Here is a 72,089-nt window from a genome sequence, read left to right as displayed (position 1 = left end):
TATAGTTTTGTAAAATGTTATGATTGGGGATTATATGGGCTTTCTTTTTCTGCTGTAACAAGGTAATTCAAATTCAGTGGCTAAATATGATTTATCTTGCCATAGGTATATATACATATGAGAAACACTCAAATTTAATCTCTATAAACACAATGATTGGTAGATTACTCACCTAATAATTTCAGGAATATACTCAGTACTCATTAAATATTACTGAATGCAAGAAGAGAGAATGCACACAGAAAACTTGACTGTAGTCACTAAACTTGGAAAGAATACCAGGTACAACACACTACCTACCTGTTCTCATAACAGCCCATGTTTTAAAAGAGCTCTTTGGATCAGCAACTATCACAGAAACATATTGCTCATGTGGCTGGTCTTTACTTCCCAGTCTCTCCCAGAGGATCAGGATATACTCTTAGTCTCATGTGCCTCTGGAAGTTGGAACTAATAAAACATGTCCCAAAGCTCCCATCATCAATTACATCATCAGACCATCCACTGGATCACTATGATAGATTCTCAATTCTTTTTTTTTATAAGAATACTATGCAAATGCATTTTTATTGCCATTATATGATTTTCATAAGACATGTGATTAAAAATCACCCTAGCTGACAAAATAATAAGATAATGTATTTGAAAGCATTCAACAAAACTTCATTTTCCTGTAGTGTTCACATTGTTAGATATTCTTTTTATTTTCAATATTAGTAAATTTTTTATTGAAGTATCATTGATATACAATCTTATATTGGTTTCAAATATACAACACAGTGGTTCAACAGTTACTTATATTATTAAATCCTCACCACGACTACTATGGGTACCATCTGTTATCATAGAAGGATGCTACAGAATCTTTGACTATATTTTCCATGCTGTCCTACCATCCCCATGACCAACTTATATTAAGATTGAGAATTTTTGTTTCCCTATGTCCCCCTGTCTCTTCCCACCCACACACTCTAACCCCTTCCCCATGGTAACCACTAGTTACTTCTCTATGTCTATGAGTCTATTGCTGTTTTATTCATTCTGTTTTATTTGTTTTTATATTCCACAAATAAGTGAAATAATATGGTGTATGTCTTTCTTGGCCTGGCTTATTTCACAGAGCATAATACTCTCTAGATCCATCCATGTTGTTTGTAAATGGCAGAATTTCTTTTTTTTTTTTAATGTCTGAATAATATTCCATTGCATATATATACCACCTCTTCTTTACCCATTCATCTATTGATAGACACTTAGGTTGCATCCATATCTTGGCCATTGCAGACTGTGCAGCGATAAACATAGGAGTGCATGTATCATTTCTGACCAGGGATTTTGTTTCCCTCTGGTAAATTACTAGGAGTGGAACTACTGGGTCAAATGGCATTTCTATTTTTAATTTTTTGAGGAAACTCCATACTGCTTTCCACAATGATTATATCAATTTACAGTACCACCAACTGTGTAGATGGATTTCCGTTTCTCCACTTCCTCTTCAACAGTTGTTATTTCTTGTCTTTTGGATACTGGCCATTCTAAATGATGTAAGGCGATATCTCAGGTGGCTTTGATTTGCATTTCCCTGATGATTAGAAATGTGGAGCAACTTTTCATGTGCCTGCTAGCCTTCTTTATTTCTTCTTTGGAGAAATGTCCATTCAGGTCCTCTGCCCATTTTTTGATTGGGTTATTTGTTTTTTGTTGTTGAGTTGTATGAGTTCCTTATATATTTTGGATGTTAACCTCTTATCAGATGAATTTATTACAAATATATTCCCCCAGACATAGGTTGCTTTTTTGTTCTGCTGATGGTGTCCTTTGTTGTACAGAAGCTATTTAGTTTGATGTATTCTCACTTGTTCATGTTTTATTTTGTTTCCCTAGCCTGAGAAGATGTGTCCAGTAAAAATTGCTCATACTTATATTCAAGAGATACTTACCTATGCTTTCTTCTAAGAGTTTTATGGTTTCGTGTCTTACATTCAGGTATTTGATCCTTCTAGAGTTTACATTTGTTTACAGAGTAAGACAGTAATCCACTTTCATTCTCCTTCATGTATCTATTTTTCCCAGCAAGAGTTATGAAGAGGCTGTCTTTTCCTCACTGGATATTCATGGTTTCTTTATCATGTATTAACTGACCATATATGTGTGGGTTTATATCTGGGCCTTCTATTCTGTTCCATTAATCTATAGGTATGTTCTTGTACCCGTTCCATGCTGTTTTGATTATGGTAGCTTTGTAGTATAGCTTGAAGCTGGGACATATAATACCTCCAATTTGTTCTTCTTTCTCAGTGATAGCTTCGGTTATTGAGATCTTTTGGAATTCTGTATGAATTTCAGGATTATTTTTTCTAGGTTCATTGAAAAATGCAGTTGGTATTTTGAAAAGGATTGCATTGAATGTGTAAATTGCTTTGTGCAAAATGGCCATTTTGATGATATTACTTCTTCCTATTGATGAGCATGAGATAGATTTCCATTTATTTCTGTTTTATTTCTCCATGAGTTGCTTGTTTTCAGAGCACAGGTCTTTCACCTACTGGATTGGTTTATTCCTAGGTATTTTATTCTTTTCATCAGGATGCAAGTGTAAATAGAATTGTTTTCCTGATTTCCTTTCTGCTGTTTTTGTTGTAGTATATAGGAATGCAAGAGATTTCTGGGTCTTAATTTTATCTCCTGAAACTCTGGTGAATTCAGTTATTAGTTCCAATACTATTTTGGTATAGTTTTTAGGATTTTCTATGTATGATATTATCTCATCTGCAAATAGTAACAATTTAAATTTTTCCTTACCAATTTAGATGCCTTTTATCTCTTTGTCTTGTCTGATGCCATGGATAGGACCTCTAGTACTATGTTGAATAAAAATGGTGAGAGTGGACATCCTTGTCTTATTCCTGATCTTAGAGGAAAAGCTTTCAGCTTCTTACCATTAAGTATGATATCAGCTATGGGTTTCTCATATATGGCCTTTTTACACTGAATTAAGTGCACTCTATACCCATTTTGTTGAGAGCTTTCTTCATAATGGATGTTGAATTTTGTTAAATGCTTTTCAGCCTCTATCAAGATCATCATGTGGTTTTTATCCTTTTTGTTGATGTGGTGTATGATATTGATTGATTATCCCTGAAATAAATCCCAGTTGGTTGTGATGGATGATCCTTTTGATGTATTTTTTGAATTCTGTTTGCTAATATTTTGTTGAGGATTTTTGCATCTATGTTCATCAGGGATATTGGTCTGGAATTTTCCTTTTTTGTAGTGTCTTTGTCTATTTTTGATATTAGAGTGATGCTGACCTCACAGAATGAGTTTGGAAGTATACCCTCTTCTACTTTTTGGCATACTTTAAGAAGGATTGGTATTAGCTTTTCTTTAAATGTTTGGTAGAATTCAGCTGTGAAGCCATCTGGTCCTGGTTTCGTTGCTGTGTATTGTTTTGACTACCAATTCAATTTCACTGCTATTAATTGGTCTGTTCAGAATTTCTGTTTCTTCCTTGGTCCATCTTGGAAGGTTGTATTTTTTAGAAACTTGTCCATTTCTTCTAGGTTGTCAAATGTATTCTCATATCATTATTCATACCATTCTCTAATAATTCTTTGTATTTCTGTGGTATCTGTTATGAATATTCTTTTAGTTTTTAATTCTATTTGTGTACTCTCTCTTTTTTGTCATAAGGCTAGGAGTCTTTCTATTTTATTTATTTTCTTAAAGAACAAGCTCTTGGTTTCATTCATTTTTTTCTATTATTTTTATATTTCTCTCTTTTATTTATTTCTGCTCTTATATTTATTATGTCCTTCCCTTCTACTAACTCTGGGTTTCATTTCATTTGTTCTTCTTTTTCTAGTTTCTTTAACTGTGAGTGTGTGCTGTTTCAGATTGTTCTTGTTTCTTGAGGTAGCCCTTTATTGCTATATACTTCCCTCTTAGAAATGCTTTTGCAGCATCCCACAAATTTGGACTGTTAAATTTTTTTCATTTATCTCCATACATTGCTTGATTTCTGTTTTAATTTGTTCATTGATCCAGTGATTACTTAGAAGCATGTTGTTTAACCTCCATGCTTTCATACACTTTTTAGTTTTCTTTGTGTAATTTATTTCTAGTTGAATACCACTGTAGTCTGAGATGTGTTTTGATACCATTTCAATCTTTTCTAATCTATTGAGGCTCTTTTAGTGGCCTAGTATGTGATCTCTTCTGGAGAACATTCCATGTACACCTGAGAAAAATATGTATCATGCTGTTTTTGTATGGAATGGTCTGTAGATATCTGTTATGTCCATCTAATCTAATGTATTGTTCAGGGCCTCTATTTCCTTATTTATTTTCTGTCTCTTTGATCTGTTGATGTGAGTGTTGTGTTAAAGTCTCCTAAAATGAGTGCATTGCATTCTGTTTCCCCCTTTAATTCTGTTAGTCTGTTTCACATATGCTGGTGCTCCTGTATTGGGTGCATATATATTTATAATGGTTATATCCTCTTGTTGGACTGAGCCCTTTATCATTATGTAATGTCCTTCTTTGTCTCTTCTTACTCTCTCTTTGGAAATCTATTATGTCTGGTATGAGTACTACTACTCCTATTTTTTTCTCCCTATTAGTCGCATGAAATATCTGTGTTTTAGGTCTGAAATGAGTCTCTTGCATGCAGTACATAGATGGATCTTGTTTCTTTATCCATTCTTCCACCCTATGTCTTTTGATTGGTGCATTCAGTCCATTTACGTTTAAGGCAATTATTGATAGGTATGTATTTATTGCCATTTTATTAATTGTTGTCTGGTTGTTTTATATCTTCTTGTTCTATTCTTGTTCTTTTATACTCTTATCTCTTTAATTCATGGTTTTCTTTAGTTTTGATATTGCTTCTTTTTTTTAATTTTCTGTGTATTTATTATAGTTTTTATATACATGGTTATGCTAAGGTTCAAGGATAGCTTCTTGACTATACAACTGTCTTATTAAGTTGATGACTGATAACACAATTTAAAGTAAGTCTTTTTTCTCTTCTTCCTCCTCCAGACTTTCTGAATTAGATGTTATACTCTGCACATTTTGTGTATTCCTTGACTGATCTTGTGTGTACTTGGCTTTACTACCTATGTTTTGCTTTAATTTCATAATTCCATGGTAAATAATTCTTCTACTACCATTACTTTGCATTTATTTTCACTAGTGAAAATGATTTAGATTTAGGAACATTTCTATTAACAGCAGTCCTTTTAACATATCCTGTAATGCTGCTTTAGTGTTTATAAATTCCTCGAGCCTTTATTTACCTGTGAAATATTTAATCTTCCTTCAAATCTGAATGATACTTATGCTGGATAGATGATTCTTGGATTAAGGTCCTTCTGTTTCAATACACTAAATATTTCATACCATTCCCTTCTTGCCTGTAAAGTTTCTGCTCAGACATCTGCTGAGTGGCTGATTAGGTTTCCCTTTTACATAACCTTTTCTCTCAATAGAGGCTCAATTCTTCAACCAAAATTGGATGTCAGTGATCAGTGATTGGCCAGATGGTTAATTTTATAGAAAATATTAGGCTAGACCATGCTGAAAGAAAATGTGGCCTCTCAAACAAAAGTTTAGAACAAAAATGATGTAGAAAAGAGAATATCCACTGAACAGAAAGACAAGGCTGTACAAAATATAGCAGGTTTTCTATGCATTAACAATTCCCCTCATTCCTTCCTAAAACAAATATGTGTGAGAATGGTGGTGAAACTGGATAAAGAGTCATCTCACTTCTCAGCTTCCATTTTAACCAGCATGGCATGTATCTTACTTTGTATTCCAAGGATATGGCCTTGGGTGAAGGTTCTGTATGTGTACTGAAGAATCGAACTTACCTAAAGGAAAGTGTGCCCCTTCCTTCAGCTACTGAGAGGTGATCTCCAAGCCCTGGAGCACCCTTCCAAATAGGAGTCTCTTTGTTACCTGGAGACCTGGGTACTGGACAGTCTAACAGTGTAATACATGATGGGAGAATTGGGACAGACTCTATCACTTCCAACCTCCAGAGGAACATGCCACTAACAATATACCCTGAGCCTCCCGGAGAGGAAGAGAATCATAGATCAGCCACATAAGCAATCCAATAGCCCTAAAAGGAATTTTGGACACCAAAGTCTCAGCTGAGCCCCCAGGTTGGCAATACTCCATGTGTACTGCCACGTGTGGAGCAGTGCAGTGCATTTACCCAACATGCATCAGTGAGAACAATGGAAGCTTCATGTTTGAAATCCTCACATGTTCACCCTTTGCATTTCTTCATTTGGCTACTTCTAATTTATATCTTTTGTTATAATAAAACTTAAGTGCCATGAGGGGGTTGAGAACCCTCTTTTGGTTTGCAGACAGTTCACCTCTCCTTATATCTTCGCATGGTGAAAAAAGAGCTAGAGCACTTTCTAGGCCTCTTTTATAAAGAATGAATCCAGTTTATTAGAGATGCACCCTCCTGACTTAGTCACTCCAGAGACCCCACCTAATACCACCACATTGGGACTTAGGATAGACTGTCAATAGGCGAAGTATGGGGAACACATACCATCGGTCCATAACATTGATTCATTTCAGTGAATTATCAAACCTGAGGATGATTGTGGTGAGACCCCCAAATCTGCAGCCAGCTAAAAATGAGGGTGACTCTGGGGATCCCTGAAATTTCAGCAGATATTCTGAAGGCACAGCAGTTCTATGGGTACTGTTCCCTCAGCTGCAGTGTCTGCTAAACTGTTTCAGGGGTTTTCCCAGGCAGCAGAGAGAAGGAACATGAAGTGTGGGCTGCAGGAACACAAAAGCAAGGAACAGGTGAATGACTTGGCTGATTTCTACCCTGAGAACTGGAATTCAACCCACAGGGGACTTTGATGAACTATGTAGAATGTCCCACAAAATTGTCCCTCTGAAGAACAAGAGATTGACACAATTATTCAGGTCTCCGCATTGCTCGAGGGCTCCCCAAGATCATCCAGGGCTTCTGAGATATTCCTGAGGCAGAGAAGCAGAGAGATTCCACAGGAAACCTGCCACTAGTTGCACAGACAATGCCGTCCACCTCACATGCACTAAGTCAGGTAGCTGGGGAGTTAGTGCAAAGCAGAGATTTCTGCTTCTGTATATAACACATTCCCAGCCAATAAGATGTAAGCAGGAGTTTGCTGGATTTAGAGAAAGCTTTTGTTTTCCTCATGAAGAACATATATGTGTTTGTCACCCTCCCCTTATGCACCTTTTTCTGTGTATGTGTACTTTGAAAAAGAATGTGATGTCTTGCACTGGTAGACATGTAAGACTGTGAGGCAACTAGCCTACGTGTAAGTCAAGCTAATCACAAAATACAAGTCATAAAGCCCAAATATTTTGATGAAGGAAAATGTCCATCTCAGTTTTTCTGAGCCAGTGTATATTTGGTTTTCCTCTACTATCAGGAACCCATCCTAACCTAGACACTGATCAGGTAATAAGTAATGTTGGATTCAATTCACCAACCTTTGACACCAATTCTCCTTTATGGGCGTGCTTGTTAATCAGAAAGCTTCAGACCTGGAATCCAGCCTTCTCCTTTCACTGGTTACCTTAAAGATGTAACCTAGCAGCTGTAGAGCCAAATACTTCTCAAAATCTCTTATCCCACACACTGTTAGGTGAAATAGTTTGAGGGAATAAATGGAACCAGAGAGATGCTCTCTTTATATATAACTGATTTCTAATTTGTTTAAATGTTACACTAATAGAAAACAAGAAAGAAGGAATCAAGAGTAAATTATTTCTTCAAATAGTCAAAGTTATAATAAAAAATGGTTTCAAATTAGCAACTCTGTTTATCACACTGGGAACATACGCCCTTAAATTTAGACTAGCTTCCCATCTCGCTTTGCTACATAGTCAAGTATTTTACCAGTTATGGTGACAATGTCAACTTTATAGACATAAAGGCATATTCTGAGGCATATTAAAAATTGTACAACCTGATTCATAACAAGAACACTTTTAAAAAGGAGTTTTTCTATAACAAGGCAACGCAACACACAGAGTTCCTAATGACAGTAAACATAAATTTAATTTATCCTTACCACAAAGTTTAACTGAACTGCATAGAAAAGAAATCCTGAACATTGTTTATTCCAATTCCTCCTCAGCCCTAGAAACTCAGATTCTCAATGGAGCAGCTATTGATCCCTTAGGCCCCGACTATAAACTCCCTAATTAGAAGGAACCACACAGAGAGACCTTGGTGGGTGATCAGCCTGCACCAGCTGGGCAAACAGAACCTGGAGACAAATCTGGTGTGAGTAAAGCAGATCCCATTTCTTCAAAAGCCTCCCAGTACCTTCCCAGCGTGTGTTGGAAATGGTGGAACAAAAGGGTTAGAACCAAGATTGTAGGGTGTTTCACACCAAGACCAGAGTGATCCCTTCATTCCTGGTGATGCCATGGAAATTTTAAAAATGAAACCTTATTACTCTATATTCTGTACCTGAAGATTCCGGTACCCCAAACACTATGCTAATGAAATCTTACGTGTGCTGTTTCTGCAACATTTTGCTCAGAACGACTTTCGGGTTTGTTTGTTTTTTTTTTTTTTTTTTTTGGATTATACTACAGCTTCACTGCTTTGATCTGCAGGAATCTGAAGGAATCTGGTATGTTCCTATTTGGGATTTTACTTTGTTTCTGCCAGGTTGCTAAGTTATTCACAAACCCGCACAATTTGCTGTGAATTTCTTATCTAGCAATACAAATTTAAACCCAAACCCATGTGAATCCAGGGAGGTCGTTACCAGTTCTTAGATGGAACATTTGTGTGCGTGTGTGCCAAAGTATAAGATGTTTTCTCTCAGGACACTTTTTCTGAGCCATTATTTATGAAATTGTATGTTTGAGTCCTTATGCTCTCAGCAGACTGAGAAGGTGTTTATTTTAACCTGGGGTCTGTGTCTCCCGTAGTGTCAGAAGCCCTCCAGCAGCCGCGCCGCCCCTCAGGGCCAGCGCTCTGGTTGGCCGGTTCCCTCTCCGGCCTCGGTGCCGGGCCCCTCCGTCCCCTGCTCAGGTGCTCTGTACGCCTCCTGAACGATCCTTGTCATACTTCACCCAGCAGGTTCTGGTGTTTTCTACCAACTAGTTTCTCATTATCTTTTGTATTCTACTGCATGAAGGGGAGATGAATGTGATTTTCAAAAGTAATTCTTCCCACCTTCTCACTGGTTTTGAATGATCCCCCCAAAGGGAAAAAATAACCACTCTTGATTTATACTCAAGAAAATGGGATTCAGATTCTGAAAACAATTACCAATGGAAAATCCTCAGAAACTATTTTGTTAAAAGCATTATCACTGGCATTAAATGATAAGGCAACCTAACAACAGTGAATATAACAATATTCATTTAAATGTAAAATTTCTGGGAAACATTTATCTTAATTTTGGGGGGATACTACATATAAAATTTGATCCTGTTATTTTGTATCCACACCCTCATATACAGTTGTCCTTTGACACTGTTATGTTATGATAGTTATGCTCCAAGAACTTCCTTAAATGTTTAACTTTAAGGCCCAGAAATTCAAACATTACAATCTTCTAGACAACCTATAGGGAGAATTTTTTAAATGCCATTGAAATTTATAAATTAAGCTTTCTTTTTTGCAGAATAATGTATTCTGAATGATACAAAGATTCACACTTACAAGACTCCATTCTTCCCTGAGAAGTCTCCAAATTACCATGTCTCCGGAGACTCAAGGTCCCTCAGGAACAGGCGAAGTGCGACTGCAGGTAGTGGAATATTTCCTGTGCAGTACTTAGATTAGCCTTTACCACAAAAGTTATGTTATATATCTGCATTTCAAATTTAATTGAGTGTGCTGTATACTATTTGGCAACCCTAACACGTGGCTTCCAAATACCTAAATTTCATATTGAAGATCAATATACAATCACTTTGGTTGGAGGTGGTGTATCTCTGCCCAGAAGAAAAGACAAGTGTATGGATGCAAGTCAACTTCTGCACATTCTGACATATGAGCAGTGCTCAGCAATGTGGAATAGTGTTTGAGAGTAAAGAGTCTAGAATAGGGGAGGTTGAGGGCTTGCAGTCCATGACAGACCATGGACGAAAACACCACAGCTGTACACCAAACCAGGTAAAGAGGGAGAAGGACTCAAAGTAGGAAACAAATTTACTATTTAAAGTAAGCCATTATTATCTATGAATAGATTGATTACATGATTTGTCCTGCTGCTAGGCTCTAACTTAAAAAAAAAACATACCCATGGTAAATGCAAGGCTGGATCTAAATGATAAATGGCTGAGAAACACTGCAGGCAGTTGAAAATGTATAAAGTCATATTTGAATATTGTATTAAGCCAATAGGGAACCTGTTCAAAATACTGGAAACCTGTAGGAAGCTATGTTTCTTAGAATCACACATACTTATAGTCATTGCTCTACTATGAAATCATTTTCAAACTGAGTCCATGGCACCTACCACTTTTGCTGTGGTAGTTATTTATCAAGCAAATAGAAGAATACTTGGAAAGCAGTAAACCCTGTGGTGAGTGTTTGTGATGAAAATGTAATTCAAACAGGCTGAAATATAAAACCCTTTTTCCTTCAAGAAGTCATAAATATCTCCCCCTTTTTTTTTCTGCTCCTACTCTTGGTCCTCTGTGGACTTCAGTAACCATGACAAAAGGAAACAGCACTGATGTGACAGAATTTTTTCTTCTGGGATTTGCCACCCAAGAAAAGTTTCGATATGTCCTCTTTGTTGTATTTCTAGTCATCTACGTGACCTCCGTGGTGGGTAATGTTGGAATGATCCTACTCATCAAGACAGATTCCAGACTTCAGACACCCATGTACTTTTTCCTACAACATCTGGCTTTTGTTGATATGTGCTATACCTCCGCTATCACTCCCAAGATGCTGCAAAACTTCGTAGTAGAAAATAAATCCATATCCTTCGAAGGCTGTGTAATGCAATTATTGATTTATGCAATATTTGCGACCACTGACCCTTATCTCCTGGCTGCCATGGCAGTGGACAGATATGTTGCCATCTGTAACCCACTTCACTACCCCATAATCATGTCCCGAAGAGTCTGCATCCAACTGGTATGTGGTTCCTATGTCATGGGCTCCATAAATGCTTCTGTGCACACAGGGTTTACATTTTCTCTGTACTTCTGTAAGTCCAATACCATCAATCACTTTTTCTGTGATGTTCCCCCAATTCTTGCCCTCTCGTGCTCCAACACTGACATCAACATCATCCTACTAACTGTCTTTGTGGGATTTAACTTGATGTTCACTGTGTTGGTCGTCATCTTTTCCTACATGTATATCCTCGCCACCATCCTGCAGATGTCTTCTGCCACAGGGAGGAGAAAAGCCTTCTCCACGTGTGCCTCCCACCTGACAGCCGTCACCATTTTCTGTGGAACCCTATGTTACATGTATGTGCAGCCTCATTCTGATAATTCTGAGGAGAACATGAAAGTGGCCTCCGTATTTTACAGTATTGTGATTCCGATGTTGAACCCGCTGATCTATAGTTTGAGAAATAAGGAGGTAAAGGAAGCCCTAAAATTAATGGGGAAAAAGTTCTTGTAAATTGGACCCAAATTGATAAAATTCAACACATCACCTCCTCCACTAGAGATTTTGACTACTCTTTATTGCTTCTGAAATTTAGAACATGGGCACACCTTAAACCAATGCTACCCCCTTTAAATGATGTACTCTTAGTATGCAGGAAATTTTGTAACATCTCATGGGACTAATTTTACTTGTAATGTAGTTTGAAAAATATCTAATTCTAGTTTTACTTTCTAACATCTAATTCTACCCATAAAGGCTTTATTGAGATTTTTAAAAATACTAACAAGTATGTATAGCTATCATAAGTTATTTAGTTCTTTCAAATGTATTTCAGAGACATACTGAAAGACTAGACAACTCTGTTTTGTATATAATCATTACTAAAACAGTAGTTCACTGTTTTCCATTCATTTTAACAAGGTCTGTAACTCTTCTACAAAGAGTCTTTTCATATGTTCTATTTCAATTATTGCATTAAACTGGGTGCAAAATAAATGTATGGCTTTGAAAAGCATTTATGACTCAGGTTCTACGTTCACATATTCCCATACTAGGTACATTCTCTAGCACTTCAAAACATTTCTGCTTTATGTAATGATATTACTTATCTTCATCATTCGTTACCCTCTTTATTCTGAATCCATCTCTTTATTGCATGATTTCTTGCAAAAGGTAAGGAAACTTCTGGAAATATTTTCTCTCTCTCCAACAGAAATAGAAAATCTAGATCCATCTAGAATATAGATAGATCTAAGAATCTAAATAATGATCACTCATTTATTGAAGACATAATAATTGTTTAAGTGCAGACAACTAACTTTAAAGTAAGAATACAGGGAAAAGTTGAACAGAGGCCAAGATCTCTTTTAATCAGAAACATAAACCATTGACAAAAAAGCTGGAATGGATAGACTGAGGGAAAGTGATGGAAACCCACTCATAAATCTAGAGACCATGGAAAATAGCAAAAAGAGCAAGTTTCACACCAAAATCACCAGACAGTCTAGTGGAATTCCCAGAAAATGTACAAAGTAAAAGCAAAAGGAATATTGGGTAGGTGACATGTTTTCAAATATGATATCCTGTATGAATTGTAATGGAGGAGGAAAAATTCACCTGAAGTCAGTATAGGAGGAGCAGACTCTCCCAGCGAAGAATCTGTCTTCATCAAGGAAGACCCTCAGTGGGAAGGGAGGTCCGAGTATCTTAAAGACCAGGACCAGGGGCAGTTGCTGAGCGGCCATTGGCAAAGGACACAGAGAGTGTCCTGAGGCCCTGGAGAGGAAAACAGAAGACCAGTGTACAGCATGGGACTAGTGTTAATATACTGTGTCACAACCAGAAATTTGCCAACAAGGTGACCTTAAGCATTGTCACCACAGAAAAAGAAAAAGAAATGATAATTATATCAGTTGATGGATATGCTAAGGAGGTTGATTATGGTGATCACTAAGCAATGTGTACCTTTATCAAATGATACACCTTAAATATGTATGGATCCCATCAATTATATCTCAGTAAAGCTGGGAGACAAGGATAAAACAAAGAAAAACTTGCTACATGTTGGGAAGTCTAAGGGGCCCCACCGGAAACAGGGTGCAAAGTGGAGAATCACATGGGACTCTGCATTCAGTACTGAGGTGGCAGGAATCCCAAAGGAAACAAGGTCTGTGACAGATCAGCAAGACCAATGCAATCCCTGAGGCATCTGTGAAGGAGGAGACAGTTGATCTGGGTTTGAATCAGGAATGATTAGCAATTGTTAGCACTTAACCAGGACAGGGCCTTCCTTTCTGATATTATATAGAGTATCAATGGCCCAATATTACACAACCACACATTATTTCATAAACCATCAGCCACACTTTAGGCTGTTTGGCCCAGCCAGGATTGAGAAGAAAAGGAAAATACACCCCCTATCTTGAGTGAATCAGTACCTTGAGCACCCATCCATCGATTTAGCTGCAATTTCAAACATTTACTGAGGACCAAGTACATTTACTGAAGGCCCCCTACAATCACTGGGGGCCCGTAATTCAATCACACAGTACCTCTAGTTGGAGACCAGGATGCACTTGAGTTACACAAAAAATAAAATAAAATACTCCTTTTCCAAAAAAAATAGGGAGGGATGTAGATACAGGACTTATTTACACACTAGCAGCCCAGGAGCCAGAGAGAAGGGACTGGAAGGATGCTGAAGGCCTGACAAGACAAAGACTAAGCAAATATCCATGAAGCAGAAACCCAACGCTCGACCATCAAGTGGAAACCCCCCTAAGAAGTAAAAGCACTCCAGAATAAAAATGAAGTCTTACTGAGTGCCAGAAGAGAGGACACACACAGAAAACTGGACTGTAGTCACTAAAATTATAAAGAATACCAGCTACAGCACACTACTAGTAACTGTTCTCATAACAGCCCATGTTTTAGAAGGGCTCTTTGGATTAGTAACTGTCACAAAAGTATTGCTCATGTGGCTGATCTTTACTTCCCAACCTCTCCCAAGGTTCAGAGGTTCAGGATGTACTGTTAGTCTCATGTGCCTGCTGGGGTTGGAACTGATAGGACACGTCCCAAAACTCCCATCATCCAATTACATTAGCCCATCCAGTGGCCTAAACACATCCAGGCAATCACTATGACAGAGTCTCAATTCCTTTTTTGTTTAAGAATACTATGCAAATGCATTTTTATTGCCATTATTTTATTTTCATAAGACATGCGGTTAGAAATCACCCTAGTTGACAATATAATGAGATAATATGTTTGAAAGCAGTTAATAAAACTTCATTTTCTCAGTGTTCACATTTGTGTTAGATATTCTTTTTATTTTCAATATTAGTGAATTTTTTATTGAAGTATCACTGATTTACAATCTTATATTGGTTTCAAGTATACAACACAGTGGTTCGTTACCCAACCCTCACCGCCACTAGTGCAGTCACTATCTGTCAACATGCAAAGACGCTACAGAATCATTGACTCTATTCTCCATGTTGTGCTACTGTCCCTGTGACCAACTTATGATTGAGAATTTTGTGCCCCTTTAGATACCTCAGCCTCCCAATACACCCACCCAACACCTCCTACATGGTAACGACTAGTCACTTCTCAGTGTCCTCGAGTCTACTGCTGTTTTCTTCATTCTGCTTTGCTTCGTTTTTATATTCCACAAATAAGTGAAATAACTGATTTTTGCCTTTCTCTGCCTGGATTATTTCACTGAGCATAATACTCGCTAGATCCGTCCATGTCATTGCAAATGGAAGGATTTCTTTTTATGGCTGAATAATATCCATTGTGTATATATATGTACCACCTCTTGTTTATCCACTCATCTATTGATGGACACAGGTTGGTTCCATACTTTGGCTATTGTAAAACAAAATGCAACAATACACATAGGGTGCATATGTCATTTTGAATGAAAAATTTTATTTTCTTAGGGCAAATTTCTAGGAGTGGAATTACTGGGTCAAATGGTATTTCTATTTTTAGTTTTTTGAGGAACCTCCATACTGCTTTCCACAGTTGTACCGATTTACATTCCCACCAATAGTATAGGAAGGTTCCCATTTCTTCACATCTTTGCCAACACTTGATATTTCTTGTCTTTCAGATAGTGGCCATTCTAACTGGTGTGATGTGATATCTCACTGTGGATTTTTGATTTGCATTTCCCTGATGATTAGAAATATGGAGCATCTTTTCATATGCCTACTAGCCATCTGTATTTCTTCTTTGGATAAATGCCTGTTCAGGGTCTCCACCCATTCTTTTAAATCAGGTTATTGGTTGTTTTGGTGTTGAGGCATTTGAATTCTTTATATATTTTTTAATCTAACCCCTTTCTCAGATGAATCAATTACAAATATATTCTCCCATAGTGTGGTATGCCTTTCTGTTCTGCTGTTGGTGTCCTTAGCTATACAGAAGCTTTTTAGTTGATGTAGTTCCACTTGTTCATTTTTATTTTTTTCCCTTGCCTAAGTAGATGTGTCCAGGAAAAATCTGCTCATACTTATGTTCAAGAGATTTTTGCCTATGTTTTCTTCTTAGAGTTTTATAGATTCATGGTTTACATTCATGTCTTTGATCCATTTTCAGTTTACTCCTGCATATGGAGTTAGACAGTAATCCATCTTTATTCTCTTGCATGTATCTGTCCTATTTTCCCAACACCAGTTATTGAAAAGGGTGTCTTTCTGCACTGTATATTCATGGCTCCTTTATCATATATTGATTGGCCATATTTGCATGGGTATATATCTAAGCTATTTATATTGTTCCATTGATTTATGGGTCTGCTCTTGTGCCAGTACCATACTATTTTTGTTACTGTAGCTATGAAGTATAGCTTGAAGTCAGGAAACTTAATACTCCTAGCTTTGGTCTTCTTTCTCAGGATGGCTTTAGCCATTGGGGTCTTTTGGATTTCCATGTGAATTTTACGATTATTTTCGCTAGGTCATTGACAACTGCTAATGATATTTTCATACAGATTGCACTGAATATGTATATTGCTTGGCAGTATGGCCATTTTTGACAGTATTAATTCTTCCTATCCATGAGCACTAGATAGAGTTGCATTTGTTTGTGTCTTTAATTTCTCTCACAACTTTTTATAGTTTTGAGAGTATAGATCTTTCACCTCTTTGGTTGGATTTATTCCTAGGTATTTTATACTTATTGATGCAATTGTAAATGGAACTGTTGCCCTGATTTCTCTTTCTCCTAGTTCATTGTTTGTAGGTAGAAATACAACATGTTTCTTTATATTGATTTGTATCCTGCAATTTTGTTGAATGCAGTTATTAGTTCTAATACTTCTTGGTGGAGTCTTTAGGGTTTTCTATACATAATATCATGTCATCTGTAAATAGTGACACAACTTTTTCCTTACATAATTGGATGCCTTTCATCTCTTTGTCTGATTACCATGGATAGAATCTCCAGTACTGTGTTGAGTAAAAGTGGAGAGAGTGGACATCTTTATCATATTCCTGATCTTAGAGGAAAAGATATCAGCTTTTCACTATTAAGTATGATATGAGCTCTGGCTTTGTCATATATGGCCTTTATTATGTTGGGTACATACCCTCTATACCCATTTTGCTGAGAGTTTTTATCATAAACTGATGTTGAATTTTGTCAAATGCCTTTTCAGCATCTATTGAGATGATCATGCTCTTGTTATCCTTTTTCTTAATGTGGTATATGATATTGATTGATTTATGAATATTATGTCATCTTACATCCCTGGAATTAATCCCAGTTGGTTGTGATGGATGATCCTTTTGATGTATTTTTGAATTCGGTTTGCTAATATTTTGTTGAGGATTTTTGCATCTATGTTCATCAGGAGTACTGGCCTGGAATTTTCTCTTTTTATAGTGTCTTTGTCTAGTTTTGGTATTAGAGTGATTCTGGCCCCACAGAATGAGTTTGGAGGTATTCCCTCTTCTACTTTTTGGAATACTTTAAGGATTGGTATTAGCTTTTCTTTAAATGTTTGGTAGAATTTAGCTGTGAAACCATCTGGTACTGGTTTTGTTTCTTAAGAGTGTTTTAATTACCAGTTCAATTTCATTGCTGGTAATTGATTTATTTAGATTTTCTGCTTCTTCTTGGGTCAGTTTGGAAGGTTGTATTTTTCTAGAAAATTGTCCATTTCTTCTAGATAGCCCAATTTATTGTCATATAATTAATTATTCATACTATTCTCAAATAATTCTTTGTATTTCTGTGGTATCTGTTGTGACTAGTTCTTCTAGTTTCTGATTTTGTTTATTTGTGTACTCTCTCATTTTTGTGATAAGTCTGGCTATGAGTTTATCCATGTTGTTTATTTTCTCAAAGAACCAGCTCCTGGTTTCATTGATTTTTTTACTGTTTTGTTATTCTCCTATGTATTTCTGCTCTGATCTTTATTATGTTCCTTCATACCTACTTTGGGCTTCATTTGTTCTTCTTTTTCTTGTTTCTTTGATTGTGAGTCTGGACTGTTTCTTTGGAATTGTTCACGTTTATTGAGGTAGGCTTGTCTTGCTACTTATTTTCCTCTTAGAACCACTTTTGCAGCATCTCGCAGATTTTGGACTGTTAAATTTTTGTTTTCATTTGTCTCCATATATTGCTTGATTTCTGTTTTAATTTTCTCATAGATTCATTCATTATTTAGAAGCATGTTGTTTAGCCTTGTGTGTTTATAGACTTTTTTGTTTTCTTTGTGTAATTTCTAGTTTAATACCATTGTGGTCAGAGAAGTTCCTAGATACAATTTCAAACATGTTGAGTTTAATGAGGCCGTCCCTTTGTGTGGCCCATGATTGATCTAATCTGGAGAATGTTCCATTTTTCCCTGAGACAAATGTGTATCCTGCTCCTTTTGTGTGGAATGTTCTGGAAGTATCTGTTATGTCCATCTAATGTATTCTTCAGTGCCTCTGTTTCCTTATCACTGTCTGTCTGTTTGATCTATTGATGCGACTGATGTGTTAAATTATCATAAAATAAAGGTGCTGCAATCTATCTACCCCTTTAGTTCTATTAGTATTCTTTTACATATTTAGATCTCCTAAGTTGGGTACATCAATATTTTTAATGGTGATAGCCTCTTGTTGGACTGGCCCTTTTATTTTATGTAATGTCCTTCTTTGTCTCTTGTTGCTCTCTCTGTTTCAAAATCTATTTTGTCTGATATAAGTACTGCTACTCCTGCTTTTTTCTCCCTATTATTTGCATGAAATATCTTTTTCAATCCCTTCACTTTTAGTCAATTTTTGGGTCTGAAATGAGTCTCTTGGAGGCACCACATAGATGGGTCTTGTTTCTTTATCTGTCCTGCCACTCTATGTTTTTGATTGATTTATTTTGTCCAGTTACATTTAGGGTGATTATTGATAGGTGTGTACTAATTGCCATTTTGTTAATTTTTTTATAGTTGTTTGTACATCTCCTCTCTGTTCCTTTTTTCCTCCATCATACTCTTCTCTTGTTATTTGATGAATTTCTTTGGTGTTGTGATTATATTTTTTGTTCTTTCTTTCCTTTTTTGTGTATCTATTGTAGACTTCAGTTTTGTGGCTACCAAAGGTTCAAGAATAGCTTCCTTACTATCTAACAGTCTATCTTAAATTGCTGATTACTCTATTTCAAACACAATCTAGAAGTACATTTTTCTTCTTATTATTATTATTCCTCCACAGTTTATATATCAGGTGTCATATTCTGCATTTTTTGTGTATCCCTTGACTGATTTTGTGAGTAGTTGATTTAATTTTGTACTTTCTTGGTAATTCATTGATGTACTGTGGGTTTATTTTCACTGGTGACTGCTATTTAGCCTGAGGAACATTTGCTTCTACAGCAGTCCTTTAACATCTCCTGTAGGGCTCACTTATGGGTGGTGAATTCCTTCAACTTTGGTTTCCCTGAAAATTGTTTAATCTCTGCTTCAAATTTAAATGACTATCTTGCTGGGTAGAGGATTCTTCATTGGAGGTCTTTCTGTTTCATTACATTAAATATATCATGGCCCACCCTTCTGGCCTGTAACATTTCTGCTGAGAAGTCTGCTGACAGCCTGATGAGAATTCCTTTAAAAACATATTTTTTCTGGGCGGAGCCAGGATGGCGGCGTGAGTAGAGCAGTGGAAATCTCCTCCCAAAAACACATAGAGCTATGAAAATATACCAAAGAAAAATCTTCCTAAAATAGAGACCACAGGACACAGGACAACATCCAGACCACATCCACACCTGCAAGAACCCAGCGCCTTGCGAAGGGGGTAAGATACAAGCCCCGGCCCGGCGGGACCCGAGCGCCCCTCCCCCCGGCTCCCGGCGGGCGGAAAGAAACTGGTGCGGTTTTTTTTGGCGAGTGCTGTTTGGAAGCCTTAAAGGGACGGGCCCCCGTTGCTAGGGAGGCAGGGTGGCGGGACCGGTGAGCAGGTGCCTGGGACTGGCACCTGAGGACAAAGAATATCCCGCGTTTCTCCCTGCGGGACCGGCGGGCGGTTGCCTGAGACCGGTGCCTGAGGACGGAGGAAATCGCGCGTTTTTCCCCTTTTTTTTTCTCTTTTTGGCGAGCACTTTTTGGAAGCCTTAAAGGGACAGGGACCCCGGTGCTAGGGAGGCAGGGTGGCGAGACTGGTGAGCGGGTGCCTGGGACCAGCGCCTGAGGACAAAGAATATCCCGCGTTTCTCCCTGCGGGACCGGGGGGCGGGTGCCTGAGACCGGCACTTGAGGACAGAGGAAATCGCGCGTTTTTCCCCTTTTTTTTTCTCTTTTTTGTGAGTGCTTTTTGGAAGCCTAAAAGGGACAGGGACCCCGGTGCTAGGGAGGCAGGGTGGCGGGACTGGTGAGCGGGTGCCTGGGACCAGCGCCTGAGGACAAAGAATATCCCACGTTTTTCCCTGCAGGACCGGGGGGCGGGTGCCTGAGACCGGCACTTGAGGACAGAGGAAATCGCGCATTTTTCCCCTTTTTTTTTTCTCTTTTTTGCGAGTGCTTTTTGGAAGCCTAAAAGGGACAGGGACCCCGGTGCTAGGGAGGCAGGGCGGTGGGACTGGTGAGCAGGTGCCTGGGACCGGAGCCTGAGGACAAAGAATATCACGCGTTTTTCCCTGTGGGACCGGTGGGCGGGTGCCTGAGACCAGCACCTGAGGACGGAGGAAATCACGTGTTTTTCCCCTTTTTTTCTCTCTTTTTGGCGAGTGCTTTTTGGAAGCCTTAAAGGGACAGGGACCCTGGTGCTAGGGAGGCAGGGCGGCGGGACTGGTGAGCGGGTGCCTGGGACCAGCACCTGAGGACAAAGAATATCAAGCGTTCCTTCCCTGCGAGACCGGTGGGTGGGAGCTTTTTGGAAGCCTTGAAAGGACAGGGACCCTGGTGCTAGGGAGACAGGGCAGCAGGACCAGTGAGCGGGTGCCTGGGACCGGCACCTGAGGACAAAAAAAAAAAAAAAAAATCGCGTGTTTTTTCCTTTTGTTTTCCTTTCTGTTCCCTCTCTCATTGTTGCTGTTGTTGTTTTGGTTTGGAGAGTGCTTTTTGGAAGTCTTAAAGGGGCAGGACAGGTCACTTAGACCAGAGGCAGGGAATCTGGGGATCTCTGGGCACTCTAACCCCCTGGGCAGCAGGGAGCACAGAGGCCCCTTACGGAGATAAATAGCCTCCCAGCCGCTCCCCCTCCAATGGGGCTCCACCATTTTGGAGGAACAGCCCCAGCCAGGCCAAGCCCACAGCAACAGCGGAGATAAACCCCAAAGCAACTGGGCAGGAAGCAGAAGCCCTGTCTGCGCACAGCTCCCCAGCACAAGCCACTAGAGGTCGCTATTCTCCCAGGAAAAGGCCACAAACCAACAAGAAGGGAAGCTCTTCCAGCAGTCACTCGTACCAGCTCTGCAAACTATCTCTATCACCATGAAAAGGCAAAACTACAGGCAGACAAAGATCACAGAGACAACACCTGAGAGGGAGACAGACATAACCAGTCCTCCTGAAAAAGAATTCAAAATAAAAATCATGAACATGCTGACAGAGATGCAGAGAAAAATGCAAGAGCAATGGGATGAGATGCAGAGAAAAATGCAAGAGCAGTGGGATGAGATGCAGAGAAAAATGCAAGAGCAGTGGGATGAAGTCCGGAAGGAGATCACAGATGTCAGGAAGGAGATCACAGAAGTGAAACAATCCCTGGAAGGATTTATAAGCAGAATGGATAAGATGCAAGAGGCCATTGAAGGAATAGAAGCCAGAGAACAGGAACGTATAGAAGCTGACATAGAGAGAGATAAAAGGATCTCTAGGAATGAAACAACACTAAGAGAAATATGTGACCAATACAAAAGGAATAATATTCGTATTATAGGGATACCAGAAGAGGAAGAAAGAGGAAAAGGGATAGAAAGTCTCTTTGAAGAAATAATTGCTGAAAACTTCCCCAAACTGGGGGAGGAAATAATCGAACAGACCATGGAATTACACAGAACTCCCAACAGAAAGGATCCAAGGAGGACAACACCAAGACACATAGTAATTAAAATGGCAAGGATCAAGGACAAGGAAAGAGTTTTAAAGGCAGCTAGAGAGAAAAAGGTCACCTATAAAGGAAAACCCATCAGGCTAACATCAGACTTCTCGACAGAAACTCTACAGGCCAGAAGAGAATGGCATGATATACTTAATGCAATGAAACAGAAGGGCCTTGAACCAAGGATACTGTATCCAGCACGACTATCATTTAAATATGATGGTGGGATTAAACAATTCCCAGACAAGCAAAAGCTGAGGGAATTTGCTTCCCACAAACCACCTCTACAGGGCATCCTACAGGGACTGCTCTAGAAGGGAGCACCCCTAAAAAGAGCACAGAACAAAACACACAACATATGAAGAATGGAGGAGGAGGAATAAGAAGGGAGAGAAGAATCTCCAGACAGTGTATATAACAGCTGAGTAAGCGAGCTAAGTTAGGCAGTAAGATACTAAAGAAGCTAACCTTGAACCTTTGGTAACCACGAATCTAAAGCCTGCAATGGCAATAAGTACATATCTCTCAATAGTCACCCTAAATGTAAATGGACTTAATGCACCAATCAAAAGACATAGAGTAATAGAATGGATAAAAAAGCAAGACCCATCTATATGCTGCTTACAAGAAACTCACCTTAAACCCAAAGATAAGCATAGACTAAAAGTCAAGGGATGGAAAAACATATTTCAGGCAAACAACAGTGAGAAGAAAGCAGGGGTTGCAGTACTAATATCAGACAAAATAGACTTCAAAACAAAGAAAGTAACAAGAGATAAAGAAGGATACTACATAATGATAAAGGGCTCAGTCCAACAAGAGGATATAACCATTCTAAATATATATGCACCCAATACAGGAGCACCAGCATATGTGAAGCAAATACTAACAGAACTAAAGAGGGAAATAGACTGCAATGCATTCATTGTAGGAGACTTCAACACACCACTCACCCCAAAGGATAGATCCACCGGGCAGAAAATAAATAAAGACACACAGGCACTGAACAACACACTAGAACAGATGGACCTAATAGACATCTATAGAACTCTACATCCAAAAGCAACAGGATATACATTCTTCTCAAGTGCACATGGAACATTCTCCAGAATAGACCACATACTAGCTCACAAAAAGAGCCTCAGTAAATTCCAAAATATTGAAATTCTACCAACCAATTTTTCAGACCACAAAGGTATGAAAGTAGAAATAAATTCTACAAAGAGAACAAAAAGGCTCACAAACACATGGAGGCTTAACAACATGCTACTAAATAATCAATGGATCAATGAACAAATCAAAATAGAGATCAAGGAATATATAGAAACAAATGACAACAACAACACTAAGCCCCAACTTCTGTGGGATGCAGCGAAAGCAGTCTTAAGAGGAAAGTATATAGCAATCCAGGCATACTTGAAGAAGGAAGAACAATCCCAAATGAATAGTCTAACATCACAATTATTAAAACTGGAAAAAGAAGAACAAAGGAGGCCTAAAGTCAGCAGAAGGAGGGACATAATAAAGATCAGAGAAGAAATAAACAAAATTGAGAAGAATAAAACAATAGCAAAAATCAACGAAACCAAGAGCTGGTTCTTTGAGAAAATAAACAAAATAGATAAGCCTCTAGCCCAACTTATTAAGAGAAAAAGAGAATCAACACAAATCAACATAATCAGAAATGAGAATGGAAAAATCACGACAGACTCCACAGAAATACAAAGAATTATTAAAGACTACTATGAAAACCTATATGCCAACAAGCTGGAAAACCTAGAAGAAATGGACAACTTCCTAGAAAAATACAACCTCCCAAGACTGACCAAGGAAGAAACACAAAAGTTAAACAAACCAATTACAAGCAATGAAATTGAAACAGTAATCAAAAAACTACCCAAGAACAAAACCCCGGGGCCGGACGGATTTACCTCGGAATTTTATCAGACACACAGAGAAGATATAATACCCATTCTCCTTAAAGTGTTCCACAAAATAGAAGAAGAGGGAATACTCCCAAACTCATTCTATGAGGCCAACATCACCCTAATACCAAAACCAGGCAAAGACCCCACCAAAAAAGAAAATTACAGACCAATATCCCTGATGAATGTAGATGCAAAAATACTCAATAAAATATTAGCAAACAGAATTCAACAGTATATCAAAAGGATCATACACCATGACCAAGTGGGGTTCATCCCAGGGATGCAAGGATGGTACAACATTTAAAAATCCATCAACATCATCCACCACATCAACAAAAAGAAAGACAAAAACCACATGATCATCTCCATAGATGCTGAAAAAGCATTTGACAAAATTCAACATCCATTCATGATAAAAACTCTCAGCAAAATGGGAATAGAGGGCAAGTACCTCAACATAATAAAGGCCATATATGATAAACCCACAGCCAGCATTATACTGAACAGCGAGAAGCTGAAAGCATTTCCTCTGAGATCGGGAACCAGACAGGGATGCCCACTCTCCCCACTGCTATTTAACATAGTACTGGAGGTCCTAGCCATGGCAATTAGACAAAACAAAGAAATACAAGGAATCCAGATTGGTAAAGAAGAAGTTAAACTCTCACTATTTGCAGATGATATGATACTGTACATAAAAAACCATAAAGACTCCACTCCAAAACTACTAGAACTGATATCGGAATACAGCAAAGTTGCAGGATACAAAATTAACACACAGAAATCTGTAGCTTTCCTATACACTAACAACAAATCAATAGAAAGAGAAATCAGGAAAACAATTCCATTCACCATTGCATCAAAAAGAATAAAATACCTAGGAATAAACCTAACCAAAGAAGTGAAACACTTAAACTCTGAAAACTACAAGTCACTCTTAAGAGAAATTAAAGGGGACACTAATAAATGGAAACTCATCCCATGCTCATGGCTAGGAAGAATTAATATCGTCAAAATGGCCATCCTGCCCAAAGCAATATACAGATTTGATGCAATCCCTCTCAAATTACCAGCAACATTCTTCAATGAATTGGAACAAATAATTCAAAAATTCATATGGAAACACCAAAGACCCCGAATAGCTAAAGCAATCCTGAAAAAGAAGAATAAAGTAGGGGGGATCTCACTCCCCAACTTCAAGCTCTACTACAAAGCCATAGTAATCAAGACAATTTGGTACTGGCACAAGAACAGAGCCACAGACCAGTGGAACAGATTAGAGACCCCAGAAATTAACCCAAACATATATGGTCAATTAATACTTGATAAAGGAGCCATGGACATACAATGGCAAAATGACAGTCTCTTCAACAGATGGTGCTGGCAAAACTGGACAGCTACATGTAGGAGAATGAAACTGGACCATTGTCTAACCCCATATACAAAGGTAAACTCAAAATGAATCAAAGACCTGAATGTAAGTCATGAAACCATTAAACTCTTGGAAAAAAACATAGGCAAAAACCTCTTAGACATAAACATGAGTGATCTCTTCTTGAACATATCTCCCCGGGCAAGGAAAACAACAGCAAAAATGAGCAAGTGGGACTACATTAAGCTGAAAAGCTTCTGTACAGAGAAAGACACCATCAATAGAACAAAAAGGAACCCTACAGTATGGGAGAATATATTTGAAAATGACAGATCCGATAAAGGCTTGAAGTCCAGAATATATAAAGAGCTCACACGCCTCAACAAACAAAAAACAAATAACCCAATTAAAAAATGGGCAGAGGAACTGAACAGACAGTTCTCCAAAAAAGAAATACAGATGGCCAAGAGACACATGAAAAGATGCTCCACATCGCTAATTATCAGAGAAATGCAAATTAAAACTACAATGAGGTATCACCTCACACCAGTAAGGATAGCTGCCATCCAAAAGACAAACAACAACAAATGTTGGCGAGGCTGTGGAGAAAGGGGAACCCTCCTACACTGCTGATGGGAATGTAAATTAGTTCAACCATTGTGGAAAGCAGTATGGAGGTGCATCAAAATGCTCAAAACAGACCTACCATTTGACCCAGGAATTCCACTCCTAGGAATTTACCCTAAGAACGCAGCAATCAAGTTTGAGAAAGACAGATGCACTCCTATGTTTATCGCAGCACTATTTACAATAGCCAAGAATTGGAAGCAACCTAAATGTCCATCGGTAGATGAATGGATAAAGAAGATGTGGTACATATACACAATGGAATACTACTCAGCCATAAGAAGTGGAAAAATCCAACCATTTGCAGCAACATGGATGGAGCTGGAGAGTATTATGCTCAGTGAAATAAGCCAAGCAGAGAAAGAGAAATACCAAATGATTTCACTCATCTGAGGAGTATAGGAACAAAGGAAAAACTGAAGGAACAAAACAGCAGTGGAATTACAGAACCCAAAAATGGACTAACAGGTACCAAAGGGAAAGGAACTGGGGAGGATGGGTGGGCAGGGAGGGATAAGGGGGGGGAAGAAGAAGGGGGGTATTAAGATTAGCATGCATGGGGGGGAGGGAGAAAGGGGAGGGTGGGCTGCACAACACAGAGAGGACAAGTAGTGATTCTACAACATTTGGCTAAGCTGATGGACAGTAACTGTAATGTGGTTGTTAGGAGGGACCTGATATAGGGGAGAGCATAGTAAACATAGTATTCTTCATGTAAGTGTAGATTAAAAATTAAAAAAAAAAAAAGAAAGGAAAGGAAGAAAGAAAGAAAGAAAGAAAGAAAGGAAGGAAGGAAGGAAGGAAGGAAGGAAGGAAGGAAGGAAGGAAGGAAGGAAGGAAGGAAGGAAGGAAGGAAGGAAAGAAGGAAGGAAGGAAAGAAGGAAGGAAGGAAGGAAGGAAGGAAGGAAGGAAGGAAGGAAGGAAGGAAGGAAGAAAGAAAGAAAGAAAGAAAGAAAGAAAGAAAGAAAGAAAGAAAGAAAGAAAGAAAGAAAGAAAGAAAGAAAGAAAAGGGGGATTACTCCTTAACAGGATAAAACTATTGGTAAATCAAAGATCAACGCATGCTTTAAATATCCTTAATGTTGATCACTTAAAGGGTGTCAGATGATCAGCTATGGAGGTACTCTTTTCTGATAATATTCCTTTCTCTTAATTAAAAAAAAAAAAAGCAGTTACTGTGTGCTGACCTCCAGTGAGTTCTGCACAGTAGTATAGAGGGCATGTCAAAGTGTGGGCAAAGGGTCTTGTTTGTTTCTATGCAGAAGATCAAGGCCTAGCTTGGATACCCAGAAAATGAACTAAGATACGATATGAGGAGGAGCTTCCGGCATCAGCACTCTCTGGAGGACTTGTGCCGGGGGATGATCATCAAAAAGCCTCCACAGGGATCCGGACGATGCTGCGGTTGTGGCTGCATCCAGCCCACCGTCTCCTGGACTTGCCATAGGAATGAGGAGGGAGATGTCTAGGCTGGCATGTGCATACAGTGAGACAACGAATTTGACTGGATCTGTACTGTTGGAACTCAACCAGGAGTTGGGAGGGGTGCAAGGTGTAGCACTCCAAAATCTCATGACTATAGACTATCTATGGTTAAAAGAACATATGGGATGTGAACAGATCCCAGAAATGGGCTGCTTTAATTTGTCTGATGGTTCAAGTACAGTTGGACAATATCCATCATATCATAGAAAATTTTTCACAAATGCCTAGGGTGCCTAAATGGTTTTCTTGGCTTCACTGGAGATGGATGGTAATTATAGATTTGCTTTGTTTATGTCACCGTATTCCTATTATGTTAATATGTGTGTGCAAATTAGTTAGTAGTTTAAAACCTATACATACTTAAGGTACTATACAAGAAGATATGTCAAAGAAATAATCAATCCTCCCATGTTTCCTTCATATGCTACATCTATAGCTTTTCTTCTTCCTTCCTAATTACAACCCTTAAATAGAATTCATGCCTCATTTCGAATTTACCGAGTATCATAATTCCTCCAGGTGGTAAAGATACCTCGAGACAAGTGCTGGGCATAGAAGCCACAGGGCATAAATCTGCAAAGAAGTATAAAGCTAACCTTTGCAAACAATATGGCTTCTCTCTCACTTACCAACTTTACATTTCCCTGTATGGCCCCGGAAGATGACTGGTTAGCCAGAGACGGGTAAGATTCCTCAAGGGAGGAACAACCTAAGACAGGCACAGTCGCAGGGGGGCCATCAGGTGAGAATTTGGGGATCCACAGAGGTGAGGCCCAGAACCTCACCCCCCCTGCTTTGAGAGAAATCTTCTGCATCCGTGGATGTCTTGCTGCCCTTGTCTAGCCTGGATTAATACTTAGTCCATAGGCACCCACCTGATCATCTACATTTGCCCTCTTACAGCACTAAACTATGTTTTCTACCTTTATCTTGCATCTACCTACCACTTCAGCATTTTATTAAAAATAAAAATAATAATAATAATAGGAGAAATGTGGGATCAACATATAAATCAAGTACAAAAATCAAACGAATATTCATATTTGACCTGATTGTTTATAGGTCATAATGCATGATCAAAACTGAAAGTTTCTGTGATGAATGCCCTTGTACGGTTCACCATGTAAGAATTCATTCACCATGTAAGAACTTGTTTGTTATGCTTCAGAAGATTGGAGACTGACGAGAATTAGGCTTGAGATGGATTAATGATTGTACATTGAGCATTGACCCCCCTATACTGAATTTTATTGTTGTTAACAACCATTTGATCAATAAATATGAGAGATGCCCTCTCAAAAAAAAAAAAAAAAACATATTTTTTCTCTCTCTGAATTTTTACAATACTGTCTTCTCATCTTTGATCTTTGCCATTTTAATTATTACACTTTTTGGTGTTGCCTTCCTGGAGCTCCTTTTGTTAGGTGCTCTCTGAACTTCCATGACCTGAGTGTCTACTTCCTCCCCCAGACTGGTTAACTTTTCAATAACTATTTCCTCAAAGAGACTTTCTGTCCCTTAGTCTCCCTCTTCTCTTTTTGATACACCTATTATGTAAATACTGTTCCATTTAGATTGGTCACACAGCTCTCATTATTTTTTCATACCTGGAGATCCTTTTTTCTCTGTTTTTCTGCTTTATTGTTTTCTTGTTCCCTAATTTTCATTCCATTTACAGCTTCTTCAACCTGTGATAATCTGCTATTGAATCCTTCCATTGTATGTTCCATTTCAGATACTGTATTCTTTAATTCTGAGTGACTCTTTTGCAGATCTTTCATCTTTTTGTTGAAATCCTCCCTGAGATCTTGAACAAGATCTTGAATCTCCCTGAGATTTTTCTTTAGATCCATGAGGATGTTTATGACTTTTGCATTGAAATTTTATCAAGACTGGTGATTTCTGTTTCATTCAGCCCTCTTTCTGGTGTTTTGTCTTGTAAGTTTTTTGGAACATATTCCTCTTTCTCCTCATTTTGTCAGGGTTTCTATGTTTCTTCCTGTGGAGTAATAGCTTTATGAAGGAGATGAACTCTAGTGCCCAGTAGCTAAAGACTCTTTACTTTCCAATGAGGGAGCCCCAGCTGGTAGTGTGTGGTGGGCAGGGCCACCTTTCTTTCTGGCTTGTAGTGGTCTGATTCTAGGCAGGCAGTTTGCTTTGGATGCACATTTGCGATCACTGCAGAAGTCTCTGCTGGAGTTGCTGTGGGCCGCCGGGCTGCCCTCTGTCTGGCCTGGAGCAATAGCAGGGGCTGCAGCATTAAGGGATGAGTGGCCTGTTGTGTGACTGCCCAGGCCTGTCACAAAGGACCTGGCACCCATGGGGAGGAAGGAGCCCCTGTGGCCACTTCCCCATTTAGGCTGAAACAAAGCTGAGGAATCTGGGAGGGTCTCTCTCTCCCTACTCAGCATCAAAGTCTGACAGTACTGCTGGGCCAAGCGGGTTGTCTGCTGGCTCCGCCTGCAGGGAGGAGCCTTGGGGCTGCATTGCCAGTAAGGGGGTTGGAGTGTCTGGGACTTCCAAGGATTCGCAACCTGTTTGGCTGAGGGCAGGGTGAGGAGGGATTGTACACCTGCCATTTCTCCTGAGAAAAGAGATCTGCCCAACACTGGCCCCCTCCCACTGCTGGGAAGACTTTCAAACTGCCCATTTGACTTTTGTATTAGGGGGGCTGGTGGAGTGTGCCTGTTCTCCACCAGCAGCATAGATCTCAGCCTCCCCATGTGTTCTGTGTGTCTTTGCTGCCCAGCCCTGCTAATCACTGGAACAGCATGTAATGGGGGCTTGTGCTCCAGAAAAGATCTCCATGGCCAGGTATTCAGCAATTCTGGACCCCTTTCCCCTCCCCATCTGTTCCTCTTTCTCCTCTCTGTGGACTGGGGTCAGGGAAGGGCTTGGGTCCCACATGATCGGCTTTGCCACTTTACCCTTCTCAGTGAGGTCTTCTTATCTCCAGGTGTAAGTGGTCTCTTCTGCAATCTTCAGGTCATTTTCAGGTTCAATTGCATTTATGGTACTTTTGTGTTTTAGGTTTTTGGGATGAGGTTTCCACCTTATTTTCCTTCTCCACCACCTTTTTCTATTCCATCCAACACCCCATTTTGTGAGCCAGTGTGTATTTGTTTTTCCTCTACTGCTAGTGGAACCCATCCTGACCTAGACACTGATCATGCAATAAGTAATGTTGGATGTCAGTTCACCACACTTTTAACACTAACTCTCCTTCATAGCTTTGCTTGTTGATCAAAAAGCTTCAGACCCACAACCTGGCTTTCTCCTTTCACTGATCACCTTAAAGGTGTAACCCTAGCAAGTTTAGAGCCAAATACTTCTCAAAATCTCTTATCAAAAGACTGTTACCTGAAATAGAATGATATCATAAGAGGAACTGGAGAAAAGGTATATTTAACCAGAATGGATTTTCAAAATGTATACATTTTCAAAAAACAAGACAGAAAGGAATCAAGGGTAAATTTTTTATCAAATAGTCAGTTACAATATAAAAGAGATCCAAATAATAGTAACTCAATCACATTGGGGAAGTATGCCCTTAAATTTAGACTAGCTTCCCAACTCTCTTTTGCACATAGTCAAGTATTTTAATGGTTATGGTGACAGAGTCAACTTTCTAGACATAAATGCACATTCTTAGGTATGCTAAAAATTGTTCAACCTGATGCATAACAAAAAACTTTTAAAGGGGAGTTTTCTATATAACAAAGCAACACAGATACACACAAACACACATAGACATGCAGTTCCTAATGAGAGTAACATGATTAAATTTATCCTCTTTACAAAGTTTAAATGAGGTACAGAAAATGACTGCAACGTTGTTTATTCCAATTCCATCTCAGCCCCTAGAAACTCAGATTCTCAGTGGAGCAGCTGTTAATCCCTTAGGCTCCACCTATAAACTCCCTAATTAGAAGGAACCACACAGAGATCTTGGTGGGTGATCAGCCTGCACAAGTCTCAGAAACAGAATCTGGGGAAACTCTGATGTAAGTAAAACAGCAAATCCCATTTCGTCAAAAGCCGCCATGTATCAATGCTGTGTGTGTTGGAAATAGTGGAGCTAAAGGGTTAGAATCAAGATTGTAGGGTGTTTCAGCCCAAGACCAGAGTAATCCCTTCATCTCTGGTGATAAAATGAAAATTTAAAAAAATAAAACTCTATTACTCTATATTCCTGAAGATTCCAATACCCCAAACACTATGCTATTGAAATCTTCTCTGTATTGTTTTTGCGATGTTTTGCTCAAGATGACTTTTGGCTTTGTTTTGGGTTTTTCTTTTTTCCACTTTTTGGATTATACTACAGCTTCACTGCTTTGACCTGCAGGAATCTGAAGGAATTTGGTATGTGACTATTTGGGGTTTTACCTTATTTCTACCTGTTAGCTGAGGTATTCACAAGCCAGCACAATTTACTGTGAATTTCTTATGTAGCAATACAAATTTAAACCCAAACCCACGTGAATTCAGGGTGATTATTATCAGTTCTTAGATGGAACATTTGTGTGCATGTGTGCCAAAGCACGAGATGTTTTCTCTCAGGGCACTTTTTCTAAGCCATTATTTACGAGATTGTATGTTTGTGTCCTTATGCTCTCAGCATATCAAGAAAGTGTTTAACCTGGGATCTGTCTCTCCTGTAATGTCAGAAGCCCTCTAGCACCTGCGCATCACCTCAAGGCCAGCACACTGGTTGGCCCGTTTCTTCCCAGGCCTCAGTGCTGGGCCCCTCCTTCCCTGCTCAGGAGCCTTGCAGGCCTCCTGAATGATCTTTGCATATTTCATACATGTTCTGGTGTTTTCTACCAAATCGTTTCTCGTTATCTTTTGTATTCTACTGCATGGAGGGGAGGGATGAATGTGATTTTCAAAAGTAATTCTTCCCACCTTCTCACTGGTTTTGAAAGACCCTCCAAAGGGAAAAAAATTACCACTCTTGACTTATACTTAAGAAAATGGGATTCAGATTCTGAAAGCAATTACCAATGGAAAAGTCTTAGAAACTATTTTGTTAAAGGCATTATCTTCGGCATTAAATATTTAGCACCCAAAGCACAATGTATAGGATAGCATTCATTTAAAGATAAAATTTCTCATAAAATATTAATCTTAGTTTTGGGGGATATACAGCATATAAAATTTGATCCCATTATGCAGCCACACCTTCACATACGTTGCCATTTGACACTCATAATAGCTTTAGAGAACTTATTAAATACTTAACTTTAATTAATTCCAGAAAGAAAAATATTACGATACTTTAGACAATTTATAGAGAACAAAAAATGACAATATATAGAGAACAAAAATAAATACTGTAAGTTAAGCTTTCTTTTTTGCAGAATAATGCATTCTGAATGATACAAAGACTCACACCTACAAGACTCCCTTCATCCCTGAGCAGTCTCCAAATTACCATGTCTCAAGAGACTAAAGGTCCCTCATGAACAGGCAAAGCATGACTGCAGTGACAGTGAAATGAAATAGACTAGCTGTTGCGATAAATACATGCCCAGTATCTCAGTACAAGTCTTATGACAATAGAAGTTCCCAACACATAAAATCCAGCAGGGGAAATGAGTTGCTGGCAGGGGGACCTTGCTCTACACAGTCATTCAAGAGCCCAGCCTGAAGGGGAACAAAAAAGCATCACAAGTGCTCTGTATTCTATCTGGCAACCCTAACACATGGCTTCCAAAATTTCCCTGAATGTCAATATCCAACCAGCAGGTGAGGAAGAAAGGGAGTAGAAAGTCATACGGTTCCCATTTGTAAACAGCAGGGAGTTGCTTGTTTGAGCGCACACGTCACATTCAGTACTTCTGCCCACTTTCCATCAGCAGAACATGGTATCACAACCGCACGTAAGGAAGTTTGGAAGGAGGGGGTTTAACTCTGCCCAGAAGAAAAGAAAAATGTGTGGATGAGCTGCAGGTCAGTTTCTGCTCATTCTGATATATAAGCCATGCTCAGCAGTGTGGAATGGTGTTTAAAAAACTAAAATATGGGAGTTTGAGGGCTTGCAGTACATGACAAATAATTGATGAAAATGCCTCAGCTGTACACCAAACCAGGTACAGAGGTAGCAGGAGTCAACATGGAAAACAAATTTATGATTTCGCATAACCCATTATTATCTATCAATAGTATTATTACCATATGACTTTTACACCAAACTGGAATGCAAGACTGTCTCTCAGAGGTCCGTGTGTATGTGTACATGCAGGTATATGTGTGAAATTAGAAGACTATCAGCCTTGTGAAGATGGAGCTGCATGCTAAGGATAGTTGTACAATGATATTTAAATATATATGAACATAAATAAAATTCAGAAAGTATCTCTAATTAATGCCACTAATATCAGAAAATTAATGTGTATCAAAATCATAAATGGCTGAGAAACACTACAGGTTGCTGAAAAGGTACAAAGTCATAATTGAATATCATTCTAAGCAAATAGGGATACCTGTTTAAAATACTGGAAAGCTGTGTTTCTTAGAATCACATATATTTGTAGTTATTCTTCTTCTATGAAATCTTCATTTTCAAAATGAAGCCATGGCTCACATACTACTTCTGTTTTGGTAGTTTCTCATCAAAAAAATAGAAGAATACTTGGAAAGCATTAAACCCTGTTCTGAATGTTGTGCCATGAAAATCTAATTCAAAAAGGATGATTGAAATGTAAAAGCCTTTTTTCCTTCAAGAAGACATAAATATTTCCCTTCTTTTTGGTCCTCCTGTTTGTCCTCTGTAGACTTCAGTAGCCATGAAAGGAAACAGCACTGATGTGACAGAATTTTTTCTTCTGGGATTTGCTGCACAACACAAGTTTCGATATGTCCTCTTCGTTGTATTTCTACTCATCTACGTGACCTCCATGGTGGGTAATATTGGAATGATCCTACTCATCAACACAGATTCCAGACTTCAGACACCCATGTACTTTTTCCTACAGCATTTGGCTTTTGTTGATATGTGCTATACTTCCGCTATCACTCCCAAGATGCTGCAAAACTTCATAGTAGAAAATAAATCCATATCCTTCAAGGGCTGTGCAATGCAGTTATTGGTTTATGCAACATTTGCCACCAGTGACTGTTACCTCCTGGCCACCATGGCAGTGGACCGATATGTTGCCATCTGTAAACCACTTCACTACCCTGTAATCATGTCCCGAAGAGTCTGCATCCAACTGGTATGTGGTTCCTATGTCATGGGCTCCATAAATGCTTCTGTGCACACAGGGTTTACATTTTCTCTGTACTTCTGCAAGTCCAACACCATCAATCACTTTTTCTGTGATGTTCCCCCAATTCTTGCCCTCTCGTGCTCCAACACTGACATCAACATCATGCTACTGACTGTCTTTGTGGGATTTAACTTGATGTTCACTGTGTTGGTCGTCATCTTTTCCTACATGTATATCCTCGCCACCATCCTGCAGATGTCTTCTGCCACAGGGAGGAAAAAAACCTTCTCCACGTGTGCCTCCCACCTGACAGCCGTCACCATTTTCTATGGAACCCTATGTTACATGTATTTGCAGCCTCATTCGGATAATTCTGAGGAGAACATGAAAGTGGCCTCTGTATTTTATGGTATTATTATACCCATTTTGAACCCACTGATCTACAGTTTGAGAAATAAGGAGGTAAAGGAAGCCCTAAAATTAATGGGGGAAAGATTCTTGTAGATTGGACCCCAATTGGTAAAATTCAGCACATCAAAGCATCCAGTACTGATGTTTGACTACTGTTTACTGTTTATTAAATTGGACACATGTTCACATCTTATACGATGCTACCTCTTTCAATAGAAAAGTCTTTTAATGCAGGAAATATAGTAACATCTTGTGAGACTAATTTCCCCATGAGTATATTTGAGAAACATCTAATATCGCTCATGAAGAAGGGCTGGAGATTATTTTAAATATTATTATTTTATAGTATAGATTTCACATAGTATTTGTTTCACATATATTTCAGATACATTCTTAACTAGAATACCCCAGTTTTGTATATAATCAGTATTGCAATTGAAGTTAAGTATTTTCCAATCATTTGAGCCAGTTCCCTAAATTGTCTACATAGAAACTCTTCATATATTCTGTTTCAATTATTGCATAAACCTGAATGTAATATAAATATATTGCTTTAAACAGCACCTTATGACTCAGGCTCTACATTCTAATATTCCCTTATTAGTTACATTCTCTAGCACTTGAAAATATTTCTTTCTTATGTGATTTTATGACTTATTTTTGTCATTAGTTACCCTCTTCATTCTGGATCCATTTGCATCTTGCATAAGGTAGAGTAACTCTGGGAACATTTTCTATATCTCTCTCCAACAGAGATAGAAAATCTAGACAGTAGACGACCTACAAACTGAAACAATTGACTTTTATAAAAGGCATGCCAATCATTTTAGTTCAGATAAGTAACTTTAAACAACAGGCTAACATGAGAACTGAATGGACACCAAGATCTTTTTAAAGCAGAAAAACTGTTGACAAAAAAAGTTTTATTAGACAGATTGAGGTTATGTGATATAAATCCCAAAACGAATCTAGAGATGCCATGCAAACAAGCAAAAAGAGCAAGTCACACCCCAAAATAACACCAGACAATCTAATGAACTGTCCAAAAAATACTCTTAATTAACAGTGGGAAAGTGCATAAGAGAAGAAGTCGGTTTTTCAAATATGATATCGTGTATGAATTCTAAAGAAGGAAAAAAATTCACCTGAAGTTAATGTAGGATGACCAGACTCTCCCAGCAAAGAGCCCGTCTTTATACAGGAAGACCTTCTATGGGAAGGAAGGTCCGAGTATCTTTGAAGACCAGGACCAGGGGCAATTACTGGGCAGTCATTGGCAAAGGACACAGAGGATGTCCTGAGGCCCTAGAGAGGAAAGCTGAAGACTATTGTTAAAATACTGTATCACAACTAGAAATTTGCCAACAGGGCAACCTTAAGCATTATCACCACAAAAAAAAAAGAAAAAGAAAGCAAATGGTAATTACGTAAGTTGATGGATATGTTAGTGAGGTTGATTATGGTGATCATTTAGCAATGCACACCTTTATCATATTATACACTTTAAATATGTACAAATTCTATCAATTAAACCTCAGTAAAGCTTGGAGAAATTGATAAAACAAAGAAAAACTTAGTACATGTTGGGAGGGAAGTCTAAAGGGCCCAACTGGAAACAGGGTGCAAAGTGGAGAATCCCATAGGACTGTGCATTCAATACTGCAGTGGCTGGAATCCCAAAAGGATATAAGCTTTGTGACAAATCATGAGACCAGGGCAATCCCTGAGGCTTCTGTAAGGAGGAAACAGCTTATATGGGTTTGAATCGGGAATGATTAGCGAGTGCTAGCATTTATCCAAGACAGAGCCTTCCCTTCTGACGTTATATGCATAGCAATGGCCCAGTGTTACACAATCACACATTATTTCGTGAACCATCAGCTATACTCTAGGCTGTCTGGCCCAGCGTGGACAGAGAAGAGGACAATATACCCCTAATCTTAACTGAATCCATACTTTGTGTACCCGTTCATTCATTTACCTGCAATTTCGAACATTTACTGAGGACCTGGCATACAATCACTGAGGACCCCTAATTTAATCAAACAGTTCCTCTAATACAAGATTTAGGAAATCCTGGAGTTACTCAAAGAAAAAAGAAGTCTCTGTTTCCAAAACGGGAGAGATTAAGATGTACGACATTTACAGAGTAGACTCGCAGCCAGCATATGAGAAGGAATAATTGAATCACCAAAGTATGAGTCTTGACTTCAAAACTATTTTAATGAAGGAAATATAAGTACCTGTTTTTGTGAACCAAAATTGGATTTTCTAGGAACCCATTTGTAACTGAGACACTGGTCATGCAGTAATTTACATCGGATAATAATTCAAACCAGCACTTTGCAAATACTGCTCCTTCATGAGTACGTTTAATCAAAAGTTTCAGATACCTAATCTAGCTTTTTCCCTTACTCATTAACCTAAAGATTTAACCCCAGCAGCTTTATGATCAAACACTTCTCGAAATGTTTTATCCCACAGATTAGTACCTCATAAAGGTCTGATGGTATAAAGTGCAACTGGAGGAAATGGTATCTTTATCCAGGATTAATCTTTAAAATAGTAGGTTTAGATAATAAGAAAGAAGGAATCGATAGTAAATTTCTTCTTCAAATAAATAAACATTAGCCAAAGTTATAATATAAAATATGTTCAAATAATAACAACTCTCTTTGCCAACTGGGGACATATGCCCTTAAATTTAGACTAGTTTTGCACCCCTCCTTTGCAGATAGTTAAGTATTTTACTGGTTGTGGTGACAAGGTCAACTTTCTAGACCTAAACACAGTTTCTTAGACATATTAAAAATTGTTCAACCTGATTCATAACAAGAAAACTTCCAGAAAGGAGATTTTCTACAATAAGGCAGCACACACACACATACACACACACACACACACACACACACACACACGCACACACACAAGTTCCTAATGACAGTAACATGGATTAAATGTATCCTCTCTACAAAGATTAAATGAGTTATAGAAAACAACTCCTGAACATTGTTTATTCCAATTTCTTCTCACAATTCCTTCTCAGCCCCTAAAATCTCAGATTCTCAAAGGAGCAATTCCTGATCCCTTAGGCCACAGCTATAAACTCCCCAATTAGAAGGAACCACACAGACAATCTGGGGTCAAGTCTAGTGTAAGTAAAACAAAGCAAATCCCATTTTCTCAAAAGCTGCCATGTACCATCCCAGTGTGTGCTGGAAATGGTGGAGCAAAAGGGCCAGACCCAAAGTTCTAGGATGTTTTACCCCAAGACCAGGAGGAATCACTTCATCCTTGGTGACGTAGCCAAAACGGAGTGAGGGAACAGAACTGGGCATAGTGTTGCCTAGAAAGGATATGAATGAACAATGATTGATAGATTGAAAGAATGAATGAATATTAGATACTGTTCATGTATTTCACATGTTCTACCGTGACCAGGTTCTAAGTACCCATTCAATGCTTGGCCCTGTGCTGGGAATTTTAAAATTTAAAGTCGCATCACTTTAAGTCACATTATTACAATGCAGTCCTTACTTCGTTCTCTTCCTCTTCCTTTTTAAAACAAGGCTATTTTAAAAAGAAAATTAAGTGAAGTTTATAAGTTTAAAGACTTTCTCTCCCTACTCCCATGCCGAAGGATGACCATGAAAAGTTTGCTGGGAATCCTTTCTGAGTTTTTTCACAAATGAATGAAGAAAATGAGAAAAGAGGGAGTTGAGAGTGAAGGAAAGTTTTGTTTTTAAAATAATCTACACTTTTATATTCTGCAACTTGCCTTGCTTCCTTAACATTATAATATGGACACCTTTCCATAAGAGTGTATATTTATCTCATGGTTTTTGAACTATGTATTGATCCATAATACAAATTTACTCTGATTTATTTAACTCTCTTTCCAAACTGTTGCTGTTATAAAGAGTGTTACAGTGAGTATCATCACCTTACAAGTAATTCTGCAATCCCCATTTTGTAGATGATGAAACTGAGGCTGAGGGATTTTACAGCCTTTGTCTCTGTGAAGTGGTGAGATCGGAATGAAAACCCAGGTCAGCCCATTTCCTTGCCCTGCCCAGTGCTGAATATAAGTGAAGCTTCAGAAACAGGCTTCCAAATACTCAGGTACTTGGATGTTCGTGCGTCTGTGTGTATGTGTGTGTGTGTGTGTGTGTGCGTGTGCGCGCGCGCACGTACGTGCACGTTGTATCCCACAGACTGGTTTTCTCTCTTGAAAACTGCCACCTATATGTCATATTTTATTTGAATTCAGAATGATTACATTGATATGTAATGTTATGATCCTATCAAGATTTTAGTTTAAGTGCACCCCTGACCAATTCTACTGTCCTTTGACAAATGCTTTTCCCCACTGGATGGAAGAAGCCTCCTTGAAAAAGTTGAGGATTTCAACTTTTTTACAGCAAATTTACCTGAAGAGGCACTTACACAAACTCAATGGCCCTTAGCCCTCTGCTCAATGGAAGAGAATTGTTTCCTGTTCATCAGAGAGTTATTCCACTCGGTTTATTTCACAAGTTATTTGAAAGAGCCAGATTGCCCAAGAAACATCAACAACAGGTTTTGTTAGCTATATTCCCCACTCCTAAAGGCACATTCTTATCTAAAACTGACCATCTCATCTATGAACTGCAGCTTTGCCTGGCATTACTTGCTCTCTGCTGATGTATTGGAGAGATGGTTTTTCTTTGGGAGAAATTTCCATTATTGCACAATATTTAGGGTGTATAAAAATATATTTAAAATAATGCAACAACCATTCATATAGCCACCATCAAACTTCTGCAGCTTACTTTTTATCACTCAGCATTCATTTGAGAAATTTATCCATGGAGATGTTACACCACTTACTGAATTTTCACTGATTTATTCAATAGTTTATATTATTTTCTGTGATCAACATAGAATGCTATAAACATTCTTGTGTATAGCTATATTTATATGTATTGTATATTAACACATATACTTATATGTGTATATACACACATGTGTATATATCCTTCTCCATGTGGTCAAGAATTTCTCTGGAATATGTACCTATAACAGAAATTCTAGACCATAATATGGCATATATTTGTCTTTCACTAATGTTTCTAAATTTGTCTCCAACATGACTGTGCTAATTTACCTTCTGACCAGAAATATGTAACTCCATATTCTCACCAAAATGTTGCATTTTAGACCAAGGACTGTAAACATATATGAAGTATCAATACACAATTACCTGATACTAGTGAGGTGTGTATGACCAAATTTCCATTGGTCATTTAGGTTTTCTCTTCTCTAATTATATTGATTATACTTTTTATGGATTTTTCCCTTCGGGTAATTTATAGAAATCATTACATGTTTTGGATTCAAATTCTTTGACATTTATGCGTATTGCAAACTAATTTACCTGGGCAAATTTCCAGTCAGTATTGAGTCTTTTCTCTTTTATAATGTTGGTATTTTTAATGCAAATATAGTGGACTTTTCAATGTTCTGTGCATTCGTGTCTTGTAAGTTTTTTTCTGCATATGTAAGTCACAGATATTTTGTTATGTTTTACTCTCAAAGCTTTACCATTTAATCTCCAGTTCATTTGGAAACGATTTTGTAAACTGTAAAGTAGCAATATATTATCTTTTCACATATATAAGTATACTGTAGCACCACAATTGAATGGACTATTTTTCATTGATGTGCATGCTACTGATCTCATACACCAAGCTTCCATGAACTTGTGAGACTGTTTATCATTTCTTTTTATCAGTTCCATTGATCTTTCTGTCCACCCTCACAGTAGTATCATGCTGTCTTTATTATTATCACTTTTTAATAAGTTCTGACAGCTGGTCTGGTAAGTTCTCATCTTATTTTCCTTTAAAATTATCTTAGCTATTTTTAGCTCTTTCCCTTCCATATAAATTTTGGAATGAGTTTGTCAAAGTATACATAAAATTCTCTCAAGAACTGGATTGGAATTACATTGAATTTATAGATTGATATGAGGGAAAATGTAATGTTTACAATAATGAGCTCCTTTCCAAGATCCTGGTGTATGTTTTGGTTCTCTTTAAGCCTTTAAACAAAGTTGCATTTTTTTCAATAAGGGTCATGGACATTCTTGCTTAGATTTATGTGTAGGTACTTCATTTTTGCTGTTTTAAGTATAAATTTTTCAATAACATTTCTTAATTATTGCTCGTGAACAGAAATGCAATTGATTTTTATATATTAAACTTGTATTAAGTAACTTTACTAGGCTCAGTAAGTATTTATTTTTCAATTCTCTAGGATTTTCTGTAGAGATAATTACCTTATCTAAAAATATAATAATAGTGTTTCTGCCTTTATAATCATTTTACCTTTTATTTCTCCTGTTTGTCATTTTGTCCTGCTAGGACTTCCATGAAAATATTGAATGGATTCCATCATAACAGGCATTCCTGTCCTATTCCTTAGTCTATAGACACTGCCTCTCATGATTTAAGAATAATGATTGGCCCAGCAATGTGTGGAAGCAACCTAACATGCTCAGCTCTGCCCTTATTCTCAGGAGCAGTCAACCTGCTGAAGCTCTTGTTCCCCTGCATTGCAGAGGCATTTCCAACAGCGTGCACGAGGCATGCCACAGCCACTGCCACCAAAACTGCATGGATAAGCCTGTCCACTTACAGTGCTCATTGGTAGCAAGTAACTTGATAATAAATGTTGTCTTACCCCAGGTAACTAAAGATGATATTATGGTCTCCATATATGCACTATCTCTATGTCTCAACTTGTTCAAACTCTGGAAAAGGAAGAGAATAGCTATTTCATAGGGGCCTCTCTGGGACCCTCACAACTGTTGGTGTAATACCTGGATGGATTCGGTTAATGAATGTGTATTTTTTAAAGCTGTTTGCATCTATATTCGCAGATGAGGTTGGTTCTAATCTTCGTCTCATATTTAACTTATTTCGTTTTCTATGTTATATTGACATGAATTGGAAAATGGTCTTTATTGTGATTTTCAGGAAAGTTTATATTTTAGAATTAGTTGTTCTATAGATTTTTGATAGAACTTTCCTATAACATAATGGGGCCAAGTGTTTGTGTGACTAAATTTTGTAACAAGTAAAACCATTTAATGGTTTTAAAATATTTAAATATTTCACATGCACACACACACACACCAATTACTATCCATTTAGTCTGCTTTTTCCTAAAAACAAAAATTGGGTAAATACAAAATAACTACTTTCAAAATGATCTGTATGGTATAAGATATCATAGTTCAACAAATACCATGTACTAGGAACCCAGTAGAAGAAATAAAATGAATTTTATTATTATGTTTTACTCTTCTGGGTAAATGAGAGCTATAGGCAGGAATGGACTTTATTCATAATCATTTTTCAAAAGAACAAACCCTAAGGCAAAAAATGATGAATTATTATTTCAAATTTAAGGATTTCTGATCTATAAAAGATATCATAGACCAAGTTAATAGATGACAGGAGGTGATTAAATCTTTGTCAACAACAAAATATTCAAATCTAGATAAAAAGAGCATCCATCCATAAACTAACTCCTATATAGGGGGAAAAAAAACATGAACAGGCACTTTACAGGAAAATAGAATCCTAAAATTATAAAAAGAATATGAGACAATGATCAAACTCATTTCATATTAGAAAAATAAACAAACATGAGATATCACGTTACCCTTATTTTCCTAACCAAAAAAATATATATTAAAAAAATACTGATGTTCTCAAGGAAGTGAGGATAGGAACCCCATAAATATTTAGTAGGAGTGTACACTGGTGTATCCATGATGGAAAGTGATATGCGGAAACCTGATCAACTTAATATGTGCGCATAACCTCAGACACCAAATTTTTGTCCCTGGTAATATACCCTACAAAAAGGTCCTGAGTTATTTGTAATGAGAACAAGTTGGAGGCATCTAATATCCATCACTGGGAAAACACAGGTAAATTCTGATGGATGAACACCATAGAGCAGTGCTTTTCAGTGCTTAGTCTCAGAACCAATACCAGTCTTAGACTCTGTTTCCACTCTATGATTCAATAACTACCAAAGGTGGGATTGAGCATTTAAACTATACAGAATTTCGACAATGCTGAGAGCTTACTGTTTTTTACAAAAATATTAATACACAACATATTCAAATTTTACAAAGAAAATGATCCTTCACCATACTTTGATACACTTCCACAGAAGACTGCACTAGGGCATGACTCCATCATGGAGTTAATAAAGGGTCAAAAGAAGATGAAAATATGGAGATAAATTAGAACATGATCACATAGAACTCTATGGCTAAGATCTTCATACATTATAATTTGTATTTATGCAAATGGATAGATTAAAATATATACAGCATAAGGAAAGTATGGTTATTAAAAATGTGTTTTCATATGTTTTTTTTCATTTGTTTTTAATTGATATATTTATGAAATGACAGTCACACTGAGACCACAGCTCCAGGTCATGGCAACTTACCCAAACTTCAGATCAGTTGTCTAACTCAGATGCCAGGTTTCAACCTTTAAATGCAAAGTCAATTATGTCACATAAAATCTCCTCCTACCCCACTCTGAAACCAAATATGATATCATTTACTATTCCAGAATCAGTACAAGGATCACAATGGTCTTAGCTTTCTCTCTACCCTTCTTTCTTTGTACTTTTTCAGCTGGTATTTAATCTTTCCAGCAATAGAACAGAACAATGGCACTGAGCTGACTGAGTTCATTCTCCTGGGATTTGCTGGTCAACACAAGTCCTGGCATATCTTCTTCATAGTATTTCTGTTCATCTATGTGACCAGCGTCGTGGGTAATATCGGGATGATCCTACTCATCAAGATCGATTCTTGCCTTCACACCCCTATGTACTTTTTCCTCCAACACTTGGCATTTGTTGATCTCTGCTACACCTCTGCTATCATTCCCAAAATGATGCAAAACTTCACACAGAAGAAACAATCCATCTCATTCATAGGATGTATGATGCAGTTACTAGTCTACGGTGCTTTTGCCACAGTTGACTGCTACATCCTGGCTGCCATGGCAGTGGACCGTTATGTGGCCATCTGTAACCCCCTCCGCTACACAACAGTCATGTCCCAGAGAGTCTGCATGCAAATCTTACTTGGTTCATACCTCATAGGCTGCCTGAATGCCTCTGTAATTACAGGTTTTCTTTTTTCACTGAACTTTTGCAAATCCAACAAAATTAACCACTTTTTCTGTGATGAACCCCCAATTCTTGCCCTCTCATGCTCCAATGTTTACTTCAATACCACGCTTCTCACTGCATTTGTGGGGTTTAACCTGACATTCACTGTGTTGGTTGTCATCTTTTCCTACATATATATCCTGACTGCCACCCTAAAGATATCTTCTGCTGCAGGGAGGAAGAAAGCCTTCTCCACATGCACCTCCCACCTGACTGCCGTCACCATTTTCTATGGGACTCTCTCCTACATGTATCTGCACCAGGGGACCATTGGGTCTCAAGAGCAAGCAAAGGTGGCTTCTGTGTTTTATGGCATTGTGATTCCCATGTTGAACCCTCTCATCTACAGCCTGAGAAACCAAGATGTGAAAGAAGCCCTCAAACGGATAGGAAAGAAGTGCTTCTAGTTTGAGCTGTAACTGTAACCTAACATGGTTCAACAAGCAAACCAACCTCTTCTTCCTCAACAACAGAAGATGCAGCAAATGTTTGTGAGATACAAAGTCATTCCTCAGCTAAACCAATAAACATCTTCTGTGAGAGACATGAAAAACATCTCAAATAACTAAATGAATTTGCCTCTAATTCATGTTTCTTAAAGACAAAGCATCTGAAAAGAAGACCAGTTATTTTGCTGTTACATTTTTTTAGGAGCTCTCTTTTGAAATAGCAAACATTAACATGGAAAAGTGGATTAAGGAGGAAGCTATGATTGATGTTGTATAATTACATCCGTCAAAGAGAATGTAAGGAATCACTGGGATAAAAATCTTTTTGTCTTCTCCTATGAGGTACTGTTACACTTACAATTGTTATACAGCTAAGCTGATTTATTACTGTACAAAATGATTTTTTGGAAAAAAACATTGATTTAGAAGAAATAGGCAGAAGAAAAGGGGAGAAAAAAAGACATCTGAGAATCCCATTGATTTGGGGACAGTTGAGCCAAAATGTCCCATAGATTTGGGACATTTAAGGCTCTCTTTCTCTACATGTTCCCTAAACCTTATGAAATTCACATTGCATTTGCAAAGAAGATGTGCAGCATATCAATTTTCTCATTAGTAAATATAACGTATCTCCACGTATAATGTGTGGGTATGCATCTAAGAAGACAAAAATATAATGAAGGGCTTGGTGCTATAAAGTGCACCCATTTATCCAGATATATTTTTTCTTAGGGAACCACAATTTTATATAGATGTATATTTGTAACTGTGTGTATATGACAAAGGTATTGATTTCTGAAAAAATAAGGAACAACAAACATTTCTAAATTCTGAACTAAAACAAAGACTCGCAGCAATGCAAGAAACATTTACTCAAGAAAACAATTCAGTCTCAGAGACAACACCAAGTTTTCACGGGGGGTTAACATGCCTTATGACTCTCCCCTCCCAGCTCCAGAGAAGCCCTAAAACCCAACAATTGACAATCAGGTTCAAAGCAGCAGCCTGGCAGCCAGTGGAGCAGATCAAGTTTGGAGCACTCCCAAAGCCCTGTTCACAGAGAACTGTTATCACTTGGCACACAAGGTGGTTCTCTGAAAGCCCCACTGGCAAGGCTGTCTGGACAAAGGTGTCCTTACAAGAAACTCACTCAGGGCAAAAATGCCCTTTCCCCAAGGTCATTTGTCAAAATCAATCAGAGGCAATTAATTGTTTCACGTTGCAGGTGGCTCTAGATGAGAGTTGGGGCAAATGAGACAAACCAAAGCACACAACAAAAAGCTCAGGAATGAAATACCCATAGGGGTGTTGAAAACTTCCAATATATTCCTGAGAATCTAGAAGACCATGAGAATCAGTAGGGGCTATGTGCCTGTTCGGAACTGAGCCAGAAAAGTCTTAAGCACTCAGCCTGGCCAATCCTGAGGCTATCCTCAAGCAGGAATTGATGGTCAGATAGAGCAGTAATGTGCCTGGCTGCAGGTTGAAGGCAGACACCAACACATATTAAGAGGCCTTTGGCAAATACTGAGGGACTTGTGGGTTCTAGGCACTTAAATAAACCACTATCCAATCATTAGCTGACCGCTATGCTAACTGAGCAGAAACTTAACTAGCCATGTCTGATGAAAAATACACACTTTACAGGATTACTTCAGAAAAGTCACTAGCCAAAAACAATTAACAACAGAAGCTAACCTCAGCAATAATGAATGTTGAGGAGAAAGATAATCTGATTTCCCCAGTTGCCACATACTATTAAAATGTTGTTTTCAACCAAAAAAAAAAAGATTTTGAGATATGCAAGTAAGAATGAAGTATGGTCTATACACAAAAAAAGAAAACATTCGATGGAAATTGTCCCTCAGAACACACAGACATTTCATTTATTAGACAAGATAATAAATCAGCTACTTTACAAATGTTTAAAGAACAAAAAAAAATATTTGAAAAGACAAAAGAAAACTGAGAATTTGTTTTGGCAAAAAGAGAAAAGCAATAAAAAGTAATTATCTTTAAAACAGTAGGAATTTTTAAATAAAAATAAAAGAACGAAAATGAAAACCTGACTAGAGAATTCACCAGCAGGTTCGAGCAGCAGCAGAATCAGTTAACATAGAGTGAGGTTAACTGAGATAATCCCGGCTGCAGAGAGGGAGAGAAAAGGAATAAGGGGAAATGAACTGACCCTCCCACACCTATAATATGCCATCAAGCAAACAAGCATATGCATAATGGGAGCCCAAGAAGGAAGGGAGAGAGAGAAAGGGACGGAAGGAATATTTGAAGACACATTGGCTGAATACATTCCAAAATGATGAAAATTATTTAACCTGGAATAGAAGCTCAATGAGGTACAAATAGAATAATGAAAAGAGACTCACACCTAGGCAATCTATAACCTAATTGCGAAAAGTCAAAGACTAAAGAGAATCATCAAAGCAACAGGAAAGAAGTGGCTCATCACACAGAAAGGAGTTTCAAAGCGGTTAACAGCTAATTTCTCTTCAGGAACTATGGAGGCCATAAAAGTGTGGGGGTGACGTATTCTGAGTGTTGAAAGGGAAAAAAAATACACCAAACAAAAATTCCCCAAGGGAAGAGTACTAGGCTCAAAAGAACAATACAAAAGCAAACAAAATGCTTTTTAAGAGGGCAACACATAGAAACAGATAATTTACAAAAAATAAATGCTAACTTTTTATAGAAATACAAAAAGATGATTAATGTGTCTCACAGAAAAGGGGCAAACATAACTATAGACTGTTTTTCACCTCTCATTATGACAAAGTATAATAAAAGTTTCTTCACATTGCATAAGACTGGATTTGGGGAAATAGTACCTACAGATTTGCTAAAAGTGATTTAAATTTTTACAGCCTCTTGCTGTAAGGCAAATGGACAACATGTTTCCAAACTTACATATTCATACCTTTTCATCTGGAGATTCCTCTCCCAAACATATCCTTTCAAATCCTAAAAATGTATTCATACTTATGCACGCTGATGCATTTATTATGACACTGTTTTTATTAGGGAAGATTGGGACCTAGAATTGTCTACCAGTGGTGTTGGGGCAGGGTCGGGCAATCTCTCTGAAGGAAATGAGGAACACAACTGCTCTACAAAATAGAATACACCAACTAAAGGAGAGATTTCTCTTTCCACACAGAGCACCCAGAAATAGTAAGTGAAATGCAAGCTGCTAAACAATGTGCGTAATATCTCTTCCTCTGGGTAGGGGAGGAAGAGAGCATACAAATTTTAACATGCTTACAAATTTCATGCATGCCAACCTTCCACCCAGAAAAATGCAGAAGTGTGTAACAGTGATGATCACCAGGCATAAAGGAAGCAGGAAGGAAAGAAGCAATGTAACTAACACAGGAGAGAAAAGCAAAAGAAAGCAGGGAGGAAGGGGACCAGGAAGAAAGGGAGGCAGAGCAGGACAGAGGGAGGCAGGATGAAAAGCAATTTGTCAGAAGCCAGACAACTCTCAAATCAAAAGCTAGAAGTCCCATTGGCAGTAACACAAAAATAAATGCGTCCCCTCTGGAAATCTGAACCATTGGCAGTAACACAAAAATAAATGCGTCCCCTCTGGAAATCTGAACTTTTCTTCCACAGAAAATAACCAGTGATCATCGTGTTTTCCCATTGCCCCCAGCCCCTGGAGCCTCAGATCCCAAGGAGCCAGTACTGATCCCTGAAGCCCCAGCCATAAAATCCCTGACTGCAAGGAAGCACACAGAGAACTCGGGCAGTCAGCCCACACCAGGTGCAGTCGCAGGAAGAGAATCTGGAGGCAACTCCAGCATAAGTAAAGCAAGGTCGCTCCACGTTCCAACATCAACTGTCTATCACTGCAGCGTGTACAGCAAGTGGCAGAGCAAAAGGGTCAGAGCCCAGTTTCACCATGTTTCCCCCCAAGACCAGGAGGAACCACACCATCAATGGTGATGTAATGGAAATGGGCTGAGGGAACTCAGGCTGAGTATTGCCTGGGAAAATGTGTGAATGAGTGTGAAATGAACCAATCACTGATAGATCAATCAGTCAGTATTCTATGCCATTAATGTATTAGTCACATGTGCTATTATGGCCACCAGATGAGTCCCCATTCAATAACACGCTATTCCTGGGGAGCTCACATAAATTTGCTCACTTGTGCTGGGCATCATTGCAAAACAGGCTTTTCTTCTCTATCTTCTCCTTTTATTTTTCTTTTATAAATTCTTCCTAAGTGTTTTAAATTTTTGAAATAATTATACAAAACTATTGTGAAATAATTATACATCTGTAAGGTGTTGCAGTTTTTTGAAGGTGTGAAGTTGGAGTTAAGGTCCACTTTTTGTCTATAGATATCCAACTGCTCTGGCACCATTTATGGAAAAACCATCCTTCCTTCCACTGAATTGACTTTTCACCTTTATCTAAAATCAATTCACTGTATTTGTGTGGATCTATTTCTAGTTTCTCTCTTCTGTTCTATCTTTGTGTCTATCCCTCTGCATATTTTACAATCTTGATTACTATAACTGTATAATAAATTTTCATATCAGGTGAAGTGATTTCTCTACTTTCTTCTTTTTTTAGAATTTTGTACCTATGCTAACAACTTTGCCCTTCTGTGGGTATTATAATAATCTAGGCCATATCAAAAAGGATTTTGGAGGAATTTGATAGGAATTTTATTAAACCTGCAAATCAACTTTAAAAGCATTGCATCATATTAATTGACTCTTCTAATCCCTGAATATGGTATGTCTACTCATTTAGCTATGTTTTTGTTATTTTTATCAGTGTTTATAATTTTTTCAGCATCCAGGTGTTGAAAAGGTTTTGTTAGATTTATACTGAAGTATTTCATTTTTGGAGTAGTATATATGATACTGCACTTTAATTTCAGTTCTCATGTGTCCAATATAGTATAGAAATACAATTAATTTTCTCATGATCATCTTCTATTCTACGGCTCTACTGAACTCACCTCTTACTTCTAGAAGACTTTTTGGTAGATGCCTTGAGATCTACCTAAACCATTATGTCACCTGCAAGATATACAATATTATTTCTTCCATTCTGAGCTGCTATGATTTTTATTCCTTTTGCCCCTCATTCCACTACCTAGATCTTCCAGATCTATGTTGAATAGCATTAGTGAGGGTGAGTATCTTTGCCTTGTAGGCAATCTTAAGAACAAGCTTTCATCTATGACCTATTAGAGGACATTTTGGTTGTATACAGTTTTGGGCTATTACCCAGGCAGCTGTTATGAAAAAGTATGTGATGTTTTATGTGGACATAAGTTTTGGGCAATCTTAACTACCCAAGAGGACAAGCATGGAGTGGTATGCTAAATATATATTAGTTTTTCTAAGATACTGCCAAACTATTTTCCTGGCTGACTGTACCACTTTCATTCCCACCAAAAATGTATGAGAAATTGAGCTACTCTGTATCCTAGCCAGCACTTGGTATTGTCACTGTTTTTAATTTAGCTATTCTATGGATGTATAATGAGATCACGTGTTCTTAACTTATACATCCTTAATACCTAATGAGTATGGATATCTTTTCATATGCTTATTTACCATCTATATACCCTCTTGGTAACATGTCTGTTCATGACTTTCATTTTCATGACAGTATTTTTAATGTTGAAGTTGAGAGCTTTTTATATACTCTAAGTATGAGTTCTTTGTCACATACATTTTACCAGTTGGAGTGAAATATGGAAACATGACTTCCCTTTGCATTACTTTCCATTTCTCATTTATAATATACTTGTCATTCAATGTTGTCTACATGCATGCAGAACCTCATTAGACAGGGTCAACATTTTTGCCTCAATAGTCAAACATAATTTAGAAAACTTAAGGATTGGTAAGTCTGCTGTACTTGTCACTATGTTGGCTCTTTCCATGCTCTCTCTTATTTCCTAATGTTCCAAGATTTCTTCCTTTAATACCAATCAAATAAAGAGTTTGGAGGGTAACTATAAAATCTTGATGCAATTGTGTGTTGAGTACATGAAGTCCATTTCAAATGTGCTGATAGTTGTAGGTTTAAAGTAAAAGGAAAGGAAAGATGCACCATGCAGACATTAATCAAAAGACTGGAAGAGCAGATCTATTAATGTCAGGTTAATCAGACTTCACAGCAAAGATCACCAGGCACAGAGAGCACTATGTAATGATGAAAGGGTTAGTCTTCTAAGAAGGAATTGCAAACTAAACGCATAGGCACCAAACTATGATCTGTTAGCACTGACACTGTGGCCCTGCTCAGAGGAGACAGAGTCATTATTGTTAAATAAATAAAGAAAGCAGGAATGCTAAACTTGTTTGTGATCCTTGTTATTGTTTCAGTTTTCTATTCTTGGAGTCAACCTGTCTTCACTCCTTGAATCAGAGAGGCACATTAAAGACAAAAGTAAATGAACTTTGCTAAACAAGATAAAATAGTTCATACTAATTGTGGAAAAGTTTCATCTTCCTTAAGCAGGTGATTTTCTATATTCATAAATCTTTTCCTTTAATTAAATCATTCAGGTATTCCATTAAACACTATTTATAGAGACAGGCACAGGCCCGGCCTGCTGTATTAATGGAACCTATAGTCCAGGAGAAAATAGAAGTTGAGTAAAGATACCTAAATACTATTAGAAATAATTATCAGTGTTGAAACAGATCTTACACAAAAGGACCAAGATCTACGGCAGGAGGACGTGGCTGCTTTGGGTGGTCAAAACAATCCCTGAGGAAGGGCCGTTCAAACTGAGGCCGGAGGAAAGAGTACAAGTTAGCAGTGAAAATACTAACATATAGAAAAGGACCAAAAAATATTTAGGGCACAGGGAGGAACATGCTGGAAGGGCCAGAAGTGGAGGAGAGCAAACAAGAGGACTCCGTTGTGGCTGGTGCACTGTTAGCAAAGAAAGAGGACAGGAATAAAGAAGGGGCAAGACTAGGTCGAATTCTGTAGATGATTCAAGATTCTCAGGTAAAATAATGTTCATTTAGATATATTGTGGAATTTTAATGAATATAAGCAACATGAAAGGAAGGACAAATGCATAAGAATGCTTTACATATTCCTTAGTTGACATATTGATGAAATGCCAATCCGTTTGCACCTGAGAACACAGCATCCAGCCAATGGCAATTTTCCCAAACTTTATTTGTGTGAAGTTCTCTAAGTTGAGTAGCAAAGTTCAGCCACCTGTATGTTTGTCTTTAAAAGCCAAGTCAATAACACCATAGAAACTCTCTGACTCCACTCTGAAACCAAATATGACATCATTTCCAATGTCAGAAGCAGTTAAAGGATCACAATGGTCTTAGCTCTCTCTACCCTTCCTTTTTTGCACGTTTCCAACTGCTATTTAATCTTTCTAGCCATGGAACAGAACAATAGCACTGAGCTGACTGAGTTCATTCTCCTGGGATTTGCTGATCAACACAAGTCCTGGCATATCCTCTTCGCAGTATTTCTGTTGATCTATGTGACCAGCCTCGTGGGTAATATCGGGATGATCCTACTCATCAAGATCGATTCTTGCCTTCACACCCCTATGTACTTTTTCCTCCAACACTTGGCATTTGTTGATCTCTGCTACACCTCTGCTATCACTCCCAAGATGTTGCAAAACTTTGTAGGGACAGAACAATCCATCTCATTCATAGGATGTATGATGCAGTTACTAGTCTACGGTGCTTTTGCCACAGTTGACTGCTACATCCTGGCTGCCATGGCAGTGGACCGTTATGTGGCCATCTGTAACCCCCTCCGCTACACAACAGTCATGTCCCAGAGAGTCTGCATGCAACTCTTACTTGGTTCATACCTGATAAGCTGCCTGAATGCCTCTGTAATTACAGGTTTTCTTTTTTCACTGAACTTTTGCAAATCCAACAAAATTAACCACTTTTTCTGTGATGAACCCCCAATTCTTGCCCTCTCATGCTCCAATGTTTACTTCAGTACCATGCTTCTCACTGCATTTGTGGGGTTTAACCTAACATTCACTGTGTTGGTTGTCATCTTTTCCTACATGTATATCCTGGCTGCCATCCTGAAGATATCTTCTGCTGCAGGGAGGAAGAAAGCCTTCTCCACATGCACCTCCCACCTGACTGCCGTCACCATTTTCTATGGGACTCTCTCCTACATGTATCTGCACCAGGGGACCATTGGGTCTCAAGAGCAAGCAAAGGTGGCTTCTGTGTTTTATGGCATTGTGATCCCCATGTTGAACCCTCTCATCTACAGTCTGAGAAACCAAGATGTGAAAGAAGCCCTCAAACGGATAGGAAAGAAGTGCTTCTAGTTTCACCTATAATGCTTCAACAAGCAAATCAACATCTTCTTCCTCAACAACAGAAGATGCAGCAACAGTTTGTGAGATACAAAGTCATTCCTTAGTTATATTCACACAATCTTTCAAGATTTTGAAAATCATTTCTAATGATTAGGTATATATTCATGTTCTTTAAAGAGACTTAAAGCTCTGAAAAGATTTTTTATTTTGCATTCCTATGTTTCAAGGGGCCCTCTTTTAATATATGCAACATTAAAAAGGAAAAACAAGTGAATTAAGGAGAAATGCCTAACTGATATTGTTTATGTGTCTCTGTCAATGAGAGTTTAAGGAATCATCAGGATAAAAAAATTTTTATTCTTCACTTAAGAGGTTCATTACTCTTGTGAATGTTCTATAGCTATGTTAATTTATTACTGTAAAAAAATTATCTTAAAGCCGTTGCCTTGCAGGAAATGTGCAGAGAAGAAGAGAAGAAAAAACACAATTGAATCAATCCCCACCATATTTGGGATATTTAATACCAACATACCTCCTGTCCTACGAGTTCCCTAAACATTATGATATTGATACTGCATTTAACAAGATGTGCAGAATACCAATCATATCACCGGTAAATATAAATTGAACCTCCACATATATCCCCTTGCAGCTGTAGATCTTACGAGAACAAAATGCAGTGCAGTGCTGGATGCTACAGAGCACACTCATTCACCCAGACTGGATGCCTTACACTCCCTAATATCCAAGAATGACCAATGACACAGGATTCTATGCTTACTATTTCTAGGACTCAAATGAGAACTTAGACCCTAGTTTTCCTACCATTTAAATTTATAAAAAGATACAGTCAAAAAAAGATCTAAAACTATTCCATGCACAGGCAGTGTAAACTAAAATGCTGACATCACGTGTTCCATTTCTTGTCCCAATCTCATTAGTCAGGTAAGCCACAGGAAGAAGTCAGGACGAGGGTTGACAGGATGAGGGTTAGCTACCTTTACCAACACTTCCAGAAGTTCCAAGTCCATGGGCTGAGGAAGGGACAATGGGACATAACCCAAATACCAAGAGAAATCAGGTGGTACCAGCCCATGCACCAGAGTCCCTTACAGGACAGGCATCCCAAAGCTAGGAAACTTTGATCTTACATCGATTTCCTGGTTATCTGCCCATTCTCCCCTCTGTACAAACATTTCTACTCCAGAGTGTAAGCAAATTCTCTCGAGGAAGGAAGAAAACTTTATCATTAGTAATCTCAACCATTTCTGAGGAGGGAGACATCTCCATGTTTTATATGGGCATATGTCTCCCTACACAAACGGCCTTCAATCTAATGGCTCTAAATGCCTTTCTTAGAGGAACTGGACTGTGCAGAAGCATATATTCATGGAGAACTGTGTTCCTAATGATATAATTTTAATATTCATAGAGTAAAATAAATATATATACATATATATGGACAAAGGAAACACAGTAGTCATAATAAGTGTTAATTCACTTCTTCCAGCGCATGATAGGTCAAGTTGAAAAATTCTTTCTAAAGAAAATAATATTTACAGAAAACACTGAGTACATTTCATTTAAACTCAGGAAATAGAGAAAAATGGAATCACTCAAAAGTATTCTTAAAATAACTCTAGAGCTATGGATCAATGCCCTAAAACTATAGAAATCATAAAACAACTATAAATAAAAGCAAGGTCTAAAAATTATTTGAAGGTGGCATGATTGTGTACCTGGATAACAACTGTTATCAACAACAGAAGCCAATAATTTGGATAGACAAAGATTAATATGCATAAATCATTAAACTAAATACACAGCTTCTTACCTCATTATGACAAAGTATAATAAAAGCTTCTTCACATTGCACTAGACTGGATTTGGAGGAATACCAGCTCCAGGTGGGCTAAAAATGATTTAAATTTTTAGAACCTCTCACTGGAAGGCAGTTGGCCAAAATATATCCCAACTTACTATACTTACACCCTTTGACTTGGAGATTCCTTTCTCAAATATCTTCTTTCTAATCAGAAAGTATATTCATACTTATGCACGCTGATGCATTTATTATGACACTGTTTTTATTAGGGAAGATTGGGACCTGGAATTGTCTACCAGTGGTGTTGGGGCAGGGTCGGGCAATCTCTCTAAAGGAAATGAGGAACACAACTGCTCTACAAAATAGAATACACCAACTAAAGGAGAGATTTCTCTTTCCACACAGAGCACCCAGAAATAGTAAGTGAAATGCAAGCTGCTAAACAATGTGCGTAATGTCTCTTCCTCTGGGTAGGGGAGGAAGAGAGCAAACAAATTTTAACGTGCTTACAAATTCCATGCATGCCAACCTTCCACCCAGAAAAATGCAGAAGTGTGTAACAGTGGTGATCACCAGGCATAAAGGAAGCAGGAAGGAAAGAAGCAACGTAACTAACGCAGGAGAGAAAAGCAAAAGAAAGCAGGAAGGAAGGGGACCAGGAAGAAAGGGAGGCAGAGCAGGACAGAGGGAGGCAGGATGAAAAGCAATTTGTCAGGAGCCAGACAACTCTCAAATCAAAAGCTGGAAGTCCCATTGGCAGTAACACAAAAATAAATGCGTCCCCTCTGGAAATCTGAACTTTTCTTCCACAGAAAATAACCAGTGATCATCGTGTTTTCCCATTGCCCCCGGCCCCTGGAGCCTCAGATCCCAAGGAGCCAGTACGGATCCCTGAAGCCCCAGCCATAAAATCCCTGGCTGCAAGGAAGCACACAGAGAACTCCAGCAGTCAGCCCACACCAGGTGCAGTCGCAGGAAGAGAATCTGGAGGCAACTCCAGCATAAGTAAAGCAAAGTCGCTCCACATTCCAACATCAACTGCAGCGTGTACAGCAAGTGGCAGAGCAAAAGGGTCAGAGCCCAGTTTCACCATGTTTCCCCCCAAGACCAGGAGGAGCCACACCATCAATGGTGATGTAATGGAAATGGGCTGAGGGAACTCAGGCTGAGTATTGCCTGGGAAAATGTGTGAATGAGTGTGAAATGAACCAATCAGCAGATAGATCAATCAGTCAGTATTCTATGCCATTTATGTACTATTTGCATGTGCTATTATGGCCATCAGACGGTCACCCATTCAATCACATTCTATTCCTGGGGAGCTCACATAAATTTGCTCACTTGTGCTGGGCATCACTGCAAAGCAAGCTTTAATTTTATCATTCTTTTCTTTTTTAATTTTTGAGATATTTCCTAAATGTTTTAAAACGTACATTGAAAAATATTTACATTTGCAGGAAGTTGCAAAGATAGTACAGAGAGGTCCCATGTATCTTCAGTCAGGTTTCCTCCAATGGTTATGTTTTATTAAGGCATCAAATTGGGATTTTTATACTGATGTGCGTATGAATCTCTATGTTATTTTCTCCTATGAAAAGATTTATGTAACCAAAACTACAGTCAGATATAGACATTTACTATGCCAGGACTCAGATTCCATACAGGAGGGAGACGTCCCTGTGCTACCCCTTAAGGTCACACCATTCTCCTCCCTACCACTCAGATGCCCGCAATCACTAATCTCTTTTCCATCCTCTATACCTTAATCGTTTTTAGGTTACATAAAAAGAGTGATATACTATGTGGTCTTTTGAGACTGGATCTTTTCTACTCATCATAATGCCCTTGAGGTCCTTCCAAGTTGTCATGAATATCAAGTGGATTCCCCATTACTGCTGTGTAATAGTCCACAGTTACTCTGGACGTGCCGCAGTTTCTTTAACCTGTAGCCAATTGAATGCCTTTTCGTTTGTTTAGAGCCTTTGGCTATTACTAATGAAGCTGTTATGGAATATGATGCACAAGTTTCTGGATGGATGTAAATTTTGTGCAGACATTGCTGAGGAGTGCAGAGGCTGAGCGGTATGCTAAGTGTGTTTAGTTCTTAAAGAAACTGCCAAAGTATTCCCCAGAAGAACGATACCATTTTATATTCCCATCAGCCATGTGTGAGAGAATCAGCCAGCATTTGATTTGTCAGTTTTTTATTTAACCATTCTTATAGGTGTATCAAGATATCTCATTGTGTTCTTAATTTGCATTTCTCTAATGCCTAATGAGGATGGACATCTTTTCATGTGCTTATTGACCATTCATTTAGCCTCTTTGGTGAAATGTCTGTTCATGTCGCTCACCCATTTTTTAAATTGATTGTTTGATAATGTTTACACTGAGAGTTCTTTATATACTCTACATGAGTCCTATGTCAGTTATGTGGCTTGAAAATATTTTTTCCCAGTCTGTAGTATGCCTTTTTATCCTTCTAATCAGGACTTTAACAAATCAAAGGTTTTGATGAGTTCCAGTTCCCTTCTTTTGTGAATGTTCTTTTGGTCATCATGTCTGAGAACTCTTTCCTAAGCCCTTTGTACTGATGGTTTTTTCTGTATTGACCTCTAAAAGTTTATAGTTTCATGTTTTACATTTGATATATGATTCATTCTGAGTTTTTTTTTTTAAGGTGTAAAGTACAAGTTGACATCCACCTTGTGTTTTTAGAAATCCAATAAGTCTGGCACCATATTTTGGAAAGACCATCCTTCCTCCTTTGAGTTTTTGCATCATTATCAAAAATCAGTTCACTTTATTTGTGTGGATCCATTTCTCCCTTCTTTCTTCTGTTCTATCTTTGTGCCTAACCCTCTGCAATTTTTACAGTCTTGATCACAACTATATAATAAATCTTGACATCAGGTGAAATAATTCACCCCACTGTATACATTTCAGAATTTTTTAGCTATTCTAACTAGTTTGCCATTCCATACACATTTTGTAATACTATTTTCCATATCAAAAAAGGAACTTGAGGGAATTAATTTCTGTAGGAATTTTATTAAACTTGCAGATCAACTTCAAGAGCATTACCATCATATTATACTGGCTCCTCTTATCCATGAACATGGTATGTCTATTCATTCAGATTTTCTTTCATTATTTTCATCAGTTTTTTATAATTCCAGCATCCAGGTGTTGTAAAGGTTTTTGCTAGATTTACACCGAAGTGCTTCATTTTGGAATACTATATACGATATTGTATTTTAATTTCAGTTCTCACACGTCCATATCAGGTATAGAAATACAATTAATTCTCTTGTATCCTGAAACTCTACTGAACTCACTTCTTACTTCTAGAAGATTTGGTAGATACCCTGGGATCTTCTACCTACACCGTTATGTCACCTGCAAGACATACAGAATTATTTCTTCCATTCTGATCTGTGTGACATATTATTCTGATCTGTATGGAACTGGTGTTATACAAAAGGACCGAGACCTATGGCAGGAGGACTGGGCTAACTTTAGTGGTCAAAACAATCGCTGAGGAAGGGCCATTCAAACTGAGGCCAGAGGAAAGAGTACAAGTTAGCAGTGGAAATGCTGATATACATAGAAAACGATCAGAAAGTATACAGCACAGAGAGAGGAACATGCTGGAAGGGCCAGAAGTTGAGGAAAGCAAAGTACAAGAGAAGACCGTGATAGCTAATGCACTGTTAGCAAAGAAAGAAGACAGGAATGGGGAAGGAAAAAGAGCTATTAAATTCTGTGTGTGATTCAAGATTATCAGGTAAAATAAAGCTTATTTAGATATACTGTGGTATTTTAATTAAAATAAGGAACATAAAAGAAAGGAGAAATACATAAGAATGCTTTACACGTTCCTTAATTCACATATTGATGAAATGCCAATCTGTTTGCACCTGAGAACACAGCATCTGGCCCATGGCAATTTCCCCAAACTTTATTTGTGTGAAGTTCTCTAAGTTGAGTGGCAAAGTTCATCCACCTGCATGTTTGCCTTTAAAAACCAAATCAATCATAGCATAGAAACTCTCTGACTCCACTCTGAAACCAAACATGACATCATTTCCAATGCCAGAAGCAGTTAAAGGATCACAATGGTCTTAGCTCTCTCTACCCTTCCGTTTTTGCACGATTCCAACTGCTATTTAATCTCTCTAGCCACGGAACAGAACAATGGCACAGAGCTGACTGAATTTATTCTCCAGGGATTTGCCTGTCAACACAAGTCCTGGCATATCCTCTTCATACTATTTCTGTTGATCTATGTGACCAGCCTCGTGGGTAATATCGGGATGATCCTACTCATCAAGATCAATTCTTGCCTTCACACGCCTATGTACTTTTTCCTCCAACACTTGGCATTTGTTGATCTCTGCTACACCTCTGCTATCACTCCCAAGATGTTGCAAAACTTTGTAGGGACAGAACAATCCATCTCATTCATAGGATGTATGATGCAGTTACTAGTCTACGGTGCTTTTGCCACAGCTGACTGCTACATCCTGGCTGCCATGGCAGTGGACCGTTATGTGGCCATCTGTAACCCCCTCCGCTACACAACAGTCATGTCCCAGAGAGTCTGCATGCAACTCTTATTTGGTTCATACCTGATAGGCTGCCTGAATGCCTCTGTAAACACAGGTTTTCTTTTCTCACTGAACTTTTGCAAATCCAACAAAATTAACCACTTTTTCTGTGATGAACCCCCAATTCTTGCCCTCTCATGCTCCAATGTTTACTTCAGTACCATGCTTCTCACTGCATTTGTGGGGTTTAACTTGACATTTACTGTGTTGGTTGTCATCTTTTCCTACATGTATATCGTGGCTGCCATCCTGAAGATATCTTCTGCTGCAGGGAGGAAGAAAGCCTTCTCCACATGCACCTCCCACCTGACTGCCATCACCATTTTCTATGGGAATCTCTTCTACATGTATCTGCACCAGGGGACCATTGGGTCTCAAGAGCAAGCAAAGGTGGCTTCTGTGTTTTATGGAATTGTGATCCCCATGTTGAATCCTCTTATCTACAGCCTGAGAAACCAGGATGTGAAGGAAGCCCTGAAACAGATAGGAAAGAAGTGCTTCTAGTCTGAACGTTAATTGTAACCCAACATGGTTCAACAAGCAAACCAACAGCTATCTCTTCTTTCTCAATAACAGAAGAAGCAGCAAATGTTTGTGAGATACAAAGTAATTCCTTAGTTATATTGACACTACTTTTAAGATTTTGTAAAATCATCTCAAGTGATTAGGTATATATTCATGTTCCTTAAAGAGACTTAAAGCTCTGAAAAGATCTTTGATTTTGCTTTTGTATGTTTCGAGGAGCTCTCTTTTTATATATGCAATATTAAAAAGGAAAAACAAGTGAATTAAGGAGAAATGCCTAACTGATATTGTTTATGTGTCTCTGTCAATGAGAGTATAAGGAATCATCAGGATAAAAAAATTTTTATTCTTCACATAAGACGTTCGTTACCCTTGTAATTGTTCTATAGCTATGCTAATTTATTACTGTAAAAAAATTATTTTAAACCCATTGCCTTACAGGAAATGTGCAGAGAAGAAGAGAAGAAGAAAAACACAACTGAATGAATCCCCACCCTATTTGGGATATTTAATACCAACATACCTCCTTTCCTACATGTTCCCTAAACATTATGATATTGATACTGCATTTAACAAGATGTGCAGCATACCAATCTTATCACTGGTAAATATAAATTGAACCTCCACATATATCCCCTTGCAGGTGTAGATCTTACGAGAACAAAATGCAGTGCAGTGCTGGATGCTACAGAGCACACTCATTCACCCAGATTGGATGACTTACACTCCCTAATATCCAAAAATGACCAGTGACGCAGGATTCTATGCTTACTATTTCTAGGATTCAAATGAGAACTTAGACCCTAGTTTTCCTACCATTTAAATTTATAAAAAGATACAGTCAAAAAAAAGATCTACATCTATTCCATGCACAGGCAGTGTAAACTAAAACGCTGACATCACGTGTTCCATTTCTTGTCCCAATCTCATTAGTCAGGTAAGCCACAGGAAGAAGTCAGGACGAGGGTTGACAGGATGAGGGTTAGCTACCTTTACCAACACTTCCAGAAGTTCCAAGTCCATGGGCCGAGGAAGGGACAATGGGACATAACCCAAATACCAAGAGAAATCAGGTGGTACCAGCCCATGCACCAGGGTCCCTTACAGGACAGGCATCCCAAAGCTAGGAAACTCGGATCTTACGTCGATTTCCTGGTTATCTGCCCATTCTCCCCTCTGTACAAACATTTCTACTCCAGAGTGTAAGCAAATTCTCTCGAGGAAGGAAGAAAACTTTATGATTCGTAATCTCAACCATTTCTGAGGAGGGAGACATCTCCATGTTTTATATGGGGATATGTCTCCCTACACAAACGGCCTTCAATCTAATGGCTCTAAATGCCTTTCTTAGAAGAACTGGACTGTGCAGAAGCATATATTCATGGAGAACTGTGTTCCTAATGATATAATTTTAATATTCATACAGTAAAATAAACATATATATATATGGACAAAGGAAACACAGTAGTCATATTAAGTGTTAATTCACTTCTTCCAGTGCATGATAGGTCAAGTTGAAAAATTATTTCTAAAGAAAATAATATTTACAGAAAACACTGAGTACATTTCATTTAAACTCAGGAAATAGAGAAAAATGGAATCACTCAAAAGTATTCTTAAAATAACTCTAGAGCTATGGATCAATGCCCTAGAACTATAGAAATCATAAAACAACTATAAATAAAAACAAGGTCTAAAAATTATTTGAAGGTGGCATGATTGTGTACCTGGATAACAATTAACTGTTATCAACAACAGAAGCCAATAATTTGGATAGACAAAGATTAATATGCATAAATCATTAAACTAAATGCACAGCTTCTTACCTCATTATGACAAAGTATAATAAAAGCTTCTTCACATTGCATTAGACTGGATTTGGAGGAATACCAGCTCTAGGTTGGCTAAAAATGATTTAAATTTTTAGAACCTCTCACTGGAAGGCAGTTGGCCAAAATATATCCCAACTTACTATACTTACACCCTTTGACTTGGAGATTCCTTTCTCAAATATCTTCCTTCTAATCAGAAAGTATATTCATACTTATGCACGCTGATGCATTTATTATGACACTGTTTTTATTAGGGAAGATTGGGACCTGGAATTGTCTACCAGTGGTGTTGGGGCAGGGTCGGGCAATCTCTCTGAAGGAAATGAGGAACACAACTGCTCCACAAAATGGAATACACCAACTAAAGGAGAGATTCCTCTTTCCACACAGAGCACCCAGAAATAGTAAGTGAAATGCAAGCTGCTAAACAATGTGCGTAATGTCTCTTCCTCTGGGTAGGGGAGGAAGAGAGCATATAAATTTTAACGTGCTTACAAATTCCATGCATGCCAACCTTCCACCCAGAAAAATACACAAGTGTGTAACAGTGGTGATCACCAGGCATAAAGGAAGCAGGAAGGAAAGAAGCAACGTAACTAACGCAGGAGAGAAAAGCAAAAGAAAGCAGGGAGGAAGGGGACCAGGAAGAAAGGGAGGCAGAGCAGGGCAGAGGGAGGCAGGATGAAAAGCAATTTGTCAGGAGCCAGACAACTCTCAAATCAAAAGCTGGAAGTCCCATTGGCAGTAACACAAAAATAAATGCGTCCCCTCTGGAAATCTGAACTTTTCTTCCACAGAAAAAAACCAGTGATCATCGTGTTTTCCCATTGCCCCCAGCCCCTGGAGCCTCAGATCCCAAGGAGCCAGTACTGATCCCTGAAGCCCCAGCCATAAAATCCCTGACTGCAAGGAAGCACACAGAGAACTCCAGCAGTCAGCCCACACCAGGTGCAGTCGCAGGAAGAGAATCTGGAGGCAACTCCAGCATAAGTAAAGCAAAGTCGCTCCACGTTCCAACATCAACTGTCTATCACTGCAGCGTGTACAGCAAGTGGCAGAGCAAAAGGGTCAGAGCCCAGTTTCACCATGTTTCGCCCCAAGACCAGGAGGAACCACACCATCAATGGTGATGTAATGGAAATGGGCTGAGGGAACTCAGGCTGAGTATTGCCTGGGAAAATGTGTGAATGAGTGTGAAATGAACCAATCAGCAGATAGATCAATCAGTCAGTATTCTATGCCATTTATGTACTATTTGCATGTGCTATTATGGCCATCAGACGGTCACCCATTCAATCACATACTATTCCTGGGGAGCTCACATAAATTTGCTCACTTGTGCTGGGCATCACTGCAAAGCAAGCTTTAATTTTGTCATTCTTTTCTTTTTTAATTTTTGAGATATTTCCTAAATGTTTTAAAACTTACATTGAAAAATGTTTACATTTGCAGGAAGTTGCAAAGATAGTACGGAGAGGTCCCATGTATCTTCAGTCAGGTTTCCTCCAGTGGTTATGTTTTATTAAGGCATCAAATTGGGATTTTTATACTGATGTGTGTATGAATCTCTATGTTATTTTCTCCTATGAAAAGATTTATGTAACCAAAACTACAGTCAGATATAGACGTTTACTATGCCAGGACTCAGATTCCATACCGGAGGGAGACGTCCCTGTGCTACCCCTTAAGGTCACACCATTCTCCTCCCTACCACTCAGATGCCCGCAATCACTAATCTCTTTTCCATCCTCTATACCTTAATCGTTTTTAGGTTACATAAAAAGAGTGATATACTATGTGGTCTTTTGAGACTGGATCTTTTCTACTCATCATAATGCCCTTGAGGTCCTTCCAAGTTGTCATGAATATCAAGTGGATTCCCCATTACTGCTGTGCAATAGTCCACAGTTACTCTGGACGTGCCGCAGTTTCTTTAACCTGTAGCCAATTGAACACCTTTTTGTTTGTTTAGAGCCTTTGGCTATTACTAATGAAGCTGTTATGGAATATGATGCACAAGTTTCTGGATGGATGTAAATTTTGTGCAGACGTATTGCTGAGGAGTGCAGAGGCTGAGCGGTATGCTAAGTATGTTCAGTTCTTAAAGAAACTGCCAAACTATCCCCCAGAAGAATGATACCATTTTATATTCCCATCAGCCATGTGTGAGAGAATCAGCTACTGTCCATCCTAGCCAGCAATTGATTTGTCACAGTTTTTTATTTAACCATTCTTATAGGTATGTCAAGATATCTCATTGTGTTCTTAATTTGCATTTCTCTAATGCCTAATGTGGATGGAATTCTTTGCATGTGCTTATTGACCATCCATTTAGCCTCTTTGGTGAAATGTCTGTTCATGTCCTTCACCCATTTTCTAAATTGTTTGATAATGTTTACGTTGAGAGTTCTTTATATACTCTACATGAGTCCTATGTCAGTTATGTGGCTTGAAAATATATTTTCCCAGTTTGTAGCATGCCATTTCATCTTTCTAATTAGGACTTTAACAGAACAAAATTTTGATGAGTTCCAGTTCTCTTCTTTTGTGAATGCTCTTTTGGTCATCATGTCTGAGAACCCTTTCCTAAACCCTTTTTACTGATAGTTTATTCTGTATTAACCTCTAAAAGCTTTATAGTTTTACATTTTACATTTGATATATGATTCATTCTGAGTTAGTTTTTTTAAGGTGTAAAGTACAAGTTGACATCCACCTTGTGTTTATAGATATCCAACAAGTCTGACACCATTTTCTGGAAAGACAATCCTTCCTCCTTTGAAGCTTTTGCATCATTATTAAAAATCAATTCACTTTATTTGTGTGGATCCATTTCTAGTTTTTCTCTTCTATTCTATCTTCATGCCTAACCCTCTGCAAATTTTACAGTCTTGATCACAACTATATAATAAATCTTGATATCAGGTGAAATGATTCACCCCACTTTATACTTTTCAGAATTTTTTAGCTATTCTAACTAGTCTGCCATTCCTTACAAATTTTATAATAATATTTTCCATATCAAAAAGGATCTCGAGGGAATTTCTTTAGGAATTTTATTAAACCCACATATCAACTTTAAGAACATTACCATCATATTATACTGGCTCCTCTTATCCATGAACATGGTATGTCTATTCATTTAGATTTTCTTTCATTAATTTCATCAGTGTTTTATAATTTTCAGCATCCAGGTGTTGTAAAGATTTTGCTAGATTTACAGTGAAGTACTTCATTTTGGAATACTATATATGATATTGTATTTTAATTTCAGTTCTCACACATCCATATCAAGTATAGAAATACAATTAATTCTCTTGTGTCCTAAAGCTCTACCAAACTCACTTCTTACTTCTAGAAGATTTGGTAGATGCCCTGGGATCTTCTACCTAGACCATTATGTCACCTGCAAGACATACAGAATTATTTCTTCTTCTAATCTGTATGACATATTATTCTCATCTAAATGGAACTGGTGTTACACAAAAGGACCGAGACCTGTGACAGGAGAACTGGGCTATCTTCAGTGGTCAAAACAATCGCTGAGGAGGGCCATTCAAACTGAGGCCAGAGGAATGAGTACAAGTTAGCAGTGGAAATACTAATACATATAGAAAGGAACCAGAGAGTATACAGGGCAGAGGGAGGAACACACTGGAAGGGCCAAGAGTGGAGGAAAGCAAAAAACAAGAGAAAACCATTATAGCTAGCGCATTGTTAGCAAAGAAAGAGAACAGGAATAAGGAAGGAAAAAACTATTAAATTCTGTGGATGATTCAAGATTATCAGGTAAAATAATGTTTATTTAAATATACTGTGGTATTTTAATTAAAATAAGGAACATAAAAGAAAGGAAAAATACATAAGAATGCTTTACATATTCCTTAATTGACATGTTGATGAAATGCCAATCTGTTTGCACCTGAGAACACAGCATCTGGTCCATGGCAATTTCTCCAAACTGTAGATGAAATTATCTAAGTTAAGTGGCAAAGTTCAGCCATCTGCATGTTTGCCTTTAAAAGCCAAGTCAATAACATCATAGAAACTCTCTGACTCCACTCTGAAACCAAATATGACATCATTTCCAATGTCAGAAGCAGGTAAAGGATCACAATGGTCTTAGCTCTCTCTACCCTTCCTTTTTTGCACCTTTTCAACTGCTATTTAATCTCTCTAGCCATGGAACAGAACAATAGCACTGAGCTGACTGAGTTCATTCTCCTGGGATTTGCTGATCAACACAAGTCCTGGTATATCCTCTTCATACTATTTCTGTTGATCTATGTGACCAGCCTCGTGGGTAATATCGGGATGATCCTACTCATCAAGATGGATTCTTGCCTTCACACCCCTATGTACTTTTTCCTCCAACACTTGGCATTTGTTGATCTCTGCTACACCTCTGCTATCACTCCCAAGATGTTGCAAAACTTTGTAGGGACAGAACAATCCATCTCATTCATAGGATGTATGATGCAGTTACTAGTCTACGGTGCTTTTGCCACAGTTGACTGCTACATCCTGGCTTCCATGGCAGTGGACCGTTATGTGGCCATCTGTATCCCTCTCCGCTACCCAACAGTCATGTCCCAGAGAGTCTGCATTCAACTCTTATTTGGTTCATACCTGGTAGGCTTCCTAAATGGCTCTGTTAACACAGGTTTTACTTTCTCATTGAACTTTTGCAAATCCAATAAAATTAACCACTTTTTCTGTGATGAACCCCCAATTCTTGCCCTATCCTGCTCCAATGTTGACCTCAATATCATGCTACTAACTGTCTTTGTTGGGTTCAACTTGACCTTGACTGTGTTGGTTGTCATATTTTCCTACATATATATCCTGGCTGCCATCCTGAAGATATCTTCTGCTGCAGGGAGGAAAAAAGCCTTCTCCACATGCACCTCCCACCTGACTGCCGTCACCATTTTCTATGGGACTCTCTCCTACATGTATCTGCACCATGGGACCATTGGGTCTCAAGAGCAAGAAAAAGTGGCTTCTGTGTTTTATGGCATTGTGATTCCCATGTTGAACCCTCTCATCTACAGCCTGAGAAACCAGGATGTGAAAGAAGCCCTAAAACAGATAGCAAAGAAGTGCATCTAGTTTGAACTTCAATCATAAAGCAAAGAAGTGCATCTAGCTTGAACTTCAGTTGTAACCCAACATGGTTCAACAAGCAAACCAACAGTTACCTCTTCTTCCTCAACAACAGATGCAGCAAATGTATGTGAGATATAAAGTCATTCCTTAGTTATACCAATAAGCATCTGAAAAATATGAAAAGCATTTCAAATAAATAAATATTTTTTTAAAAGCCTTCTCTGTGTGCACCTCCCACCTGACTGCCATCACCATTTTCCTGGGACTCACTCCTATGTGTATCTGCACCAGGAGAACATTGGGTTTCAAGAGCAAGAAAAAGGGGCTTGTTTTTATAGCATTGAAGGCAAGACCAAGAAAGTGAATATTCCCCAATAGGGAAATAAATCTGTATTGTTGTAATTCAAAATTTGTATTTGTTGCTATGTAATAAATTTCCACAAATTTAGTGGCTTAAAAACACACAATTATTATCTTACAATTTTATTGGTCAGGAATCCGGACACAGCTTAACTGCATACTTTGAGATGCTACAAATGAAGGTGTCAACCAGGACTAGAGCTCCTTTAGAGGCCCAACTGGGAACAGATTTGCTCCTAAACTCATGTTATTGGCAGAATTCTTCTCTTCGTGGTTGTAGGACTGAGATTCCTGCTTTCTTCTTGGCTGTCAACCACGGGCTGCTCCCAGCTCTTATACACAGTTCTTTACCACACGGCTTTCTCTGTAATACCCCTTATATCATGGCAGCTTACTTCTTCAAAGCCAGAAATCCATATATAGTTAATCAGCACATATACCATTTGAAACAACACACCTTCAAATGTCCAAATCCTACTACTACTTTAAGAGTCCATTTCTCCCTGAAGTTTTCCCAGCTTAACACCTGTCTCCTGGCAACTTTGTACTGCTGGACATAATTTCTTCCTCCACTGAATGCACATAGCACTTCATTTGCATCAATAAATATTATTTATCACTTCCTATCTGACTTATTTACATATGAGACCCTCATATCATCTATAAGGTAGTTGAGATACACTTTCTATGACCTTTCAACATCTGGTATAGAGCCTTAAACACAGTATGTATTCTATAAATATTGAATGAATGAATGCTGATAATATAATATGGACAGCTTTCTAACTAGACGTTTTGTATCCCTAGTGGTCTCTCAGTACCAATCTGTGGGTGGCCATTCTAATGACCAAGGTAAGTTTTTTAAAGTGCAAATAACTATAGCCCGGCCTTAGAGGTGTTGATTCAATAATATTAGATAGGGCCCAGTATCTGTAAGTATGTATATAGGCAGAATGTTGCTTTAATTGTATGCTCCACCATGGTTTGTACTTAAGAGCACAAGATTATGAGTATTTTAGAATGTGTTTTATGTCCCAACTCTGCCATTCTCCAGCGTGTCTCTTTGCAAGTTAACTGAGATTTCAAACCTTGTTTCTCATAGGAATACATACCTCATGAGATTTTTTAAATCTTTTTTGTTTGTTAGTAATAGATAAGATAATCAATAGAAATCATAGCTCTTTGCCCTAATAAACCTTCAATAAATGTGAATAGTGAGTGAGTATTAACCAATTATTTCAACATGGGTGTGACAGACACTATAAGAATACCCTCATCTCACAAATACATACAAATCAACAAGAAGTCTCCCAAGGTTTACAACATGAAAACTCTCTCCTCTGGGGAGCTCTGGTCTCCTTCCACAGAAAACTAACTAATGAAGGTGTTTCCTTTGCTCCTGTCTCAGCACCGAGAGTCACAGATGCTCAAGGGAACAGGAACTAATTTTCCGGGCCTCAACTATCAAGTCTCTCTCTGGAGAAATCATTGGCCAGGCAATCAGACTGCACTAGGCCTGAAAAGAAAATCTAAAGCAAATCTGTAAATAAAGCAACTCGCCTTTTTCCTGTTCCACTGTGCCTTATTCTGGCGCAGGAGGACCACAGTAAAATCAATAGGATTAGAGACAACATGCCAGTGTAAGTAATGCCAAGATCAGGTAGAGTCATCTGATCTTCAGCAAAGCCAAACTATAAATGAAGAGAGGAAATTGGCGATAGTATTGATAAGTTATAAAATGGTCCTGGATGGGGACAGCTGACATATTAGCCATAGTGTTCACAACGGAACATAAATGACCTTCACAGAATATAAGCAATTGAGACAAAGCAACTCCATGACCCAGATGGAGCAAGACAGAGAAAAGCTCACCCTCTGTGACTATGGCTGAAATGAGACAGGGATAAGGACTGTTTGTGGCAATGAGAAAATAGTTAAATGTCCCGTTTTTCAACCCAAATGAGTAAATACTCCTTCTATGTACACTTTTTTTTCACCTTTTAAGCTATAAATTACCAGAATATCCAAACACAAAACTGCTGATAACACTCAGAATCCACCGCCACTTCCTAAATCCTTAGAATCACCAGCACAAGCCTAAAACCTGTACGTCGCAGTTGCCTCTTACCAGCATTCTGGTCCCCTGGAGTGCACCCTTCCTTGCTGCAGGACATGAAGTACATGTGACTTTGCTTGATTATAAATGTGCTCCTGGTGCCTTTTGGCTACTGGGCATTGATGGTAGGAATTGTGCCAGACACGTCTATTATCTCTCTTAAGCTTTGCTTCTTTTTGTTAATCATTTTTCATGGCAAAATAAACTCATATGTGTCCATTATTCTTTAAATACGGCTGTTTTTAGGGTACAAAAAGAGTCTCTATAACCCTTTTCATTTTTCTACCCTTCACAGGGTGGACTTTCTTCCTCAATGTAGACTCTTTTTTTCTTTCAGTAAACATAAATAATATCTGCACCTAAAACTGTAGAAATCTACCATGACAGTTCTCTCAATTTCTCTCTTTTCTATTAAGCGACACAGGGATTAAAACAACTTTAAGAGCATATTGTGAAATGCATTCCTCATACATCTCTTCCCTGCCTTGTTTCCAGGGAAAGTTTAAATCATATTATGGGCCCTCTCAACACAATTTTGAGAGTTTTTATCTAAGAAATTTCCACCCACTGTAGTAACACAAAGTAGTTTTTTTGTCAGATGGTAATCTGTAAAAGTGATTTTAATGTTGGAAGATCCGTTTAATAAAGGAACATAAACTTGCACTATGAGACAAATTATTCTGCAAACCTTCATCATAGACAATCAGAAGTTGAGGTGGTATTGTGTGTACCAGCACCATAATCCAATGATATAAGAAGAATGGAAGGTTAAGGAAATGTGCCTCCTTGATCCCAATGAGTTTCCATGTTTTCTGGTAAACAGTGAACATAGAGGAAACCAGGGGAATTGGTAGGAAAAAAATGGGATCTTTGCCCTAAGAACTGTAAAGGGGAAGCTGGGGAGAATCCAACACTGGGAACAGTTTTCCTGAAAAGTTATTTGATGGAGGAATCCTGGAATCATAAAGGCATCATCCCATAGACAAATGCCACACATGCTCTTCTTTCATGTAAGAAAGCTTATTACAAGCCTGGAGAGAAGATCAGAATTATTATTAGCTAAAATTAATATTGACTGTCCATGACACAGCATATAGGAAATGGATTACCTCATTTGATCTTTGACAAAAGACTCCCCATTTTCAGATTATGAAAAACTCATAATCTCTATTTTCACATTATGTGATTTAGAGCAGTTAACCTGTTTAAGCCACACATCAAAGTGGTGGAACAACAGTATTTATTTAATTCCAGAGACTACATTCTTGATCAAAAAAAAAATTTTTTTTTTTACTCAAGGAAAAGTAACTTAACTGGAGTATTTTTTCTACTATTGAGGTATAATTTGCAAGCAGTAAAATGAGCCATTCTTAGGTATAGTCCTTACTCACATCTCCAAGAGGCAGCAGCCTGTGAGTAGCTGGCTCAGAAGTCATGTGATTCTTTGCAGAACTATTAGAAATAGGTGTCCTACCTCTTCATTGTCTTTTGGTGGGTCTGATACCTTCAATCACTTTTTCTGTGATGAACGTACCGTGCCTGACTTGATTCCACGTTGCCACACATATATCAGCGTGGCAACCACTGCCTTAGAGGTTTAAATTGAGTACTGCATTGATTGTCCTGTTTGTTCATCCTGGCTGCTGTCCAGAGGATGCCCTCAGGGAAGAGAAAACACTTCCCTGCTGTGGCCCACACCTAATAACTGGCTCCATTTCCTTACAGGGCCCTCTCTGATGCATACTTAGAGCCCGATTCTAACAAATCCCTCCCTGTGAAAGTGGCCCCATGTTTTACAGCGCTGTGATTCCTATGTTGAACCCTTGAGCTACAGCCAGGAAACAAGGAAGTGATAAAAACACAAATCATGACAGCAAAGAAGTGTTTATGAAATGGGAATCATTTCCTACTATCAGGCATAAAGAAGCATCCAAGCAAGTTTTTTATAAGCGGCTATTTGCTCAGAGCAATTTTCCCAATAGCCTCAAAAATGTGTTGCACTTCCTAAACCCTTAAATTACATGAAAGGCTATCAAATTTTCACAGAAGTAGATTTATCTGAAGAGGCAACATAGGCTGGCCTGATGAACAAGACTCTCTTGTGACTGCTCTTTATAAAATATACAAAAAAAATCAGCAATCGATATGCTACAGCAACATCATTCAAAGAGTATTTGAAAACCAGCTGGTGCAATGTTAATCTGAGGAAAGCAACATCCACTTCCAAGAAAACTTAAAGGCAGGAAAGGGGACTTCTTGTGTACTGAGAAAAGAGGCAAGAGTCCATAACAACATCTAAAGTAGATTGGTGAAGGAAAAAGAAAAAAAAATATTAAGCAAATTCCTATGAAGATCCATTACTGAACAAAACCTCCATGGGTAGTCAGCATAGGACACTCTCCCTAGACCCTGTAAGTATACAGCTATCATATTATTCTATTCCCCAGCAGTGCCCAGGTACCCTCTGCCAAGATCTGAAGCCTTTTGGAACCCCAGAGACAGAGGAGACAGCAGGCTGATCAACATGCTGGATTCGTGGCCAGCAATGAGCAGTCACGGTGACGCCCATCTGGTTCTGCCCTCTGACATCAAGTCAAAAGCGTCCCGCCCAGTCAGAGGCAGGAGCTGACAAAACAAGGGACAGCTTCTCCCTTTCCAACATCACAAAATCTGACAGCGATGTCAGTGCCTAGAAGTGTTAACAAAAGTTGCCTTAGCTCAGTGTTTCCCAAACTAGAATCTTATTCTTGTATTCACAAAATCAGATTTCGATAGATTTCTTTAGTGCTGGACCTTGCAAAACCATGTTGCATAGCACCCTGTATTATGAATCTCTAAGGAAGGAAAGGTGTAGGGTATTTCCCAAACTTGTTGGGCCACAGGACCCTTTTTAATCCATTGACCATTTATCTTATCATCTCAATTCTAAAATGCACATGTCTTTCATGTTTTATTATTTCTTATGCTGGGATTATCTCAAAA

General features: G+C 38.3%; 6 protein-coding genes across 6 annotated transcripts; all 6 read left to right on the top strand.

The window, feature by feature from the left end:
- The first annotated feature begins 10,717 nt into the window (after nt 1-10,717).
- LOC108409776 (putative olfactory receptor 5AK3) lies at nt 10,718-11,647 on the top strand. Its single transcript, XM_017680524.3, has one exon. The coding sequence runs from the start codon at nt 10,718-10,720 to the stop codon at nt 11,645-11,647; it is 930 nt and encodes a 309-aa protein (XP_017536013.3).
- Nucleotides 11,648-33,704: 22,057 nt separating this feature from the next.
- LOC108409785 (putative olfactory receptor 5AK3) lies at nt 33,705-34,799 on the top strand. Its single transcript, XM_036996699.2, has one exon. It carries the CDS (start codon nt 33,873-33,875, stop codon nt 34,797-34,799), a length of 927 nt encoding a protein of 308 aa, XP_036852594.1. The 5' UTR covers nt 33,705-33,872.
- Nucleotides 34,800-43,453: 8,654 nt separating this feature from the next.
- Nucleotides 43,454-44,455, top strand: LOC118968082 (olfactory receptor 5AK2-like). Its single transcript, XM_036996806.2, has one exon. The coding sequence runs from the start codon at nt 43,568-43,570 to the stop codon at nt 44,363-44,365; it is 798 nt and encodes a 265-aa protein (XP_036852701.2). The 5' UTR covers nt 43,454-43,567; the 3' UTR covers nt 44,366-44,455.
- Nucleotides 44,456-51,809: 7,354 nt separating this feature from the next.
- LOC118968083 (putative olfactory receptor 5AK3) lies at nt 51,810-52,739 on the top strand. Its single transcript, XM_036996808.2, has one exon. It carries the CDS (start codon nt 51,810-51,812, stop codon nt 52,737-52,739), a length of 930 nt encoding a protein of 309 aa, XP_036852703.2.
- A 923-nt stretch (nt 52,740-53,662) lies between these two features.
- Nucleotides 53,663-59,884, top strand: LOC140844134 (olfactory receptor 5AK2-like). The gene has a single exon (XM_073215610.1). It carries the CDS (start codon nt 58,674-58,676, stop codon nt 59,667-59,669), a length of 996 nt encoding a protein of 331 aa, XP_073071711.1. The 5' UTR covers nt 53,663-58,673; the 3' UTR covers nt 59,670-59,884.
- A 5,303-nt stretch (nt 59,885-65,187) lies between these two features.
- On the top strand, nt 65,188-70,328 carry LOC108409780 (putative olfactory receptor 5AK3). The gene has a single exon (XM_073215609.1). It carries the CDS (start codon nt 65,639-65,641, stop codon nt 66,632-66,634), a length of 996 nt encoding a protein of 331 aa, XP_073071710.1. The 5' UTR covers nt 65,188-65,638; the 3' UTR covers nt 66,635-70,328.
- The last annotated feature ends 1,761 nt before the right edge of the window (nt 70,329-72,089 follow it).

The sequence above is a fragment of the Manis javanica genome, chromosome 11 (genome assembly GCF_040802235.1).
Source record: "Manis javanica isolate MJ-LG chromosome 11, MJ_LKY, whole genome shotgun sequence".
Lineage (NCBI taxonomy): Eukaryota > Metazoa > Chordata > Mammalia > Pholidota > Manidae > Manis > Manis javanica.
Note: the sequence above shows the minus strand (reverse complement) of the source record. Positions and strands in the feature narration are given on the sequence as shown.

Coding starts and splice junctions, on each gene's coding strand:
- LOC108409776 (XM_017680524.3), top strand. CDS start 10,718: ATGACAAAAGGAAACAGCACTGATGTGACAGAATTTTTTCTTCTGGGA.
- LOC108409785 (XM_036996699.2), top strand. CDS start 33,873: ATGAAAGGAAACAGCACTGATGTGACAGAATTTTTTCTTCTGGGATTT.
- LOC118968082 (XM_036996806.2), top strand. CDS start 43,568: ATGATCCTACTCATCAAGATCGATTCTTGCCTTCACACCCCTATGTAC.
- LOC118968083 (XM_036996808.2), top strand. CDS start 51,810: ATGGAACAGAACAATAGCACTGAGCTGACTGAGTTCATTCTCCTGGGA.
- LOC140844134 (XM_073215610.1), top strand. CDS start 58,674: ATGGTCTTAGCTCTCTCTACCCTTCCGTTTTTGCACGATTCCAACTGC.
- LOC108409780 (XM_073215609.1), top strand. CDS start 65,639: ATGGTCTTAGCTCTCTCTACCCTTCCTTTTTTGCACCTTTTCAACTGC.